The 60,948-nt window shown below is 47.3% G+C and overlaps 1 protein-coding gene and 1 pseudogene across 2 annotated transcripts; one reads left to right on the plus strand and one right to left on the minus strand.

Annotated features, from left to right (window-relative positions):
* The first annotated feature begins 14,865 nt into the window (after nucleotides 1-14,865).
* Pdpn (podoplanin) lies at nucleotides 14,866-54,615 on the plus strand. Of its 2 annotated transcripts, none has more exons than XM_045151017.1 (6): nucleotides 14,866-15,158; nucleotides 44,219-44,355; nucleotides 47,789-47,945; nucleotides 49,725-49,763; nucleotides 51,713-51,824; nucleotides 52,947-54,615. In XM_045151017.1, the coding sequence occupies exons 1-6, from the start codon at nucleotides 15,092-15,094 to the stop codon at nucleotides 52,951-52,953; spliced, it is 519 nt and encodes a 172-aa protein (XP_045006952.1). In that variant the 5' UTR covers nucleotides 14,866-15,091; the 3' UTR covers nucleotides 52,954-54,615. The 2 variants fall into 2 exon arrangements, with proteins under 2 accessions (XP_045006952.1, XP_045006953.1); XM_045151018.1 differs by lacking the exon at nucleotides 14,866-15,158 and adding an exon at nucleotides 41,859-42,066.
* On the minus strand, nucleotides 48,955-49,066 carry LOC123461381 (annotated as a pseudogene).
* Nucleotides 54,616-60,948: the final 6,333 nt, after the last annotated feature.

Here is a 60,948-nt window from a genome sequence, read left to right on the forward strand (position 1 = left end):
AGTAGGGTGAAACAGGAGGATTACTTGAGGCCACATAGACTGTACCCCCACCAAAAAAAAAAAAAAAAAAAAAGGAAAAACCTAGAGAGAATTATGGGTGATTCCTCCCAAATTTTCAAAGAGTTGTTGATTGAAAACCTGACCATGTGAGTCTTGGTCCACTGGAACTGATTTTCAGAAGAAATGTGAAAGAATTTGGAGCTATGGTCTAGAAACACCAAAAAGTGCTGTGAGCAAAGATTAATGGGCCATTCTGGTAGAATTTTGGAAGCTCCAAACTGAGAGAAATGTGGAAGTGGAGAATAGGCTCAGAAGGTTTCGGAGGAGAACACAGACTCCATCATTTCTGGACTGAAGGCCATCGGTATTACATTCTGTCCATATTCTGAGAGCTTGAGTGAGGCTGAACTCATACAATGGACTAATGTGTCTGGTGGAGGGAATTTCAGGACTGGATAGCATTCAGGCTGTGTCATGGTTATTGTCCATTATCCAGGTCTACAAGGAGAGAGAGCAACAGTGGAGCAGAGTGACAGAAAAAAAAAAAAATGTACAAATTGGTGAGGAAATAAATGAGTTCAAAGTTGTGGACAGGAAGACATGAAAGCAGCTATAATTGTTAAAGAGACTGGTATCATTAAAGAAAAACGTCTTGTTGTACACAAGGGCAATAGGCAAGGTACCTTGAGGCCAAGATTCCTCTCATTAAAAACTGAAGCTGGTGGCACATGGCTTTAATCCCGGCACTTGGGAGGCAGAGGTAGGAGGATCACTATGAGTTCGAGGCCACCCTGAGACTACAGAGTGAATTCCAGGTCAGATTGGTCTAGACTGAGACTCTTGAAAAACCAAAAAAAAAAAAAAAAAAAAAACCCAAAACCCAAAAACCTGAAACTGATGAAAATACAAATTCATTAAAAGCAGTGATCCTGGGGGAGGGAGGATATTACCATGGATATATATTTTTTTAATTTATTTATTTGAGAGCGACAGACACAGAGAGAAAGACAGAAAGAATGGGCGCACCAGGACCTCCAGCCACTGCAAACAAACTCCAGACGTGTGCGCCCCCTTGTGCATCTGGCTAACATGGGACCGGGGGAACCAAGCCTCGAACCGGGGTCCTTAGGCTTCACAGGCAAGCACTTAACCGCTAAGCCATCTCTCCAGCCCACCATGGATATTTTTTATAATCATGGAAGATGTTAATAAAAATTTGAAAAAAATTTTAAAAATTATCTATATGTAATAAAAGAAGTGAGCCTGAGCCTGAGCCATGAGTGGTGGCACATGTCTTAAATCCTAGCACTCGGGAGGCAGAGGTAGGAGGATCACTTTGGGTTTGAGGCCAACCTGAGACTACATAGTGAGTTCCAGGTCAGCCTGGGCTGCAGTGAGACCCTACTTTGAAAACAAAACAACTGACCCTGGACTGAGAAAGCTGCTGACGGGGTTCCCTGCTCAGAAACAATTGCCTAGGAGAGAGTTTTTACAGATTCAGCCCCTAAAGTGAACAGGGGCCGCCACAGCTTTTGCAGAGGCGCACAGACTGCATCTCAAGCTGGCAGCAGAGCTTGTCGGAGTCGCCCGCTGGTACTGGTTGCACAGGCATAGAGGATGCAAGAGGGAAAGGGATACGGAGGCTTGCAACAAGGTTCCAGAAAGCTACCAAGGCCAGCATCAGAGTTATTACAAAGAGGCCATGAGAGGTCATTTTACAGATCCAGAAAGACTGAAGCCTAAATTGCAAGGGAGACCCCCGGAGGTTAGATGCAGCCGCACCGTGTGACAGGCGCAGCGCGGAGGAAGGCGGCAGGTGCTGCGGACAGCGGAGCGGGAGGGGCCTTGGGCAGTTTTGTCTGGTCCTTGCTGGATGAATAGATCGCTGGCCAGCCTGCTCGTAAGCCACGTGCTGGCCTCTGCCATTGTTGCCAACTCTCAGCTCTGTGGCTGCCTCTGGTCTTGAGGTCACTGTGTCAGAGGTTTGCCAGCCTTCTTTCAGGACCACTGCTCCTCTCAGCATCCCTGCTTCTCCAAGGTCCCAGAAATTCAGGTCCCCTCTCTGGACCCTCCTCTGCACTGTGTCACATTAGTGCCTGCAGGCCATGTTGGATGTTTCTGGAAGCTGAACACCGTCCTGGATGTTCTTGAGATGTTTCCAACTTCCTCTCACCCTGACCTTGGGCAGAACCTCTGGGAAGGAGGAAGCATCCCTTCTCTCTCCTCCCTTGTGAGCATCCTTGCTCTTCCCTCCCACCTCAGAAACCCCCATCACTGGGCTTCCTGGGAGGCAGCACTTTATTCTACATGTCACATACTACCTTTCTCTGAGCAAAACCCCTGAGACCCAGCTTGGCCAGGCTTAGCTGTTCTTACTGTGGGAAGGGTGCTTTGGGTTGATGGATATTCTCAATACAGCCTGCTTTTTTTCAGGGTGTTTTATTGCTGAGGATTTCAAGGAGCCTATTTTGAAGGACAAATGCTGAATACTAGCTCCTTTCTCTGTGTAAGCCTATGTCATCCACACCATCTCCCAAAGCAAACACATGTCTTGGCTGAATAGTTCCCAAGGTCAGGGTCAGTAAGAACATTTTGCTCTCCTGGTGACTTCTGGCAAATATTTTTAAAAATATTTTTTTCTTTTATTTATTTGCAAGGGGTGGGAGGGAGAAAAGAGAGAGAGAAGAGAGAGAGGGAGAGTGAATGAGCATGCCAGGGCCTCCAGCCACTGCAAACAAACTCCAGATGCATGTACCACTTTATGCAGCTGGCTTTACGTGGGTACTGGGGAATTGATCTCTGGTTGTTAGGCTTTGTAGGCAAGTGCCTTAACCACTAAGCCATCTCTCCAGCCCTTGACAAATCCTAAACTCATGTTTTATTGTCACGGGGGTATGCTACTAATACCTTGTGGATGGAGACCAGGGATCTTCCTAAGTATCCTAAAATGCACAGGGTATGACCTCATAAAAAAGAATCATTCAGCCCCAAATACCAACAGTGCCATGATGGAGAAGTTACACTGTGGCTGACAGGGGGAAGGATCACACATGTGATGGTTAATCTCTGGTTATCAACTTGGTAGGATTTAGAATCACCATGGATTTTCTAGATTAGGTTAATTGAGGTGGGAAGACCCACCTTAATCATCCCATGGGCTGGGGTTTTAGACTGACTAAAAAGGAGAAGGTGTGGGCTGGAGGGATGGCTTAGCAGGTAAGTCACCTGCCCGCAAAGCCTAAGAATCCAGGTTCAATTCCTCAGTACCTATGTAAACCAGATGCACAAAGTAGCACATGAATCTAGAGTTCATGTGTAGTGGCTGGAGGCCCTGGCATGCCTCATTCTCTCTCTCTCTTTTTTCTGTGTCTCTCTTTCTCTTAAATAAATAAATAAAAATAAATCTTTTCTCTGGGGCTAGGAAGATGGCTCAGAGATCAAAGGCACTTGCCTGCAATACCTGCTGGTGAGCTGGAGAGATGGCTTAGTGGTTAAGGTGTTTGCCTGCAAAGCCAAAGGATTCAGGTTCAACTCCCCAGGACCCACATAAGCCATATGCACAAGGTGGCGCACGCGTCTGGAGTTCGTTTGCAATGGCTGGAGGCCTTGATGTGCCCATTCTCTATCTCTGCCTCTTTCTCTCTCTCCCTGTGAGTGTGGGTTGAATTCCCAAGCCCCCTGTGGTGGTTTGAATATAATAGATGGCCCCCAATATATTCAGTTCTTTATTGTTTGTAGTTTGCATCTGCTGGCTACCTGGCTGGAGGCAATGTCACTGGATGATCTTAAGGTGTGGTGGTGGGTTTCAGATTTCAATCTAAAGATATGCAAAGTGTGCCTAGCCGGAGTTCCTGAAGTGTGCTGTGTGGCTTTTGACCTTCAAGCTTGTGCTTCTCTCTCTCTGTTTGGACCTGTGAAGGCAGGCCAGCTTCTTCTGCCATTATGAAACTTCCCCTGGATCTGTAAGCTTCAATAAGTCCCCTCCTTCATAACTGTGCCTGATCTGGAAGTTTATCTCAGCGAACCTGAATCTGTTTGCTACACCCCCATTTAAGCCAAATACAAAAACTGGCACAGTGGGGCTGGAGAGATGGCTTAGCAGTTAAGGTGCTGGCCTGTGACGCCTAAGACCTCAGTTTAACTTAATTCCCCATTCCTTCTCTATCTCTCTCACACAAACACATAAATAAACTACTTTTTTTAAAAAAATTTATTTATTGAGAGCGACAGACACAGAGAGAAAGACAGATAGAGGGAGAGAGAGAATGGGCGCGCCAGGGCCTCCAGCCTCTGCAAACGAACTCCAGACGCGTGCACCCCCTGTGCATCTGGCTAACGTGAGACCTGGGGAACCGAGCCTCGAACCGGAGTCCTTAGGCTTAACAGGCAAGCGCTTAACCGCTAAGCCATCTCTTCAGCCCTTGTGCAGGTTTTTAATCCCAGCACTAGGGAGGCAGAGGTAGGACGATCACAGAGAGCCCATAGTGAATTCCAGGATCCATGTAAGCCAGATGTACAAGGTGGTACATGTGTTTGGAGTTCCTTTGCAGTGGCTGGAGGCCCTGGCATGCCAATTCTCTCTATCTGCCTCTGTCTCTCTCTCTCTCTCTGTAAAATAAACAAATAAATAAAAATATTTTTAAAAAGAAAAAAATATCATACATACAACCCAGTATGGTACAAATTTAGACATTTTTGCATGTGCACATAATGTGTGGTATGTGTACGGGTTCATATATGTGTGAGCACATGTGTGTATGCAGGTGTGCATGCATGTGTATGTGGGGGCCAGAGGTTGATGTCAGGTGTTTTCCTCAATTGCTCCCTACTTTTAATTTTTTAACTTTTTATTTTATTTTATATACACTATAACAGGCTATACTCTTGTATCCCCTTGCCTCTGTTCTCAATACCCTGGGAGTCTGCCTCAGTGGGGTTATGGTATTCTCTGTGGGGTAACGAAGGCCTCAGTCAGTCCCTGTGGTATAGTGGCTGGGGAGGGGGCAGGGGCCATACCTCAGGGTATTCCCACCAGCTCTGTGGCTGGGGGCCATGCACCTAAGCAGTTAAGCCATCTCTCCAGCCCTTTGAAAGGTTTTGATTGATCATCATGTCTGTCACCATCGCCTGGAATTGGCTAGCAGAAAGAGCAATATTCATGTCACTGACTTTTCTGCATTTTCTTCTAGGCCCTGGCAGAGGTGGTAGAGGTGACATGTCTCATTGGCTATCTTCTTGTCTTATCAATGGATCTTGGTTCTCCTTCACTTTCTCTGTCATCTACAAAATAAGGCAGATTTTCACTGGGCATGGGAGCACATGCCTTTAATCCCAGCACTTGGGAGGCAGTGGTAGGAGGATCACTGTGAGTTCGAGGCCACTCTGAGACTCCATAGTGAATTCCAGATCAGCCTGGACTACAGTGAGACCTTACCTTGGGAAACAAAAACAGAAAGCAGATTCTTCAAACAAGGGTGAGAACAGCTGGAATTAAATGGGGTATGCAGTTATTTGAGAGATTTTTCTGGTGTGTAGGCCCACTGCTCTTCTCCAGAGAGAAGAAGTGGGCACTGCTCTCTAAAGTCTAGGAGTTTCCTGGCCATGGTATTCTGACTTGGTTTCTAGTACCAGTTATGAGTTCTCTCTCATTGAGCAGGCCTCATGTCCAATCAGAGAACAGTTGGTTACCAGCAGAGTGTGTACCACTATTGTACAAGTGTGAACTTCTTGTCTGGCTGGTTGATTTCATAGTCTGCAGCATTCCCTGCTCATTCACGCTGCTGACGGCTGTTGTCCTCCAGCAGCTCCATCAGGTTTCCCAGCATTACGAGGGCTGGCCAGGAGGGAGCCAGTTTTCCTTTCGGTCCCAGCATGATATTGCGAAGTCCTGTCACTGCAGCCTGTGGTGTCTTCAGCAATAGGGTCTTACCTTTAACTCTGGCAAATAATCAAGTGTTTTGGCAATGCTCTACATTATTTTGGGGACCTCATGGATCTCTCTGGCTAACATCTCACTGTGGTTGGTGGGGAGTCGTAACCTAATTCTGGACATGAAATTTACCATCTAGAGTCCATTTTTTTAAGGTTAAACTTTTTCCACCTTCTGTCCAGACTGTCCCTGGCCCACTTTATTGATAGATATATCTTATAAGCCCACCTTATTTAAAAAAAAATATTTTATTTACTTATTTATTCATTTATGTGTGTGTGTGTGTGTGTGTGTGTGTGTGTGAGAGAGAGAGAGAGAGAGAGAGAGAGAGAGAGAGAGAGGGAAAATGTGTGCACCAGGGCCTCTAGCCACTGCAGATGAAGTTCAGATGCATGCACTCCCATGTGCATCTGGCTTATGTGGGTTCTGGAGAATTGAACCTGAGTCCTTAGGTTTTGTAGGCAAGCACCTTAACCACTTAGCCACCTCTTCAGCCCCCACTTTATTTAAAGAATATTTTTATTTATCTATTTGCAAGTAGACAGAGAGAGAAGAGAACCAAACAGAAAAAAAAATGGGTGAGCCAGGGCCTTCAGCCTCTGCAAACAAACTCCAGATGCATGTGCCACTTTGTTCATCTGGCTTTACATGAGTACTGGGGAATCAAACTCAGATTGCTAGCCTTTGTAGGTGAGTGCCTTAACCCCTGAGCCATTTCTCAAGTCCCCCCTTCACTTTATTTTATTATTTTATTTTATTTTATTTTATTTTATTTTATTTTATTTTATTTTTTGGTTTTTCAAGGTAGGGTCTCACTGTAGCTCAGGCTGACCTGGATCTCACTATGTAGACTCAGGGTGGCCTGGAACTCACAGCAACCCTCCTACCTCAGCCTCCTGAGTGCGGGGATTAAAGAGGTGTGCCACCACGACCGGCCCCTTCACCTTATTTTGAAGACAGGGTCTCTTTCTGAGCCTGGGGCCCAGGACACCACTATACCTCCATTGCTATGCACTGCATCTATCCTTATGCCTGGTAATGAGCGTGTGATAAGCCTCCCCATGTCTGCTAAGAAAACCAGGGAATTCACTCAGTAAACTCTCCCAGAAACTTCTTGGTCATTTCCAGGAAATGCAATTGGACGCACCAATGCAAGGAGAGTTCTCACCTCCTCTGAAAGGAAACTTCCCCCTACTGAGGGCAGCTGGGCCCTGGGGCCCTGGAACCCTGACTGCTCACATGAGAGCTATTTGACCTCAACTTTGTGAGCTTTGAAGCCTTTCACTGCTTTTCTCTGATGGCCAAACCCACCTCTTGGCGGACATTAGAGTCAGTATTAGAATTAGATTCCTTTATTTTTATTTATTTATTTGAGAGAGAGAGAGAAGCAGAGAGAGAGAGAGAGAGAGAGAGAAGCAGAGAGAGAGAAAGAGAGAGAGAGAGAATGGGCACACAGGGCTTTCAGCCTCTGCAAACAAAGTCCAGACACATGTGCCACCTTGTGCATCTCTTTTATGTGGGTCTTGGGGAATGGAACCTGGGTCTTTTGACTTTGCAGGCAAGTACCTTAACCACTAAGCCATCTCTCCAGCCCTGAATTAGATTCTTGAGTGGTGATTAAAACAGATTCAGGCTGACAACAAAAGAGATTCTGGAGGCTGGGGAGATGGCTGTGTGGGTAAAGTGCTTTCCCCACAAAGCTGAGTTTGGATCCCCAGCACTCATGGAAAAACCAGGCGTGGCAGCACATGCTTGTCATTCCAGCCCGAGGGGGGGCAGGGGGGAGCTGGGTAGAGGCAAGAGGGTCCAAAGAGTTTGCTGGCTGCTGGCTAGCTAATCCAGCTGAATTAGTACTTTCTAGGTTCAGTGTCTTAAAAGAAATAAGGTGGAGTTTGGGAAATGGCTGCAGTTAAAAGTGCTTGCTTATAAATCCTGCCAGTCCAGGTTTGATTCCCCAGTCCCACATAAAGCCAGATGCGCAAAGTGGTGCATGTGTCTGGAGTTTGTAGTAGCAGTAGGCATAGGTATGCCCATACTTACCCTTTCTCTCTCTCTCTCTTTCTCTGTGTGTGTGTCTGCCTTTCTCTGTGTCTGTTTCTTTCTCCTAAATAAATTTTTTTAAAAAATTTAAAAAGTAACGTAGAAGGTCAACCTGTGGCTTCCATACACATGCTTACATGCATATACACACACATGGACTTCTGATCTTCACCCACAGGAGAGAGAGGGGAAGAAGGAGGGAGGAAGGGAGAGAGAGAGAGAGAGACAAAAGAGATTCTGAAATACCAGAAAGACCCAGGCTATTCCACAGGGATTATACCTAAGGCTTTTGGATTCATTTCTGGGTGGGGCACCAACTATGTTCAGGAAGGACCCTGCAGGCTAGGATAGTGCCAGGTCTGTGGTTCTGACAGTTTGCCGTCATGGTGCCCATCATGCTGGCAGGAGCTGGCCAAAGTGTCTCTGGTCCAGTCTTCAGCACACAGCTGCTCCTCCTGGGTGGGAATCTTCAAAGACAGAGTCCTTACCACACACATTTTTTCACAAGTCCAGTTTCCATCCGGGGAAGTGGAGTAAGAGAAGGGTCAGAAGTGATGTCACCAGAACCCCCACCCTTCTAAGGTAAGCCCCAGGCCCCATCTGCTCTCCAGCCGGCCGAGTTGTCTTCCCAGCCCCCCACACTGGGGTGCATTCACGCAGCCTGCTTTCCATACAGAGCCCCGTGTCTTAACAATCAAGGCTCTCTAAACACACTAAAAGGAGCTCAGTGTGTTTGCCCTTCTTGTGAATGATTTCCCCAGGACTTGTGTGTCCACTAAAACTCAGCATTAAAACTGGATGTCCTTAATCCCAGCACTCATGGGGCTGAGGCATGATGAATTTAGTTGCAGGCCAGAGTGAAACTCTGTCTCAAAACAAAACAAAAACTTAGTTATTTATCTAAACAAAGCAAACCCAGTCTCTCTCTGCTCTTGGTCCACTGAAGTCACTGGCAACCCTTTTCACCCAGATCATAAGAGACCCTTGAATGCAAATCCTCCCATGGGTTCCGACCAACTTTTCCTTTTGACTGGGGGAAGGGCGGTATGTTCACAAGCAATGAGTCATCGTGACAGCAGCTACCAGGAGTGCTGGCATTTCTTTGGAGAAGTGAGGCTCCAGATCTAAGATGGGGCGCCTCATCTTCCCCTCACTCTGCTGGCTGGAGCTGCATGTGTGATACCGGACACGTGACCCCATTCCATAGCAACTGCCAAGGGCTCCCTCCCCTTCCAGGGCGACACAAGTGCGCTGATCTGGCGTTTCTGTCCCCGCTTTTCAGAACACCTTGTACCTTGTCCTGAGATAAAACGGGGACCCAGCTCGGCCACCAGCAACAGGGGCCTTGAAGCCGCCACCCCCAGAGTAAGCGGGTGAGAGGAATTGAGCACAGGCCGGGTGTGGCCACCAGAGAAGGACGAGCTTGGGCCAAACCTGGCAGATGTCGCAGCCAAACTGGCCCTGCTTAACTGAAAACATGAAATGCATAAAATGTGTTGTTAATGTTCTCCAATTTCTTATTGGCACTCTTCTGACTTCTTGGATCCAAGAAAGTAGAACCTCAGCAGCTAACACTATTGAAACCTGCTCTTGGGAAAGGAAGGGCTGCCCACGTGTTCAGGGGCCCCTTCAATTTCATGTACAGGAGACTTCTTGCTCCCCACATTCACAGGTCAAAGGTATTTGGAGATGAGCTTCTCAATTTAGATAGTCCTGCAGTGTCTATGGAAGAGAAGATCTTTGAATTTAGGAAATTCACACAGGCCTATAGGGCACAGTATCTCCGTGAGTCTCCCAGTGATTCAAAATAAATCAGCGAATAACGTAGAAATGTAGATAATGACTAAGCAAGTGAAGATAGGAACAAACTGGTAAATCTTGGTGTAGCAGTGACCTTCTTGTTACTGAGACAACACATCCAACCAGGAGCAGATGATGAGAGGAAAGGGTTATTTTGTTTTACAGTCTTTTTTCTTTTTTTGGAGGTAGGGTCTCAGTCTAGCACAGGCTGACCTGGAATTCACTATGGAGTCTCAGGGTGGCCTCGAACTCTCAGCGATCCTCCCACCTCTGCCTCCCGAGTGCTGGGATTAAAGGTGTGCGCCGCCACGTCCAGTTTCTTTTACAGTCTTGAGGGAAGTTTCATCATGGCAGGGAAAGCATGGCAGAGCAAAAGCTGGGCATTATACCTTGCCACGTATCAGCAGCAGGGAAACTCAGGAAGGGTAAGCTGAGCTATGAACAGCCAGTAGAGCTGGATTAATAAACCTAAACGTGACCCCACGGTGGCTGATGCTACCTATACAAGACCCACAGAAACCCAGTGTTTTACACTGGGCAGAGCAAGGGACACCCCTCCTCCAACAAGGCTCCAGCTCTCAAATTGCCACCAGCTAGGGATAAAGCAGCCAAAACACATGAGGCTATGGGAGCCACCACACTTGGTAAAGAGCATATGGGAGTCCTGGAACTATCTCAAACTCTTCCCTTTTCTCCCCTCTTCCTTCTTCTTTTTTCTTCCTTTTGGCTTCCCTCTTCTTTCTTAGTACTTCAATTTGAATACATGATAGGCAAGGCATAAATGTGAAATTCTGTTAGAAGAAAAAGTTGAGCTGGGCATGGTGGTTCACACCTTTAATCCAGCAGCACTTGGAAGACAGAGGATTGCCATGGGTTTGAGGCTAGCCTGAGACTACATAGTGAATGCCAGGTCTGCTTGTGCTAGAGTGAGACCCTACCTTGAAAAACCAGAAAGAAAAAAAAAAAAAAAGCTGAGAGGTTGAAAGTATAGATGAAGTCCTACGTTCAATCCCCAGTACCCCATTAAAAACAGACAACGAGAAAAAGAGACGAGGATGATTCAGAACACCACAGTGCTGAGAAGTGACCGTGGAGTGCTCAGCACTGTGGGAGACGTCTCGGTCACACCCTCCAAGGCTCAGAGACCATTGCTGAAGAGGTGGTGGGAAGGATGTACCAGCCAAAGGAAGGGAGGCGTGCTTACAGCGCTGTCTTCTACGTACACACTGGCCTCGACAGTCATGACCCCATAGTGGCTGATGCTACCGATACAAGACCCACATAAGCGGACTGTGGTGTGGCAGCCAAGCATTGTTATCACAGGGCCTCTACACCGAGATGGGGGACTGCTCAAAAGCCGGTGTGTGTCCTGTACAACCGAGACCCTGCCTCAGACAAGGTGGAGGGCAAGGTCAGACACCTGGACTTTCTCCACACATGCCCACACACATATGAAATGTACAAAACGGGGCCTGGGAAGATGGCTCAGCAGTACAAGGTGCTTGCTTACAAAGTCTGTAGGTCCTGGGGTTCTGGTTTAATCCCCCAGTGTCCACCTGAAGCCAGATGCACAAGAGCTCCTGGAGTTCATTTGCAGTGGCAGGAAGCCCCTGGCACACCCATTGTCATTCTTTCCTTTCTGTCTCTCAAATATATAAAACATAAAAAAAGTTAAAAAGGGGTGCTAGAACCGGGCATGGTAGCACATGCCTTTTAATCCCAGCACTCAGGAGGCAGAGGTAGGAGGATCGCTATGAGTTCAATGCCACCCTGAGACTCCATAGTGAATTCCAGGTCAGCCTGGGCAAGACCCTACCTTAAAAAACCAAAAAAAAAAAAAAAAAAAAAAAAAAAAAAAGGTGCTGGAGAGATGGCTTAGTAGCCAAGGTGCTTGCCTGTGAAGCCTAAGAACCCGGTTCAGATATTCAGGTCCCACATAAGCACAAGGTGATACATGTGTCTGGAGTTCATTTGTGGTGGCTAGAGGCCCTGATGCACCCATTCTCTCTCTTGCTCTCTATCCCTTTTTTTCTATACCAAATAATTTAAAAAAAAAAAGAAGTAAAATAAAATAAAAAGAACTGCCCAAGATACTAGGGCTGGCTGAGTGTTCAGGTGGGTTCAGGTAACAACAGAGGATGGAAGAGGCTGAGAACCAGGCAAGACCTGGCAGAAGCAGAAACAGCAGAGAAACAATGTTTCCAGAACCCTCTAGGGTAGGAATACCACTCTAAGGACACAGACTCTGCCCAGCGGGTGTCCAAGCACATGTGCTTATTCCGGGCCACAGAGCTGCTCCTGCCATAGTCTGTGTTTGAGCTTCTGGACACCATTTCTCCAGGCAGCCTTCGGGAGCACAGCTACACAGAACGCATCACCAGAGACCCCCACCACTGGCCTCCAGCACCCCTCAGGGCGCAGGGCTCCATTCACCATGCCCCATCTCAGCTCCTCCTACCCAATCATTCTGGAAGTCAAAGCCATAGCAACAGGCCCCAGCCCTGGTCTTTATGTCTGCAGCATTCATTTGCTGTAGGACTCAGGCTCAGTCTTGGGGTACGTTCTTGGCTTCTTAATGTGGTGCCCTTTCGGGCCAGAAGCATCAGTTTCTCCTGGAAACTTGTTAGAAATGTAGCTTCTCCTGCATATCCACCCCCACCCCCCACCACCACAAAGGAGAACTTTGAAAACAGAGTCCAGAGGTTTGGTTCTTCACCAGCCCGCCAGGGGAATCAGCGCACCACCATTCCTGAGTCTCACATTCCTAGACCAAAGGTCCTTTGGGAGATCAAGTGGAGCTGCGAGGTGAGGTCAGTAGATAGTGGAGCTGTGACTGTTATCTCCCTGGTACCATTATCATGGTTGTTTCACAGTGACACGTCATCCTTCTCTGCTTCATCGGTACTTAGTCTCCCAAACACAAACAGGGAGGGACTTTCTGCACCTTCCTGCACGTTCCCTTCTGTCCCTCCTTCTGGGGGGTTGGGTCTCAGGCTCAGGCCCCTCACTGTTGCTTCTTTAGCCAACACTACAGTGTGTCTCCCTGCCCAAGACCAGTATTGCCACCCTCAGCCTGCTGTGTGCACTGTTGGGGAGTGTGACCTCCCCTTGGTCCTTCAGTGTCCCCTCCTGGATCTTTGTCCAGAATGTCACAGGCTCCCCAGTCCTGGATCCTCTCCTCATCCCCAGGCCCCCAGCAGGATTCAGTTCCTTCTTAAGTTCCCCTTCTCTAACCTCTATCAGCAGATGTGTGCATGTATGGAGGGTGTATGGAGGGCAGCCTTCTAGAACCTAGCCGTCTACCTCACCAGGAGGCAGCCCTCCAGGAACCCTAACCCAGCCCTGAGCATCCTTCTTCTTTTTTTTTAATCTTTTCACATTGTTTATTAATATTTTCCATGATTATAAAAAATATCCCATGATAATACCCTCCCCCCTGAGCATCCTTCTAAACCAGCTGCTCATCAAAGCTTCATTTGGCAAGTTTGAGTCTATTTGCATCTGTCGTCCATCCCAGAGGCTCAGACAATACGTGAGTCCCCTGGTCTACCCCAAATCATTCTTCATACTGAAGAAATGATCAAGTAGGGTAAGAGGGGGACATCCATCCGTGGACTGCACATCTTCCTGGGTTTCTCTTTCCTTAGGTCCCCATCCCTTGTAGCCCCAGGACAAGCTCTTGGGCAGTTTCTGGATAAGTGAAACATCCCCCACCCCAGCCTGCAAGCTGCACCCACAATGGCTGGGTGGGCCACCTCACCCTCGCTCACGCTGAGAAGTGCTGCGGGAGGGTGGCTCCACTTACCAGCCGTCCCTGTGGGCAAGTTCTCTGGGGACACTGTTTTAAAGTAGAAATTCCCAGAAGGTCTTATCTAAAGAGTTTGGGTTTATAGCCGGGTAATCTGAATTTTTCCAGACAATCTCCCCCAGTGATTCTTATAATAGAGACAGCTTGGAATCAGGGATCAAAGATAAAGTGGCACTTTGGGGACATCCATCTTCAGATTCTTCTTTGGAATGGAATGCGTGGCATCTGGGAGTGGAGCCTAGACCACCTCGCCAAATCCTGTTCTTTCATACTTTTTGTTCCTTTTGAGGTAGGGTCTCATTCTAGCCCAGGCTGACCTGGAACTTCCTCTGTTGCCCCAGGGTGGCTTCCAACTCATGATGATCCTCCTACACCTGCCTCCTTACCCCTGCAGGGATTAAATGCACACACCACCATGCCTGACTTTAATATATATATAAATTCCAACTGTTCAGAAGGAAAACTAAGTAAATAAGTATGCTCTCTTGCTGCTACTTGAGATCAAGGAAAGATTGCTTAAACCAACAAGGAGGGGATTACAAGGGGCCAAAGCCGGGAATGAAAGGGATGAATTGGAATTTCGTACTCAGGTGAGTGACCTCACTCTGGGTGCTCACGTGCTGGTCAAAGCCTCGTGACAGAGCCACATTATCCCCGGATCAGAAGAGAGACGTGCTCAACCACGGAGCCAAATACCCCACAGGCCCAAGCTCCCGGTTCACTGGAGACCAGTTCCAGAGGCAGCCTCCCCGCAACTGCCCTTGAGCCACCCACCCTGGATCCCAGGACAAGAGTGCCATTAACCAGCAGGAGCCACCTCTGGTTCACCGAGGTGATAGCCAATAATTATCTTCTTTAAGCCATCAACTTCAATATTTATAAAAGGAACACTCGGACCCGTGGTTCTAACAGGGAACCCAGTTGATTTCTCACTTTAGCCCTTGACAAGAAAAAAGAAAACGTGGGCTTGTGCTTGCCACTTCCAAACAGAATAATAAATAAAAAAGAAAAAGGTAGAATTGTTCATTGCATGTGGCCCTTTTCCTTCTGGGATTAAACAGAATCAAAAACCCAGATTTTTGTTTTGTTTTGTTTTTTTGGCCAGGGTTGGGGCCCCCTGGCAGCTGCAGCCCTGTAACTTTAAACCTGACCTGAGATCATCTCTTAGAGCTGGCCAAACAGAACCCGAGGGGCGGTCCTAGGGAGCTGGGACCACCTGACGCCCGCGGGCCCGGGGCGTAAATGCAGAGCGCGCGCGCCGCCCAGCTCGCCAGCTGCCAAGTTCGCTCCGCGGGCGCCGCGGGCCAGGGACACCCCGGCAACCCCTTGGCGCGGAGGCCTTTGCGCGCCGCCCTCCAGCCTCGCCCGCGCTCTTCCCGGCTGGTTGCTACGGAGTTAGGGGTTTTTGTTGTTGTTGTTTTGCTTTTCTTTCATCTTCCCCCTTAGTACTCTCTCCCCACCTCCTCCAAAAGATTTAACTGTGCGGCTCCGAAGAGATCAAGCGGACTGGAAAGATGTGGAAGGCGCTGGCGCTGCTCTGGGTTTTGGGGAGCGCGTGGCTCTGCGATCCCGCCCAGGGAGGTAAGAGACTCCGCTCGCTCTCGTGCTGCGGGGGGCCTCTGGCCCTCCCGGGCCTGGGCTCCGATGGTGCGGTGGCGGTGGTGTGCGGGGAGAGCTGCATGCATGTACTTGCTGTGTGCAGGGGATTCCGCTCTGCACCTCGCGGGAGGAAAGCTCCGAGCCCCTAGGAAACAGCCAAGTGGGTGTGGCAGGAGGAGCCGCCTGCAGTTCTGTGTTTTCCGAATTGATGGGGTGGGAGGGAGAGTAAGGGCTCAAGGGCCACTCAGCTGGCTCCCAGGGCAGCGTGTTGTGAGAATGCCCACTGCCCTGCTACTCTGGCATTAGACTCCCCTGTGTGCCAGCTAGGATACCTTCAGGACCCCAACCCCGGGGAGAGTCTGGAAGAGGACTCTTAACTTTTTGTTTTTCCATCTTTTGAGGCAGGGTCTCCCTGGAGTTCAGGCTGACCTGGAACTCACTCGGTAGTCCCAGGCTGGCCTCAACTCCTGGTGATCCTCCTGCCTCTGCCGCCCCAGGGCTGAGATTATAGGCGTGCACCACCATCACGCACCGGAGGCTGCAGTCTCTAATAACTTTAAGCGAGTAGTGTGGGCGGACGGTTTTGGAATAGAATGGGCAGTGGAGGTCTGCTGGCTTCTCTCCATCCCTCCCCCCACCCGCCTCTCCATCCCTTCACTTCTTCCTTCTCTCTCTTCTCTCCTTCATTCCTTCCTTCCTTCTTTTTTTTTTTTTCCAGCACTGGGCAAAGGAAGCCAGGTCATCCAGTATGCTAGAACGAACACTGGAAACACTGAAGTTTCGGTGGCTTTAAGGCCAGTGACTCAATGAGTAAATTAGCGTCATTCAAGGACTGGGAAACCCTCATCCACTATCTTCTTTTCCTTTTTACCTCTTCTGCCTGTGTGCTGTGTGGGTGGCCTTCATGAACATCTGCCAGTAATTTATTTCTTTCCTTTTTATGAAATGTTTTTATTTATTTATTTGCAAGGAGAGAGAGGGAGAGAAAAAATGAGACTAGGCATGCCAGGGCCTATAGTCACTGCAAACAAATTCCAGATGCATGTGCCACTTTGTGCATCTGGCTTTACATGGGTACCAGGGGAACCAAACCCCTGGCCGTTATGCTTTGCGACCAAGCGCCTTTCACTGCCCAGCCAGCTCTCCAGCTGTTTCTTTGGATTTTCAGTCATATTGTTTCCCTGATGGAATATAAACTCTGGAGGGTAGGTGCATCTAGCCTTGAACCCTGAGGCCAAAACATCATTTAATGGTAATTGTTCTTTAAATATCAGTTGAGCTGGGTGTGGTGTTGCATACTTTTAATCCCAGCACTGGAGAGGCTGAGGTAGGATTGCTGTGAGTTTGAGACCAGCCTGAGACTACAAAGTGAATTCCAGGTTAGCCTGGGCTACAGTGAGACCCTACCTTGAAAAAAAAAAATCAGTCAAAGGAACCAAAGGCAAGGTAGTGTCTTCAGGGATGGTGGTTACTGGATTCTTTTTTTTTTTTTCATTTTACTTTGGCAATTTCATACATGTATATAATGTATTTTGACCATATTCACCCATCACCTTCTCTTATCACCCTCTTACTAAATCTCTTTTTCCCAACTAGCTTGCTTTCTTCTTTCTTTCTTTTTCCTCCCTCCCTCCCTCCCTTCCTTTCTCTTTCTCTCCTCCCTCCCTCCCTTCCTTCCCTCTTTTTTCCTTCCTTCCCTCCCTCCCTCCCTCCCTTCCTTCCCTCTTTTTTCCTTCCTTCCTTCCTTCCTTCCTTCCTTCCTTCCTTCCTTCCTTCCTTCCTTCCTTCCTTCTTTCTTTCTTTCTTTCTTTCTTTCTTTCTTTCTTTCTTTCTTTCTTTCTTTCTGTGACCCACTGAGTTAAAAGGTCCCTTGCATGAGCAGGAATGGTGTCACTGGAGTGGAGACAACTAAGCAATGGCTACAGCCTGAAGAACACTGTGACTCCCTTCCCCCAGTAACTACTAATCCCCGCCCGTAGCTACTCTGGGAGGGATGGGATATCATGAATCCCTGCCGCATCCTAAAGTCAAATATAGTTTTTTCTTTTTCTTTTTTTTTTTCAAGGGAGGGTCTCATTCTAGCTCAGGCTGACCTGGTGTTCCTCCTACTCAGCCTCCCGAGTGCTGGGACTAAAGGCGTGCTCCACACTCCTGGCTCTGAACTCACATTTTTAAAAAATATATTTTATTTATTTATCTGAGAGAGAGAAAGAGAGAGGGAGGGAGGGAGAGAGAGAGATAGATAGAATGGGCACACCAGAGCATCCAGCTACTGCAAAAGAACTCCAGACACATGTGCCCCCTTGTGCATCTGGCTTATGTGGGTCCTGGAGAGTCAAACAGGGATCCTTTGGCTTTGCAGGCAAACACCTTAACCACTAAGCCATCTTTCCAGTCTGAACTCACCTATTTTTAAAGTATATATTGACCACTTTCATAAATATAGGCAATATGCCTTGATCATATTTTTAAAATATTTTTACAAAAAAATTTATGAGCCAGGTGTGATGGCGCACATCTTTAACCCCAGCACTTGGGAGGGAGAAGTAGGAGGATTACCATGAGTTCGAGGCCACCCTGAGACTACATAGTGAATTCCAGATCAGTATGGGCTACAGTGAGACCCTACCTTGAAAAACTACCCCCCCCCAATTTAAAAATTTCATTTATTTATTTGTGAGGAGAGAGATAAACAGTGAGTATGGGTATGCCAGGGCCTCTTACCACTGTAAATGAACTCCAGAAGCATGTGCCACTTTGTGCATGTGACTTTATGTGGGTACTAGGGAATTGAACCTGTGCCATCGGGCTTTGCAAGCAAGCACCTCCAACCGCTGAGCCATCACTCCAGCCCTTGATCATACTTTTTGAGTTGATTCTGGTGGGGCCTAGGCCCAAGGGTTCTTTCTGGATATAAAGTGTCTATAAAAGGAATGTGCCTCGCCTAGGCTGCTATACTTGAACACAGTCAGCACCTAACCTTAAGAGAAATTATATGCTATGCACTGGGCGGGGCCGTCTGCTTCAAAATGACCAAGGTAGTCTTTATGGCGGCCCCAGGCTATTCAGGGCAGCCCTATCTTTGGAACTTCTCTTTCCACTGGAATATATGCAGTTCTGTATTTCAGTTCCATTTCCGTTCTGGCAAGACAATGTACGAATGACATGGTTTTGTGCTCACCCATGCAGGGTGAGGGAGACCCTTACCTGAGCCACGTCCCAGGAAGACCAGAGACTGGGATCCATAATTTGTTTCAAACGTAGATGCAACTATCTTAAGCCAGCTTTTGAATGTCAAAAGTAAAACGAGGGTGGTGTACAGTCTTCTTCTCTAGAGAGACAGCTGCCGTTCTGTTGATACTAGAATCTTCTCTGCTAGGTACTAGGTTCTAAAAAGCAGACCTGGTGCAGGAGGCGGCCTGGTGGTTAATTGTGTGCAGTCTGCTCTGCTGACAGGAAACTGAGGCCAGCATAGTTTTTGTCTGGGAATGAGTGCAACAGCCTGAATATGGATGAGTAACCTCTCTGAGTGGAGCTATTGTTGGGGAGCCGTGGGGCTGGGGGGGGGGGGTTGTGGTGACTGCTAATGCTATCATCTGGTTCTGTTTTATAATCTGGCTCCATGTGTCATCTCTTTGGGTGTTAGTGGGTCCAAGAGTCCTGTTGCCCATACATCTGGCATTCTCCTCCGGGAGCAAGCCCTGCCCTCCTCCTGAACTTTCATCTAAAACGTGGTCTTCGGGCCTGGCCGTTGGACAGTTGATTGTGTGTATTCCTGCCTGCTGCCCGCCCCATGCTCCTCCGGCACCGATCCACCCCAGCTTAATCATGCGGCAAAGACATTGCCCTGTGAGCACCCTGAGCTTCTTGCCAGTTTTGGAGGTCCTGGAAGCTCCCCGAGTTGCTGAGAACTGGTGCTGTGTGAAAGCCTTTAATAAAGCTAGGTCTGTCAGAGGCTCTGGGAGGGAGGCTTAGCCATCCTGGGGTATAAGATCTCAAGCAGCATTCAACATAGAAAAGCACATTTTGAGAAACGTGTCCGTCTGGCAGAAGAAGGTTATGAGTCCATTTGTGGCCAGTAGGACCAAAACCTTTCCTCATTTTGTGACACAAGCAACTCATGAGTGACTCTATATCTGGAATTTCAGAGACCTCAAGCCTTGGCATGGAGGATGGCCCAGCAAAATCAGCAGGATACTACCTCTGCATTTCCAACCCCCAACACAGGCGAGGAATGTCATCAGGCTGCCTCATTTAATCTCACAGTTCCTGTAAATTATACATTATTACCTTAAAATATACCAGAACTGGAATTCACAAACAAGGTCTAATTCTAAACCTACAGGTTTTTTTGTTTTTTTTTTTGCTACACTTTGGAACCATTTAAAAAAAGTAGGTTGAACTTGAAATTAAAAGTTAGCCTTTTAATATGTATGAATTCAAAAGGTATCTGGAGATATAAAAGCTTCTTTTAAAAAATATTTTTATTTATTTACAAGCAGAGAGAGAGAGAGAGAGAGAAGAGAAGAGAAGAGAAGAGAAGAGAAGAGAAGAGAAGAGAAGAGAAGAGAAACAGAAAGATAGGCACACTGGAGCCTCCATCCACTGCAGACTAACTCCAAATGCATGTGCTACTTTGTGGATCTGGCTTTTACATGAGTACTGGGGAATCGAACTCATTTTGTTAGGCTTTGCAGGCAAGTACCTTAACTGCTAAGCCATTTCTCCAGCCCATATGAAAGCTTCTTTTTTGGGACTAGGGATGTGGCCTAGTTGGTAGAGTTTCTGCCTAGTGTGCATGAAGCCCTGTGTTGATCCCCAGCAACATATGAAATAAGTGTGGTGGGGCATGTCTGTAATCCCAGCACTCAGGAGGTAGAGGCAGGAGGATCAGCAGGAACATTCAAGGACATCCTCAGCTGCATGACAAGTTGGAGGCCAGCCTGGCTACCTGAGACCCTGTCTCAAACAAACAACACAAAACCTTTTTTACAACAAACATTCTCCACACTAGGATGAAAATTTCACGGTACATTAAAACGTGATTCATTAATTCATCCCCCACGCAGGTGCTGAGCATCTCCTGAGGACATGCCACTGTTCCTAGCTGTAGGATTTGAACCAGGCACTGGGGCAAGGGGCCCACCTCGCAGAAAGCCTGCTCTGCTCTCCTTGCCAACGACCAACCTGTGCTCCAAATTCCACTGGCTTATCTGAATATTTGTCATATTTCTGGCTTCTGAGAGCAGACATGCCAGGTTACAACTTGTGGAAGTATGTCGGGGGAGGACTAGGAGGGAGGAAACTTAAATACCAGTGCTGCCCCGCAGAACTTTTCATGAACCTGGAGAGGATTCCTATCCCATCCTGCAGGGCGCCTTGCCATTCCTGCCACCCGCAGAACCTCTCAAGGAAAAGCCCAGTAAGGACCTTTTGTTGGAAGAGAGTCAAAAGATTGGGGGGGGGGATGGGATGCCCCTAAAGCCACTGTGCATTCAGAGATTTGTTGTGGGGTCCTCACAGGGTTAGGCAACCGACGCTACGCCCCTTGACTGCAATTTTGGATCATTTATTTACTAGTTTCTTGAAATTCTGAGGGGACAGGGAAGTGATGAGTCTTAGTTTTTTGGTGCGCGCGCGTGTGTGTGTGTGTGTGTGCGCACGTGCATGTGTGTGTACAGGTGTGTGTGTGTGTGTGTGTATGTAGGCTAGAGGTTGACATTGGTGTCAACCTCCTCAGTAGCTCTCCGCCTTATTTTTTGAGTCAGGGTCTATCTAACTGAACCCAGAAATCACTGACACTCACTGGCCAGTAAGCCCCAGATCCTCCTGCCTCATCCTTTCCAGCACTGGGATTACAGACATTCTGCACCCAGCTTTTATGTAGGTGCTGGGCGTCATGCGTTCTCCTGTGAGCCCTCCCCCTTCTCCTCTGACTAGGCCTATTTATTTTTTAAGCTTTCAATCAAGCTTTTAATGAGAAGATCATAAAACAACAGTTTCTTATTGTACATTAAGACTGCACGCTTCTGGATGTGAGCCACTAATGAATCACTTGACACTGGAGCACTGCACACTACACATTTTTTAAAAGTATTTCTCTCTTTTTTTCTTTCTAGCTCAGGCTGACCTGAATTCACTGTGTAGTCTCACGGTGGCCTAAAACTCACGGCGATCCTCCTACCTCTGCCTCTTGAGTGCTGGGATTAAAGGCGTGCGCCACCATGCCCGGCTCCCTCTCTCTTTTTATTTATTTATTTGAGACAGAGAGAGAATAGGCTCACCAGGGCCTCCAACCACTGCAAACCCTTGTGTCACCTTGTGCATTTGGCTTACGTGAGTCCTGGGGAATCGAACCCGTGTCAGGTCTTGCAGGCAAAGGCCTCAACCACTAAGCCAGCCATCTCTCCAGCCCTACACTACACATTTTGTCCAAGGTCTTCAGGATGATAGTGGCCGGTTTGGGAACAACTGGAATTCTGCCGGGTTCATCTCAGGCAGGAAATGGATGTGGCTGTTTCCCCCTAACACTCCAACACTCCACTGACACTCACCCCAGGCTATTGATGGTCAGGTGACTGGCAGCTCTCAGGAGCTTTAACAGAGAGAAGTGGACGGGTTTGTCTTTGCCTGGAGAGAAGAAGGGTTTGTGTTTGAAGGTGGATCAGGGTAAATCCAGGGGGAGGCTTGTGGCCTTGGCGAGCTACTCAGTTAGTTGCTCCAGGATCAGAAAACCGACACTGTTAGGACAAGTCAAAATGCAAAGCAAGCCAGGGGCGGTGGCTGATGTCTCTAATCCCAGCTCTGGGGAGGCTGAAGTATGAGGATCTTGTGAGTGTGAGGCCAGCCTGGGTTACAGTCAGAGACCCTACCTTAGAAAACCAAGAACTAAACCAAAACAAAACAAAAGATAATGCTTGCCTCCTCTTTCCAGAGGAGCGAGATGCACAAATGCCCCAGGCAGACCAGTCCTGTGCCATGATGGGTATTGAACACCACTGTTATCTTGGCAGCATGCAGGGGAATGCCAGTGACATGCAGCATAAATGGGGCGGGGGGGGGGAGGCAGGGAGGGGGGGGCTCCATTTGTAAACATCACTGATGAGAGCGGGGTAATTCCCACGATCCATCAATGTGTCTCCACCAGGGAGAATAAAGCACAGCAAAGAGCAGAGCTGTGAGCCAGTGGAATGTCCCGTCCAAAATGAAGGCGCCGAGCTTGCCTGGAATCTCTACAAAGGGACGGAGAGCGAGCGAGAGAGAACGAGGAGAGGGAAGAGCGTTTGTTGACGTGAAACCACCCTGCCCAAGGAATTTGCTTATTGAACAAATATTTGAGTAGCCGTGGCAAGGTCAGGAAGCGGGATCTAGGTGTTATTCCTCTTAGAACTCCGTGCCGGCATGCCCTGTATGGGGCCACGGGATCCTAACCTCAGGTAGGGCGGTTCCTTAAGAGCCAGATGTCTCGCTACTCCACTAGTCTGGAAGCACATTTCACCCTTTGCTTTTGTTCTACCTGTAAAGACCAAACATCTCTGGAAGTTTTTCACCTATAAGGGCATGCCTCACATAGTTGCGTGTATATAAGACTGGAAAACTGATCTCCTCCCCATTGTTTTTTTTTAAGGTAGGGTCTCGCTTTAGCCCAAGCTGATCTGGAATTCACTATGTAGTCTTAGGCTGGCCTGGAACTCATGGCAATCCTCCTACCTCTGCCTCCTGAGTGCTGGGATTAAAGGCGTGCGCCACCACGCCCGGCTAAATTTTTTAATTTTTATTAACATTTTCCATGATTATAAAAAAAAAAAATCCCATGGTAATTCCCCCCCCCCACACACACACAGACATCCCATTTTAAGATTAAGTGTGGCTCTGTCATGCCAAGGGAACTTGGTTCCAAGTGGGAAGTGTTATTAGCAGTAACTGTGTCATAGAGTTAGGGCGTGTCTGCTGCCCAGCCGCTCTTGCTGTGCTCCACCCAGTCCTCACAGAGATCCAGGAGGTAGGAACCATTTGCATTTTATAGATGAAAAAGCTTCATCAAGGTTCAGTAATCTCCACACACACGCAAAGCCATTAGGTGAAAACCATGAGCTTGCATCCAGATACCTTAAACCAAGAGCCTGCACCCCCTAGTCACTTAGCTAAACAGATACCGGTGTCCCTGAGGACACCCAGAAAAGCCAGCCAACTGATTCCTTCCAGGACGTATAGAGCAGCAACACTGCGTGTCACTGTTACATTTGTAACTTGTTTTAATTGTGTTATACCCATGATTCTAATAGGTTATAATCTGATACCAGAAGGAAACTGAAGGATGCTGGCCCCTTAAGCATTTACAGGGAACACATATTAGGAATTTTGGAGTTAAAGAGGGAGGGGCCTGGACGGAGAGAGGATAGTTAATATAGAGTCAGGGTCCAGTTGGAATGGCATGGCTTCTTTTTTTAAATATGTGTTTTAATATTTTTATTTATTTGAAAGGAGAGGCACATAGAGACAGAATGGGCATACCAGGGCTTCTAGCCACTGTAAATAAACTCTAAGCGATGTGCCACCTTGTGCATCTGGCTTTGTGTGGGTACCGGAGAATTGAACTCCCGGCCCATAGGCTTTGCAGACAAGTAAGTGCCTTAACCGCTTGAGCCATCTCTCCAACCTGGAATGGTGTGACTTCTTTTTTTTTTTAATTATTATTATTATTATTTTGTTTTTAAAAAGGCGGAAAGAAAGAAAGAATGGATGGGCCTCCAGCTACTGCAAACAAATTCCAGATGCATGCTCCACCTTGTGCAACTAGCTTACGTGGGTACTAGAGAATCGAACCTAGGTCCTTAGTCTTCGCAGGCAAATGCCGTAACCATTAAGCCATCTCTCCAGCCCGAATGGTGTGACTTCTAATGTCATATATCTCAGGGGATAAGTAATGTATGTTGGCATAGCCAGTAGAGGGGATTTTGAGTGATCCCAGACAAATGAGATGATGGATATGCTAGTGATCCCTCTGTGGTCATGATGCATTGTATAAAAGCATCGACAGGGCTGGGGAGATGACTCAGCAGTTAAAGCCATTTGCTTGCGAAGCATGCCTACCTGGGTCTGATTCCCCAGTACGCATGTAAAGTCGAATGCACAAAGTGGTGTATGTGTTGGGAGTTCACTTGCAGCAGCAAGAGGCACTGGCACTTCTATTCTCTTTGTCTCTCTCTTTCTTAACTAAATAATTTTTTTTTTTTAAGTATTGAGGGCTGGAGAGATGGCTTAGTGGTTAAGCACTTGCCTGTGAAGCCTAAGGACCCCGGTTCGAGGCTCGGTTCCCCAGGTCCCACGTTAGCCAGATGCACAAGGGGGTGCACACATCTGGAGTTCGTTTGCAGAGGCTGGAAGCCCTGGCGCGCCCATTCTCTCTCTCTCCCTCTATCTGTCTTTCTCTCTGTGTCTGTCTCTCTCAAACAAATAAATAAAATTTAAAAAAATGTTTTTAAAAAAAGTATTAAAATATTATACTCTACCCCATAAAGATATCTAATTGTGTCAATTAGAAAATTGTTTATTTTAGAAATCTGAAAGAGGGCTGGAGAGATGGCTTAGTGGTTAAAGCATTTGCCTGCAAAGCCTAAGGACCCAGGTTCAATTCTCTAGTACCCACATAAATCCAGATACACAAAGTGGCACATGCATCTGGAGTATGCAGTGGCTAGAGGCCCTGGCATGCCTATTCTCTCTCTCTTTCTAGCTCTCTCGAATAAATAAGTAAATAAATATTTTTTAAAAAGTAAAAAGAGCTGGACGTGGTAGTGCACACCTTTAGTCTCAGCACTCAGTAGGCAGATGTAGGTAGGTAGGTGGATTGCCATGAGTTCAAGGCCATCCTGAGAGTACATAGTGAATTCCAGGCAGCCAGGGCTAGAGCAAGACCTTACCGGAAAACTCCCCACCCCCAACTCCGCCACAAAAAAAAGTGGAAGAGAGAGGAAGCATGACATGAGATGCAGAATTGAACCTGGGCCACTTGACAACAAGTGCCCTGAACTGCTGAGCCATCTCCTCAGCCCCACCAACTGCAGCTGAATCCCTTCCTTCCAACTAGTCCCTCTTCTATTTTAATGGCAGCATTTCCCCCTCCTATTATGCAGGTCTTGTGTAGGTAGTGTCAGTCACTGTGAGATCATGAATGGCATGGATACTTTATGTCTGGAAGACAGTATTGCAAAGCACTCCCTCCCCTTCCTCTGGCTCTTTGATTATTTAATTTTTTTTAAATTTATTTGAAAGAGAGAAAGAGAGAGAATGGGTGCACCAAGGCCTCCAGCCACTGCACAGGAACTTCCTACCCATGCACCCCCTTGTGCCTCTGGTTTACGTGGGTCCTAGGGAGTTGAACCCTGGTCCTTTGGTTTTGCAGGCAAGCACCTTACTAACCCATCCCTCCATCCCCCAAAGGGAGGTTTCTCTAACCTGAGAGTAGCATTAACACATGGGCGTGAGCATGAGTATTTAGAGGGCAGTTTGGTGGGCTATATTTTAATTTTTAATCTGCCAGGGGGTGAAGATGTAGCTCAGTGGTAGAGCATCTGCCGAGCACACACAAGGCCCTGGGTTTGATTCCCCAGTGCTGCAAACACAAAAACAAACTAACACCAAACAAAATAAAACTATCAACCTTCCCAACCAGGCTCAAGGTCAAGGCCAAGGGAAGCCAGAGGACACAGCTGAATTCTGCACATTGCTTCAGGCCTCATCCTGGGGTGCCGTAGCTGGACAGCCCGTGCAGCTCCTTATCCAAGGGGCTGTCACTCTTCCCCTCTTGCAAAATCTCAGCTGGCCACTCAGCTGACCATCCTTCAGTGAATCAGGGCTCAGACTTCCACTCGGTTTCCCAGCAGACCAGATGACATGCTTCCCCACTGTGACGTTCCATTCTGGGCAGCGCCGCTGAGGTGGGGTTTTGCCATCTGATGCCCGCTACTGAGCAGCCTTTCCTACAAATGACTTTTCATTCCTGTCTCCTGCTCCTCTCCTCTCCACAAAAGTTATTAGGGGATGTGATTCTAGCCAACAGCAAAAAAAGAAAAAAAAAAAAACCTGTGAATTCATTTCCTCTCTTACAGGAAATCAATCTGCTCTTGGTCAAGAGCAAAACTAGTCTCCCCAAATTGAGTCATCTTGGTTGAGGATGGGATGAACAGCCTCTAAATGCCGAGCAATGCAGGGTGCTGCTTGGGCTTGGGCGTGAGCAGTGCTTGATTCACTTCCAGGAGTCCTGACGAGCGTAAATGTCAGTCTGTCAGTCATTCTGCGTTCTGCTTGAGCCCTGAGGAAGTACAGATCGCCCTTAAGGTGCAGAGCTTGGCGAGGAGAAGCAGTGAATTTGGGGTTTGGGAGACGGCTCCGTGGGCCGCGGCTAAGAGCGCTTCCAGCACCAACTGAAAGCCAGGGGCAGCCCAACATCAGTCTCAGGCCTCCACACACCCGTGTGCACACACATACATGTAAGATCGTGAAAAAAAAAATAGGGCTGGAGAGATGGCTTAGAGTTAAGGGACATGCCTGCAAAGCCTAAGGACCCAGGTTCGATTCCCCAGGTCCCACATAAGCCAGATGCACATGGTGGCACATGCCGTTTTCAGTGGCTAGAGGACCTGACATAGCCATTTTTTTTCTCTCTCTCCCTCTCTCTGTCTCGAATAAATAAATGAATAAAAATAATAAAAAAAACTTAAATAAAAATAAAATATAAGCTATGATCTCAGGGGAAAGAAATTCCAGTTCCTCACTGGGCTTCACCTGTAGGGCTGACAGGACCTGTCACCGTGAGCCACGGGCAGAGCAGCGCGCCTTCACGGGTGAATTGCCTGCACACCCTTCATTAGGAACCATATTCCCTCCCCGGAGAAGGTTAGAGGACAGTGACAAGGGTGTTAGAATTCAAACAAGTTAGTTCCTTGGCTACAAATGTCCTTACTCATCAGTCACTCCAAAAATACCTGCCAAGTGACCACCCCAGTGCCCTATGCTGGCAGTACGAGCCAGAGTGGGTTTTCCATAGCACTGGCCACGTCTGAAGGAGATGAATGAGTACACTTCTGTGTGCCCAGGCTGCCTGGGCCGAGCCCTCTGTGAGCTGCCTACCTTAATCAAGACTGCTTAGGAGCACTGGGGAGGTGTCTTAGTCAGTAACGTGCTTGCCACACAAGCATGAGGTCCTGAGTTCAGATCCCAAGCCCTTGTACTCGGGAGGCAGAGGTAGGAGGATCACCTCGAGTTCGGGGCCACCCTGAGACTACATAGTGAATTCTAGGTCAGCCTGAGCCAGAGTGAGACCCTACCTCAAAACAAAACAAAAGTGAGAGTAGCATTAATATATGAGTATGAACACTAAGAGAAGTGCTGACTGGGCAGTTTGGTGAGCACAGAATATACATTTAGCCAGGTACCAGCAGATGTTAGACCCCTAGGGCTCATGACTACCCCTGTTGTAGGTTTTCACTACCAGCCATGTATTCCCTCCCATGGGAACAGGCCTCCAGTCCAATTAGAGAGCGGTTGGTTTATCCTATAACAGATACGCCACTATTGCACCCATTGGCTCATTTGGCCTGGCTGGCAGTGTCCACTGTTGGGTATCTTCACTGGTGATTTCTCTCTCTCCCATTGAACTGCATACAGTGTTGCTTTTTCCAGCTTTCTGTCAGCTGGTTTATAAGGAAGAGGTTTTCAGCTCAGCTCCAGCAGGATTTCTCAGTGACTTTGCAGCCCAAGTATGTGTAATCTTCAGCAATAGGGTCTTACCATCTATTCCTGGTGGGAAATCAAGGGTCTTGGCAATGGCTTGTACAGTTCTGGGGGCATCAGGGATCTCCCTGGCCAACAGCTCACTGGAAGGTATCCCATCCCTGACACTGAAAATTTTCTAGTAACAATCTATGGCTCCTGAGTGTTCCATTGTCCAAAAAAAGTAGGTTTCCATGTGACTTACTCATACCCTCTTAGATATTGATTAGCCCTCTCTCTATTTTTCCTTTACTCAATCTCTTCCCCTGACTTCCCTTAGGCCTTTCCACCCCTATTAATCTGTTCTTCTAGTTACATATATACAATACCATCCTCCCCTTATGTTCCCCCTCCCTTTCTGTTCCCTTTATATCCCCTTCTAGCTTACTGGCCTTTGCTACTGAGTTTTTCAACTCACATAGAAGTCCAGTCATCTGTAGCTAGGATCCACATATGAGAGAGAACATGTTACGTTTGGCTTTCTGGGCCTCACTAAGTATAATCCTTTCCAGATCCATCCATTATCCTGCAAATTTCATAATTTAATTTTTCTTTACTGCTGAGTAGAACTCCATTGTGTAAATGTACTACATCTTCATTATCCACTCATCAGTTGAGGGATAGTGGCAGTAAACATGGTTGAGCAAGTATCTCTAAGGTAGTGAGATGAGTCCTTAGATATATGCCTAAGAGTGCTATAGCTGGGTCATATGGTTAATCTACTTTTAGCTGTCTCAGGAACCTCTACACTGATTTCGACAATGGCTGGACCAGATTGCATTCTCACCAACAGTGTAGAAGGGTTCCTCTTTTTCTGCATCCTCCAGCAGTTATTTTTTTTTTTTTCCATTTGTTTTCATGATGGTAGCCAATCTGACAGGAGTGAGAGGGAATCTCAATGTCGTTTTTATTTATTTATTTATTTTTTTCCGAGGTAGGGTCTCACTCTGGCCCAGGCTGACCTGGAATTAACTGTGTAGTCACAGGTTGGTCTCGAACTCACGGCAATCCTCCTATCTCTGCCTCCCGGGTGCTGAGATTAAAGGTGTGCGCCACCACGCCCGGCTCTCAATGTAGTTTTAATCTGCATTTCCCTGATGACTAGGGATATAGAACATTTTTTAAGATGTTTACATGACATCTGTATTTCTTCTTTTGAGAACTCTATTTAGTTCCATAGCTCATTTTTTAATTAGATTGTTTGATTTCTTATTATTTAGGTTTTTAAAAATAATTCTTTGAATATCCTAGATATTAATCCTCTGTCATATATATAGCTGGCAAAGATTTTCTCCCATTCTGTAGGTTGCCTTTTTGCTCTATTCACAGTGTCCTTTGCTGTACAAAAGCTTTGTAAGTTCATGAGGTCCCAGTGGTTGATCTGTGGTTTTATTTCCTGAGCAATTGGGGTTAATTCAGAAAGTCTTTGGCAAGACCAATATGTTGAAGGGTTTCCCCTACTTTTTCCTCTAGCAGTTTCAGAGTTTTGGATCTGATGATCCATTTGGTTTTTTGAGGTAGGGTCTTACTCTAGCCCAGGCTGGGATTAAAGGCATGCACCACCACGCCCAGCCAGGAACAAACCTTTGATCCAGTTATGCAGTTTAAGAGGCATGGGAAGTGTGAAAGGGGGAAAAGAAATGAAAAACCACTGGCCACGTTACCAGTGATGCTGGCCATACCCAGCAGCTGCCAACAGTGGAGAGCACACACAAAGGAGCTATGGGACTTCAAAGGTTTGTGGCACCATCAATATGCCAAAGAAAGGCTTTCAAGTAACCGGGCATGGTGGCGCAAGCCCTTCATCCCAGCACTTGGGAGGCAGAGGTAGGAGGATCTCTGTGAGTTCAAGGCCACCCTGAGACTACATAGTGAACTCCAGGTCAGCCTGGGCTAGAGGGAGACCCTACCTTGAAAAAACAAAACAAAAAAGAAAGAAAGAAAGAAAATTGCTGACCAATCTCTCCCTCATGAACACAAATGCAAAAATTCTCAACAAAATACTGGTCTTAACCAGCAGTACACACTGCAAGCCTTACATCTGGCCAACTGGCTTTCAAAAGCAAGGCCAGGAGCTGGACTGGCCCAGGGGCCTCGTGGTTGCAGAGACTCACCTGACGGTAACTGGGAAGCAGCTAAGCTTGAGGCGGCTGTGAGCTGAGAGCAGGGACGCCCCCCCCCCCCACCCCGCAGTGGGTGGTCAGTAGAGTGCTGGGAAGTATTTGCAGTTGGCACCTTTCTACACTGTGAGGAGATAGGATAGGAAAATAAGTTATATGTGGGTACAGAAGGGAGTACTTTGTTTTTCAAAATGGATTTTATTTGTTAGGTCTGCATGCAAAGTTCATCATGATCTCTCCACACCATATGTCATTCTACTTTGTTCTCACGCATTCCCCCCTCCACACCTCTGCCTCCCCTTTCTCCTGCTTTCCTATTACGTGTACCCCATTACCCCATCACTCCCTTCCCTAGATCTTTTCCTCCCTCCTCATGAACCCCTTTCCAGTTTCATAACTTGCAAGTACATATGTAAATACATGTCCATACATACATATATGATGCCATTTTAAATTTGGGTTTCACATGTGAGAGAAAATACACAGCATTTATGTTTTTGGAAACTGGCCTATTTTACTTAACATAATGATTTCCATGTGAAAACAGACTTTTTGTTTGTTTGTTTGTTTTCAAAGTAGGGTCTTGCTCTAGCCCAGGATGGCCTGGAATTCACTATGTAGTCTCAGGGTGGCCTCAATTCACGGTGATCCTCCTGAGTGCTGGGATCAAAGGCATGTGCCTCTATAACTAGCTAATAAGCTTATTTTTTTTAAAAAAAACTATTTTCATTTATATATTTGCAAGGAGATAGAAGGAGAAGAGAGAATGAATGGGCATGCCAGATCCTCTTGCCACTGCAAACAAACTCCAGACACATGTGCCACTTTGCTCACCTGGCTTTATGTGGGTACAGGGAATCAAACCCAGGCTATCAGGCTTTGTAAGCAAGTGTCTTAAAACTCTGAACCATCTCTCCAGCCCAATAACTTGTTTTCAGTAGACTTTATCTTTAACTATTTAATTTTTTTTTGAGAAAGAATCTTCCCTGGATAGTCCAAGATGGCCTGGAATTCATTGTATAGACCAGGCTGGCCTCAAACCCACAATCCTCTTGTCTCAGCCTCCTGAGTGCTGGGGTCGCATGTGTGCCCCACCATGTCAGGCTCAAAACAGACATTGTGGACTGGAGAGATTGCTCAGTGGCTAAGGTGCTTGCTTGAGAAGCCTGACAACTTAGGTTTGATTTCCCAGTACCCACGTAAAGCCAGATGCACAAAGTAGCACATGCATCTGGAATTCGTTTGCAGTGGCTGGAAGCCCTGGCATGTCCATGTGCACTCTTTCTCTCTCCTTGCAAGTAAATAAATAAATAAAAATATTAACAAAAAAACAGACATTGTAACATTTAGTTAATTTAAGCCAGGTGTGGTGGCACACATCTTTAATCCCAGTACTCAGGAGGCAGAGGTAGGAGGATCAATGTGAGTCTGAGGCCAGCCTGAGAATACATAGTAAATTCCACATCAGCCTGGGCTAAAACAAGACCCTACCTTGAAAAACTAAAGTAAATAATCAAATAAACGAATAACAATTGATTTTTGACAGTTTTGTACAGGTGTGATCACATTCCCCTCCATTATCTTCTCTTGCCCCCTCCCATTCTATCTGAACCCCTTCTTCTTCCCACTTAGTCACCTTTCCTACTTTGTCTTTTTAAAAAAAATTTATTAATTTGAGAACGACAGAGAGAGAAAGAGGCAGATAAAGAAAGAGAGACAATGGGCGTGCCAGGGCCTACAGCCACTGCAAACGAACTTTAGACGCGTGCGCCCCCTTGTGCATCTGGCTAACGTGGGTCCTGGGGAATCAAGCCTCGAACCGGGGTCCTTAGGCTTCACAGGCAAGCGCTTAACCGCTAAGCTGTCTCTCCAGCCCTACTTTGTCTTGTTTTAACCCAGTGAGTGTAGCTAGGCTTGCCGGCACAGGTTTGGGTGGCTGTTCATTTACTGGAGAACGCATCTCTCCCGCCCAGCAACCACTCATTTGCCAGTAGCTCCCCAGGGAGGGTGAGGCCTTGTCAGTCCCTCCCGTCGCCAAGACAGTGTTGGTGGGCTCAGTCTTGTGTGGCAGGTCTTACGCCAGTAATCACTACTGACGTCGTGTCCCCCAGGTAGACATTTTGATGTCTTTCCAAAAGCATTACCCTGTATTGAATGCAGTTGGGAGCAAAGTATAATTGAAAATTTAACTTTCTGAGCTAGGCATTGTGGTGCCCGTAGTGGGCAGGTGGTTTCCTGAGGCCAGAGCCACTGTCTCTTTTCCAGGAGTCCCCCACATGCAGACCTCCCTGCCCAGACCCACTTACTGTAGCCTCCACTTACAATGGGGCTGTACATTTGATACACCGAACCTACCAAACATCATAGCTCAGACTAGCCCATTTTCAGTGTGCTCAGAACTGAGGGGGCCGGCAGAGAGGCAAGGTCACCCCAGTAGAGATTCTAAACCGGGCGTGGTGACACATGCCTTTAATTCCAGCACTCGGGAGGCAGAGGTAGGTATGTAGTGTATTCCAGGTCAGCTTGGGTTAGAGTGAGATCCTACTTTGAAAAACCAGAGGGGAAAAAAAAGCTCTGTTAGTTATCCTTAAAGGGAAAACCGGCACTTCTAGGATACCTTGTTTTGTTTAAACGGTCTGCTCTTCTCAATTAGCCACAAAAATCATTCCAAAGCAGTGTCGTCACCCATCTTCAAAGGCATATTTGTGTAGTTACAGGATGCTAGGAAATAGGCAATAAGAAAGCAGCTCTACTCTGTTGACTAACACCATGGGTTTTCTTTGAAGACCCCGAGGGTACCTCAGCTTGTGTCTTCAGTTTAAAATTTTACTTCGCTGTTTCAAGAGAAAACTCCAGGGGAGGGACCTGGGGAGAAAGTACTTTATTTGCACAAGCACGAAGACCACAGTTCAGATCCCTAGCACCCAAGTGGAAGCCAGGAGGGGTGGTGAGCCCCTGTAATCCCAGCCCTGTGAAGGTGGAGGTGGGAGGGTCCCGACGGCTCACAGACTAGCTGGTCTAGCCAAACTGGTGAGACCCTGTCTAAAAAAAAAAGAAAAAGAAAAAGAAAAAAGGTAGAGGTGCTTACTTGAAAGCCTGATGGCCTGGGTTCGATTCCCCAGTACCCAAGTAAAGCCAGATGCACAAAGGGGTACATGCATCTGGAGTTCATTTACAGGAGCAGGAGTTCCTGGTGTACCCATCCCCCCTCTCTCTCATTGCAAATGAATAAAAATTATTCAAAATATAAGGTAGTGCATGACTGCGGAAGCCACCCAGTGTCTACTATCTCTAGCCTCTCCACCCACGTACACACATGCAGTAGCACACACGTGTACCCATCTACACACATACACAAAAAAGAATAAAATAACATCTTGTGAATTCTGCCTCTCCTCCAGCTGTCAGCAGAAATGAGGGTGAGGAGCCCCTCCCCAGGTGGAGGTGGAGGTGGGGGTGGAGACAGGGAAGGAGCTCTTACCTAACCTGCACTTAGAGGGCTTTCTGAGTCCTTATTAAACCAGAAGAAACCCTCGTGAATCCAGCTGTCTGGATTGTAGGCACAGCCTATTTCATTTGGGAGAGCCATCTCTGCCACCTGTCTAAAAACGTTGAGATAGGATCTCACAGTAGCCCAGGCTCGCCTGGAACTCTCTCTGTAGCCCAGGTGGCCTCAAGCTCAAGGAGATCCTCCTACCTCAGCCTCCAGAGTGCTGGGTTACAGCCTGCACCCCACCCTCCTGCCTGAAAACTTTCAGCACACTTGTAGAGGCCGAGCTCCCAGCTCTGGGCTGGTGCGTTTGCTTCAGGTAGTCTGTAACTACTCTTGCTTCTGGCCATGACCTGCCCAGCTCTTTTCCTGCCCACGCTGGTGCAGGTACCACCCACTCACACCTGCACTGCAGTCTCGTGCTTCAGTCTCATCCTGGCACCTTTGCCCGATATGCCATTTGTGTGATACCCAGAGTGGCCTTGCCTTGTGGGACTCCCATGGGGTCACCCCCTACCCAGCATCTCCTGGCTTTCTTGTAGGTACGGGTGAAGTTGAAACCCCTTCCGTAGACAAGTTAACTTTTGTTGTTATTGTTTGGTTTGAGACAGGGTCTTTGAGCCCTTTGTCTCAGCCTCCTGAGTGGTCACAGGAATTGGCCACCATGCCTAGCGGGATCTCAGTCGTGTGTGTGTGTGTGTGTGTGTGTGTGTGTGTGTGTGTGTGTGTCACACAGTACTGAGGAGTGAACCTAGGCATACGCTGAGCAAATGCTCTTCTTCTGAGTTCTACCCTTAGCCCACGGGCTGTGCTTCTCATTGGCAGCTGCTGCCTTCATTTGTGCGGGCAAGAGAAAAGCCACCCTGCCAAGGGGCACGTCCTCTCAGCCAGTCGCACGCACTCTGTCATTGCTGTTTCTGAAAGTTTAGACTCTGCCACATTTTTCCTGGAAGGGGCACACTTTGGGAAGGAGACACAGGGGTTACTAAATCAGAAGACAGAAGATCCTGCAAGATGGGGCTGCATGAGTTGCTGAAGGAGTGAGAGACACTGCAGGGTGAGAGACACTGGCGGTGAGAGACGCTGGAGGAGTGAGAGATGGTGAAGGGTGAGAGACGCCGGAGGGGGAGAGACCCCTGGAGGGTGAGAGACGCTGGAGGAGTGAGAGACATTGGAGAGGGAGAGACCCCTGAAGGGTGAGAGATAATGGAGGGTGAGAGATGTTGGAGGAGTGAGAGATGCTGGAGGGTGAGCGATACCGGTGGGTGAGAGATGCTTCAGGAGTGAGAGATGCTAGAGAGGTGAGAGATGCTGGGGTGAGAGACACTGGAGAGGAGGGGTGAGATGCTTGAGGCGGTCTTTTTTTCTGACAAGCAGGAAAGTAATACATATACATACATACATATATATATATATGGAAAGGGGGAGTATGGGGACAAAAGAGAAAGGATATCAGGAGCTCTGAGGAGCAAGTGCAGGTTTCTAAGGCCAGAGCTCAGGCGAGCACATCTGGGAGGAACAAAGCTGCCTCTTGGTCTGGGCAGGTGGAGCCCTTGCTGCCGGTTGGGACCCTTGGCTTTGTCCTTGCACATACATACCAGGCCAACTTCCCAAACCACGTAACCTGGAACTTTCTTAAAGAAAACATTTTTGAGTTTGAAGAAAACATTGATTTGAATTGGGCTTGGTGGTATAGACCTATAATATCAGTTACTTGGGAGGCTGAGGAAGGATGACCAAAAAAGTTCAAGGCTAGCTTGGGGAACTCTGCAATCTTGTCTCAAAATGAAATTTTTTTTTTTTAATATGAGGAGGGAAGCCAGGCATGATGGTGCATGCCTTTAATCCCAGGACTTGGGAGGCAGAGAGGTAGGAGGATCATCGTGAGTTCGAGGCTATCCTGAGACTCCATAGTGAATTCCAGGTCAGCCTGGGCTAGAGTGAGACCTTACCTTGAAAAATCAAAAATAAAATTAGGAGGGAGGTTGGGAGGATAGTTCAGTCAGCTGTGCAAGTACGAGGATCTGAGTTCAATCCCTGGAACTCACATCAGAGTGCCAGGCATGGTGGTGCACCCTTGTAATCCCAGTGCTGGGGAGGCAGAGAAAGGTGGATCCCTGGGTCTCGCCCGCCAGACTGGCTGCCCTACTTGGTGAGTTGCAGGCCAGTGGGAAACTGTTCTGAAAGAAGTGGGCAAGAGTCATGACACATGCACACACGTATACCTGCGCATTCCTAAACGCACACAACACATAAACAAGTAAGAAGAGATCTGGGTGCATGTAGATTGGTGAGTGAGCGCTTGCCTAGCGTGCACCCTGGGTTTCACCCCAGTACCGCACAAAAGAGGAAGACGAAGAGGAGGAGAGTTTATTCTGTCATTCGTTCTCTCAGGAAGAGATACTTTATATGAGACTATTGTAATAAGGGGCACCGAGATAGAGAAGGGACTTAGTTCTCCTGTATATGCAAGGCTGGAGAGATGGTCCAGTGGTTAAAGGCACTTGCTTGCAAAGCCTGCTGGCCCAGGTTTGGTTCCCCAGTACCCACATAAAGCCAGATGCACAGAGTGGCTCATGAGTCTGAAGTTTATTTGTAATGGAAAGAGGTCCTGGTATGCCCATACTCACTTTCTCTCACACACAAATATATGAAAATCTAGAAGCTTAGAGCTTAAAAATAAATGAATGAATGAATGAATGAATGAAGCCCATGAGCAGAACGAAGGGGCCATTGTATAAAACATTCTAGATGGAGATCTCGAGTGGGGGTTGCTGTTAATGTGTTCGCAATGCAGATCATGCTCAGAACCAAGGGTGGGGCTTTCTCTGCCAAAGCAGACTGTGCCAGGGAAGGACCCAGGAGCCCAAGGTGAGGCCGAGTTGAGGAGAGGGCTCTAAGCTAGTCTTTGTCTAACTCAGTCTCCCTGACTGCTAAATGGGGACAACAGTGCCACACAGCCACTCACAAGCCACAGCACTGTGTGCAGTGGGGCTGTGGTATTGGCATGCCATATTGGGTAGAACTTACACTGCCTAGCCGTTGAACTGGAGAAGACCCAAACTATACCTGCGTCTGTGTGGCCCACTCCTCTGCAGGCTCCACGCTTCCATTCTAGCTACGCGCCTTGGCTCTGAGGTGGCTCAGCCACGGACAGCTGAGGTGAGGACGTAGGAATGCTCTCCGAAAAGTGCGCAGGGCTGGGGAGATGGCGCAGCAGGTAAAGTGCTCGCTGGGTAAGCATGAGGATCTGAGGTTGGGTCCCCAGAACCCTCACAAAATGCCAGGAGTGGTGGGGTGCCCCTGTAATCCCAGCACTGGGGAGACAGAGAAAAGAAATGTTCGGGAATGGCCACCTAGCTGGTCTAGCCAAATTGGTGAGCTCTGGGTTCAAAGAGAAACCCTGTCTTGAAGAATAAGGTGGAGAGTGGCTAAGGAAGCTCCTGGGCATTGGCATCTGGCCTCCACACGCATGCACCCACACACATGTGAACATGCGTGTACACATGTACCAACACATGTTTTAAAAATATTTGTTTATTTACAGAGAGAGAGAGAGAGAGAGAGAGAGAGAGGAAGAGAATGGGTATGTTAGGGCCTCTAGTCACTGCAAACGAACTCCAGGCGCATGCGCCACCTTGTATATCTGGCTTTACATGAGTACTGAGGAATCGAACCTGGGTGCTTTGGCTTTGCAGACAAGCACCTTAACTGCTGATCCATCTCTTCAGCCCCTCATTTTATTTATTTAGTTTGAGAGAAAGGAGAGAGAGAGAAAGGGCAAGCCAGGGCCTTCAACCACTGCAAACAGACTCCAGATGCATGTGCCCCCTTGTGCACATGCGTGACATTACGTGCTTGCATCACGGAGTCTGGCTTATGTGGAACCTGGAGATTTGAACAGGAGTCCTTAAGCTTTCCAGGCAAGCGCCTTAAATGCTAAGTCGTCTCTTCAGCCCCCACTTTTTTTTTTTAAAGGAAGAAAGCACAGACTTGGGAATGGCTTCTGAATGTGGGCAAACAGAGAGGTCTGTAGAGTAGGTGGTGGTGGGCAGCGGCTAGGCAGAAGCTGGACCTTGTGCTCCTCAATTTCCCCCAGGACTATGGATGACAGTCTCTGGAAGAAGAATGGTGTAACTACCAGCGCTAGAGTTGAAGCCCTGGGGGAAAGGATTTATTAGTCTGTGTTAATCTCCTTTTGGCAAGAGGTGGATGAAGAATCAAATTACAGTCACCACTTAATGGTAATGAGGAGCCAGCTGTCCTTATGAATGCATTGTTGGATGTAGAATGATTTCATCATTGTGTGAATGTCACCTAGATGGTATAGGTCAATCATTTACTTTTTGTTTTGTTTTGTTTTTTTGAGGTAGGTTCTTACTCTAGCTCAGGCTGACCTGGAATTCACTATGTAGTCTCTGGGTGGTCTTGAACTCATGATGATCCACCTACCTCTGCCTACCAAGTGCTGGGATTAAAGGCGTGCGCTACCACCACGCCTGGCTTAAAAATATTTTTTAGAAAAGAAAAAAAATAGGGGCTGGAGAGATTGCTCAGTGGTTAAGGCGCTTGCCTGCTAAGCCTAAGGACCCAAGTTCAACTCTCCAGGTCCCACATAAGCCAGATGCACAGTGACACAAGGTCACACATGTGCACATGGGGGCACATATGTCTAGAGTTTGATTGTGATTCCAGTGGCTAGAGGCCTTGGCATACCAATTCTTTCTCTCTCTCTGCTGTCTCACTCTCACATTGAAAAAAAAGCAGTCTGTTGGGCTTGTTTCAAAAAAGAAAAAGAAGGGCTGGAGGGATGGCTTAGTAGTTAAGATGTTTGCCTGCAAAGCCAAAGGACCTAGGTTTGACTTCCCAAGTCCCACGTTAGCCAGATGCACAAAGGGGTACACACATCTAGAGTTCATTTAGAGTGGCTGGAGGCCCTGGTGTGCCCATTCTCTCTGTCTCTCTCCCCTTCTTTCTCTGTCAAATAAATAAATAAAAATTTAAAAAAAAAAGAAAAAGAAAAATTTTAAAACAGACCAAGTGTGGTGGTGCACACCTTTAATTTCAGCACTTGGGAGGCAGAGGTAGGAGGATTGCCATAAGTTCAAGGCCACCCTGAGACTACATAGTGAATTCCAGGTCAGCCTGGGCTAGAGTGAGACCCCCACCTTGAACGACCCCCCCCCAAAGACTTGAAAATGCAATGCATGCACCTTCACGAGGATAATCTAGCACAGAGCACAGTACACCTTTACTTGTAGTCTTGTGAAGCAAGACATTACAAAATAACAATGAAAAGTCCCGCATGGTAAACATATAAACCATGCCTAAACATTTGTATTGTTAAATATGAATGACTTCTGGTGATTTTATGTGCTGCCTTTTATCTGGCTGGCAGCGCGGTAGGTTTGCACACACCGGTCTCACCACGCACCACAGACATGTGAGGAATGTGTGGCCCTCTGACTGCATGACAGCTAGAGTGCCATGGGGTGATAAGACGGTGACTGTGGACTGAATTGTCACTAGGTGATGCATGACTGTCAATTCCTGTGTTATGTGCTATTTCAAAGTAAACACACGATTAATAAAAATACTAACTGTACGAAGAAAAGTTCTAGGAAAACAGAAGTGACCATTTACACAGACTGAAGGAAGGGAGAAAAATAAATGACATTTGGCCAGGGTTTGGTGGCACGTGCCTTTAATCCCAGCTCTTGGGAGGTGGAGGTAAGAGAATGGCTGTGAGACCAGTCTGAGACTACATAGTGAATTCCAGGTCAGCCTGGGCTAGAGTGAGATGAAGTCTGATTTCTAACAGAGCTTGAAGCCTTTTGCAAAAGATGTTCAAATGGCAATAATGAGCAAACAGGCTTTAGCATCTAAAGAATATGAAAAAGAGGCAGAGAGAGAGAGGGATGGAGGGAAGGAGAGAGTGAGATAGAAAGACATAGAGAGAGAAAGAGAATGGGCATGTCAGGACCTCCAGCCACTACAAATGAACTCCAAATGCATGTGCCACCTTGTGTATCTGGCTCATATGGGTCCTGGGAAATCGAACCTGGGTCCTTAGGTATAACAGCAAATGCCTTAACCACTAAGCCATCCCTCTAGGCCAAGAATATATTCTCTGTTTTTTTTTTGTTTGTTTTTTTGAGGTAGGGTCTCTCACTCTAGCTCAGGCTGACCTGGAAATCACTCTGTAGTCTCCGGGTGGCCCTGAACTCATGGCAATCCTCCTACCTCAGTCTCCCGAGTGCTCAGGCTGACCTGGAAATCACTCTGTAGTCTCCGGGTGGCCTTGAACTCATGGCAATCCTCCTACTTCAGTCTCCCGAGTGCTGGGATTAAAGGCGTGCACCACCACGCCTGGCTAAGAATATATTCTTAAGGTATAAAGGCTACTAGAAACTACAAAAGAGATAAGGTAGCATATGAGGAGGAAAATGTCATAAAGAAGATATTCTTAATGACCAGTAGCCAGGCCAGAGCCACAGATCAAAGCAATGTAGATAAAGCTAATGGATTAAACATCATATTCTAAAGATTTTTATTAAGAATTTGGAACCTGCCAGGTGTGGTGGCTCACACCTATAATCCCAGCAATCCAGAGGCAGAGGTAGGAGGACAGCCATGAGTTGGAGGCCTGTCTTCCTCAAGCCCAGGCTGACCTGGAACACACTCTGTAGCCAAGTTGACCTCCAACTCACAGTGACTCCAATCTCTGCCTCATGAGTGCTAGAATTACAAGTGTGAACCACCATACCTGACCTTGGCCTGGCTTTTTAAAGAATAACACAAAAGTGAAGGAGGCTGGAGAGCTGGCTTAGTGGTTAAGGTGCTTGCCTAAGAACTCAGGTTTGACTCCCCAGAACCCCCATGAGCCAGAAGCACAAGGTCACGCATGCACACAAGGTGTCCTATGTGCCTGGAGTTCAATTGCAATGGCTAGAGACCCTGGTGCCAATTCTCTCTCTCTAGTTTGCTCGCTCTCCCTCATACAAAAAATAAAAAATAAGTGAACGGATGGATTTCTGCGATGTTCTCACCCCCAAGATAGCTGTGGCTGGAAGTGGCAGGAAAAGGTATTCAGGGGATATGGAAGGTTCTAGAACTCTCCTGGTATGCCAAACTGTGACTGTAGAGTCTTCATCCTTCATGCACGTAAGCATCTGGGTGTGAGTGTGTATGTGCAGCCGCATGTGCCTGTGTCCTAGGAGAGCATGTGAGTGTAAAGACGACAGTCCCTGATTTAAATGTCATAAGAAGAGGGAAAACAGATCTTCACGTGCAGGCCTGGGGACTGGGCAGCTGGCCTGGTAGGAGCTCTTCACCAGGGAAAGCCTTCCGCCCAAAACAATGAGGGGATGGATGGAGAGTCCCTGTAAAGATCAACTTTCCCATGGAGCGGGAAGAATGCGGGGACAGCTGGACAAAAGACATGCATTCTAATGCTAACTGTCATTCATAAAACTCCCTTTGTCTATTCAGAGGGCCCAGGGTAGAAAAGACGAAGGAGTTTTTCTTTTCTTTTCTTTCTTTCTTTCTTTTTTTTTTTATCAAGTTACTCTTTCAATGAACTGAGCTTTCTACGAAAGAACTGAAGCCAACTTCATTCAGTGCATTTCTTTCTTACAGCAAGGGTTGTTTTAAGTTGTAGATGCCACACAACAAATGATTTTCCGAACAGCTCCAGAAAACAGTTTAAAAATTGATGATATTTTTATTTAAGCAACTCATCAGAGAAAGGACAAAAGAAAAAAAAAAAGAGGATGCTTAGATTCTAATGAAGATTACTTGCCTGGCAAAAGGATATTCCACGCCCCCCCCCCCCGCGTTCAATAAATACATTAAACATTTGCCTCCTTCAGTCATAAATCCTTGTGGGAGCACGTCAAGGCCTCACCGTGCAAATTACCGCGAGGGGAGGGGAGGCAGAGCATTTACATGCTCTGAGTGAGCTCTTTGAAGCCTTCTCCCCGTCCCCATGATTAAAAAATAAAAAGGATGCGTGTGCTGGGGCAGCTCATTCGAAGCCATTGATCAGATGCAAAGGCGGCTCGGGAAGGAGCAGCTGTCCTCTGGAGGCCTCCTTCCTCCAGGCAGCAGCGGGGAAGTTGTGATCAAATATTTATTAGCCGTGCCTGGGGCTGGGCTGTCTCTGCACAGCGGAAGTAAGGCCCCGCCGGCTGGGAAGGACTACTAATCCGAGCCGCGCCTGCGCGCTGACAAACATCTGCTCTTTAATTACACAAAGCCTTCTCCAAGCACCCCCCCTCCTGTTCCTGGAGCTGGTTTGTTTTGCCTTTGCTTGCAGTCATAGAATTTGCAGAGGAAGACGATCATTTGTGAGCCAGATGTGTTAACTCGTGAAAGGGATGACGTGCGAGCTGAGAACTGACGTCCCGGCAGGAACATGACTAGTTCAGGTCACTCAGCCAAGGGTGGAAGAGGACATCGATGTGCAAAGAACAGGTTTTGACCTGGCATGTGGTTCTGAAGGCTGGTGAGCCCGGGCAGGGCGCTGGTGTGTGTCATAGACTGCAGAAGGCATCCCGTGGTGTGATACAGCGAGCGTCAACTCAGATCTCCCTTCCTCTTAGCGAGCCTCCGGTCCCTTCGTGAAGGCCCCACCCTGCTATTGACCTCATCCTACCCTAATTACCTCCCAAAGATTTGGGACTGGGTTTTAGCATAGGCCGTCTGGGGAGATCAGGATCAAACCTTACTTATCACCAGCGCTCTGCCATTCCCTGGCTGTGCAGAAGTCTTTCTCACTGGCCACTCATTTCAAGTGTAAGTGCAGAAAAGCCAGGACCCCGTTTCCCTCTTGGTACTAAGAGTTCGCTTTCATCCCAATACCCTTGAGTCTATTGCTGACCCCAAGGGTAAAGAACTTGAACTCAGCCTATGAGGTCAGAGCCAATTCAACAGAACTTTTGTTTTTTTGCTCTTTTTTTTTTTTTTTAAACAGATTAATTCATGATTTGGTGCTGGGAATTAAACCCAGAGCCCCAGGCTTACTGAGTGTGCATGTACTGACATTGCCCCTGAGAGTTTATTTCATTTCATTTTATTTTTGAGACTGGATCTCTCCTTTTCTTACTGGCCTAGAGTTTATCATATAGACTAGACTGGCTGGCCAGTAAGCTTCAGGGATCTTCTTGTCTCTACCTCCCCACACTAGGATTACAGGTGTGTGCCACCACGGCTAACTTTCTTTTGAAATTTCTTTTTTTGTTGTTGTTGTTGTTGTTTTTTGTTTTTCGAGGCAGGGTCTCACTCTAGCTCAGGCTGATCTGGAATTCACTATATAGTCTCAGGGTGGCCTTGAACTCATGGTGATCCTCCTACCTCTGCCTCCTGAGTGCTGGGATTAAAGGCGTGTGCCACCACGCCTGGCTTCTTTTTAAAACTTTTTATTGACAAGCTCCATATATTTAGACAGTATACCAATATCATAATCTCCCCGCCTACCTTTTTTAACATGGGTTCTGGGAATTGAACTCAGGTCTTCATGCTTGTGAGGCAAAGTACTTTACTGACTGAGCTGTCTCCCCGGCCTGAGAGTTTGACTTTGAAAAGATGGAGACTCATCTTTTTTGTTGTTGTTTGTTTTTTTAAAAAAAGTTTATTTGTTTGTTTATTTGAGAGAGAGAGAGAGAGAATGGGCACACCAGAGCTTCTACCCACTGTAAACAGACTCCAGATGCATGTATCACCTTGTACTTCTGGCTTATGTGGGTACTGAGGAGTCAAGCCTGGGCCCTTTGCCTTTTTCAGCAAGTGCCTTAACCACTAAGCCATCTCTCCAGCCCTTGTTTTTTGAGGTATGGTCTCACTCTAACCCAAGCTGACCTGGAATTTATTTACTATGTAGTCTCAGGCTGGCCTTGAACTCACAGCCATCCTTCTACCTTTCCTCCCGAGTGCTATGATTAAAGGTGTGTGCCACTGTGCCTGTTTTTTCAAAAAAAAAATATATATATACATACACACACACACACACACACACACACACATATATATATATATAATTTATTTGAGAGAGAGAATGGGTGTACCAGGATCTCTAGCCACTGCAGACAAACTCCAGAAGCATGTGTCACTTTGTGCATCTGGCTTTATGTGGGTACTAGGGAATCGAACCTGGGTCCTTTGGCTTCGCAGGCAAGCACCTTAACCTCTAAGCCATTGTTTGGTTTTTGAGTATGTTGATTCAGTCTGTGGGTTTGCAAAGAGCCTTGGAATAGATCTGTTTCAAAAACTTTTCAGGTGAGTTTCCAGGTCTGTGATGCCCTGCTCGTCCAGATGCACGGTCATTGTGTGAGTGGTCCCAGGAAGAATCTGGCCCCTACTGCCCACGGCAGGGTCTAGGTCCGGCCCTCCAGCCTCTGTGTGAGAGCTGTCCTTTCTACCCGGCTCTGCTTCCATTTCTCTTTGTTTCTCAGCAGAGACAACTTTAGAGGTGTGTGTCAGAGGTTAGCTTAAGGGCAGTGGTGTGAATCCTGACACTGCGGAAGGCCAGGCCAGGAAAGGATCACAATCAGATAAAGTCCCCCAGCGAAATGGCAAAGGAAATGATCTGGTTGTAGATGGACAGTCAGCCCTGCCCCAGGGTCTCCATACTCCAGCCCTGACTTGTCCTTCTCTCCCAGCTGTCGTTGGCCTGCTGGAAGATGATATCGTGACCCAAGCTGCGAAAGATGGCGTAGCGACCCCGGGTCTAGAAGACAGCATAGTAACCACACACGTTGTTGATGGTTCCTACCACCTTACTGACAAGACGCCTTTGGTGAGTGTCCTGGGAAGGAGGGGGCTTTGTTCCAAAGGCATGTGGTCATGCCAGTATATAACACACACTGTATTTATATATGAAATCGGTGGTGTGAGCAGTGTGTGATACAGGAAGTGGTTGTGTGGCTCATGACAGAAGCTTCGATTTTTCTCTCTTACTTCTCTTTCCTTTCCTTTCCTTTCCTTTCCTTTCCTTTCCTTTCCTTTCCTTTCCTTTCCTTTCCTTTCCTTTCCTTTCCTTTCTTTTCCTTCCTGCCTCTCTCTCTTTCTTTCTCTCTCTCTCTAGAGCCTGCTTTCTTTCTTTCTTTTTTTCTTTCCTTCCCTTCCTTCCTTCCTCCCTCCCTCCCTCCCTCCCTCCCTCCCTCCCTCCCTCCTTTCTTTCTTTCTTTGTCTCTTTGTTTCTTTCTAACTGTACCCCAGGCTGACGTGGGACTCTATACTCCAGTCTGGCCTCAAACTCACAGCAGTCCTCCAGCCTGTCTCCTGAGTGCTGGGATGAAAGGTGAGTGCCACCACACCCAGCAAGAAGCTTCAGTTTTGATTCAGTTTCATCTAATGGTGTGATCACAGATGACAGAGTAATAGACCTGGGCTTCTCAAACTATTAATAAATCGGTTTTTTTAATTTGCTTGTGTGTATGTAAATAATGTGGGACGTGTGTGTGTGTGTGTGTGTGTGTTTAGCTGTATGTACATACATGTATTGCCCTCATGGTGTCCCCGTGGGGAAGAGAGCACTCATTTATGGCGGTAGATCATCAGGTGTCCTGCTCCATCTTTCAGCCATTCTTCTTTGAGCCAGAATCTCTTCCTGATACCAGAGCATGCTATTTTTCCATGAGCCCAGGCAATTAATTCCCTCTGTTCCCCTTTTTGGGACCTGGGTTATGGGCACGCAACACCCAGCTGTTTACATGGGTTCTGGGGACTTAAGCTTGGGTGCTGTCAGTCCCCGTTGTGCCCTCATGCCTGTGCAAGAAGTGTACCTAAGCACAGAAAATTCGCTCCAGCCCAGAAACCAGCTTTTAAATTTAAATCAACTTTAATTAACTCGTCTGAGAGAGACAGGGGGAATGAATATGGACATGTCAGGGCCTCCAGCCCTTGTAAACAAACTCCAGATGTATGTGCCACCTTGTGCGTCTGGCTTTACGACGGTACTGGGGAGTTGGACTTGGGTCCTTTGGCTTTGCCAGCAAGCACCTTAACCACTAAGCCATCTCTCCAGCCCCTGGGGCAGGCATTTATAATTCCAGCACACCTACAGCCAGAAGGGAGGTAGTCAAGAAAATCTGACAGAAGTTCGGGGGCTAGCAAGCCCGGGGAGAAAGCAGTGGCAAATAGCACGAGACAGGTTCCCATTAGCTCGGGCTCACCTGATCCTCCTGCCTCGACCTCCCAAGTGCTGAGATGGCAAGAATGAGCCTGGCTCTTTTTTTTTTGAGGTAAGGTCTCACTGTAGCCAAGACTGGCCTGGAATTCACTATATAGTCTCAGGTGGCCTTGAACTCATGGCTATCCTCCTACCTCTGGACTCAACCCTTTTACAGCATTGTTTGTTTGGTTTGAGACAGGGAATCACTAAGTTGCACAGGCTGACCTTGAACTTGAATCCCCCTATCTCAGTCTCCTACATAGCTGAAGTTACAGACCCGCCAGCCTGGCCCTTGTGGGATATCTTTATAGTCTTATCACACATATGATTTTCTTCCTCACATGCTCTGAGTCCCCCCCCCCCCCGCCCTTGGTTGTGTCCTTGATGCTTCTGAGCTTTGACGTCTGATTGGTCCATTTGTTTTGCGTTGCTTGGGGGAGGTGTGTGTGCTCCATAGCTGACTTGACACGTGCTGTGAAGGTTGGAGTTAGCAGAGTTGCCTCTCTGGAATCTCCACAGTGCTAAGAGCCCTGTGCTAGTGGGTTTTTGAAGAGATGGCAGCCTGCGGGCAGCATCAGGTTGTGATAAGCCAACCAGCTCACCGAAAACCAAGGTGTGATTAGCAAGTTGGGGCTCCTGGTCCCAACCCCGAGCCCTCCGTGGAAGAGAGAGGAGCTAAAGGTTCAGTTTGAATTAATTACCACTGGTCAATGATTTAGCCAACCATGCACAGGCAATCTCTGAAACCTCAGGACAGGGATCAGAACACTCCTGGGTAGGTGTTTGGAAAGTGGTTCCCAGAGAGGGCATGGAAGCATTAACTTCCTTCCTACATAACCTTGCCCTATGCATTCCCTTCTTCCACATTCTTCTCACTATCCTTGATGATAAGTCAGGAAAAAAATTTTTTAAGAATAGGGCTGGAGAGATGGCTTAGTGGTTAAGGTGCTTGCCTGTGAAGCCTAAGGACCCAGGTTCGATTCCCCAGTACCCACATAAGCAAGAGGCACAAGGTGGCGTATGCATCTTGAGTTCGTCTGCAGTAGCTAGAGGCCCTGGCATGCCCATTCTCTCTCTCCTCCTCTCATAAATAAATAAACAAAGTATTTTTAAAAACTAGAAATGCTTCCAGGCCCGGCTCTGTCACAGAATGACTGGGTGTGGGCGTAGCACGAATCTCTCGAAGCATCGTCCGTACAACTCACTGTGGGATCTGCTTCATGAAGTTGCATGTGGAGTGTGGGGAAAAGCATTTAAGGGTCTGGTGCAAAGTGAGCGCTCAGTGACGGTGAGCTGTCACTCTCACTGGGGAAGGGGAAGGCATCGAAGGAGGGCACAGATATGTGCCAAATATCTGTTACCAGTGCTACTCAAAGGAGTGGGGAATAAATAAACCCCAGTGACCTACTGTGCTGAAGGAATTACGAGGTAGGATCTGCATGCATTTGGGATTCATGTCTGGAATAAACTGGTTTCATTCCTGGTCCCAGTTTTTTAGTTGTTTTTTTTTTTTTGTTTTTTTTTTTTTGCATGTAAATGTGTGTATGGTGTGAGCGCATGTACTAACATGTAAATGTGTGTAGGGTGTGAGTGCATGTACTAACATGTAAATGTGTGTAGGGTGTGAGCGCATGTACAAACACATATTCATGTGCGTACATGTGGAGGCCCGATGTTGACAACAGCTGTCTCTCAGATGCTTTCCACCTGTCATTTTGAGACACTGTCTGTGGACTTGGAATTTACAGCCTAGCCAGCAAGCCCTGGGGATCCTCCTGTCCTCTGCCTTCCTAGAGCTGGGACCACCGATGCCTGCTGCCATGCCCAGCGTTTTACGTGGGTGGGGGGGCCTTGCGCTCGGGTTTCCATGTTTGCACAGCAGGTCCTTTGCCCACTGAGCCGTCTCCCCAGAACCCCTGCAATCACACTTCCTGATTGTTTTCTTACTTCCACACAGCATTTATGCCAACGTGTGCTTTCTGTCTTCATGCTACCTTAATTTTTTTGAAAACTTTGTGCTTTATTTTCAACTTTGGCTCATTCACATCTCCGATAGGTGCAGACAAGCACAGAGAACAGAGCAAAGCCACCCATTGAGGACCTGCCAACCCCAGGAATCCCAGACCACAGTCATGAAGAAACCCAGAGCACACCCACGCCCAAAGTGGTAACTAGTCACCCTACGGATACGAAGACCAGTCACCCCGGTAGAGGTGGGTCGACTTTTGCAGAAATCATGAACTCGGCTCTCTGCGACTGTTTTCGTAATATTTTTATTGATTTACTTGAGAGAGTGTGTTATGAGTGTGGACGTGCTAGGACCTCTTGCTACGGCACACGGACTCCAGATGTATGTGCTACTTTGTGCATCTGGCTTCATGTGGGTGCTGGAGAATTAAACATGGGCTGGAAGGCTTTGTAAGCAATTGCTTTGACCACTGAGCCATTCCTCCAGTCCTCTGAGACTTCTTTTCTTTTCTTTTTTTTTTTTTTTTTTTTGTTTTGTTTTGTTTTTCGAGGTAGGGTCTCACTCTAGCTCTGACCTGGAATTCACTATGTAGTCTCAGGGTGGCCTCGAACTCATGGTGATCCTCTTACCCCTGCCTCTCATGTGCTGGGATTAAAGGTGTGAGCCACCATGCCTGGCTTCTCTTGAGACTTCTTAACCACTTGTTTCATAGTTCTGTGACTCACAGTCTTTGATTCTACTTTTTTATTTATATTTTTATTTATTTATTGAGGGAGAGAGAGAGTGAATGGGTATGCCAGAGCCTCCAGCTACTACAGCCAAACTCCAGATACATATGCTACCATGTACATCTGACTTACATGGGTACTGGGGAATTGACCGTGGGTCCTTAGGCTTTGCAGGCAAACGCCATAATGGGTAAATTATCTCTCCAGCCCCTGATTCTGCTTTTTATTTTAAAATATGTTATTTTTATTTATTTGGGAGAGAGAGAAAGTGGGGGAGAGAGAGAGAGAGAATAGGTGCACCAGGGCCTCCAGCTACTGCAAAAGAACTCGACACATGTGCCACCGTGTACGTCTATCTTACATGGGTACTGGCAAATCGAATCTGGGTCCTTAAACTTTGTAGGCAAACATCTTAACTGCTAAGCCATCTCTCCAGCCCCTTGTTTCTGCTTTATTTTTTATTTATTTTTATTTTTAATTTTAATTTTTGGATTTTCTTTTCTTTTTTTTTTTTTTTTTTTTTTACGTCAGGCGGGTTATGTGCCAGAGCGTAGAGCGTAACAAGGTTTAGTGGGAGGCACACGTCACGCAAGAGCGTGAACACCCAATCATCACGCTTAAGAACCAATAAAAGGATCAATTTTTTGGATTTTCAAGGTAGCGTCTCACTCTGGCTCAGGCTGACCTGAAATTCACTCTGTAGTCTCAGGGTGGCCTCGAACTCTCAGCAATCCTCCTACCTCTGCCTCCCGAGTACTGGGATTAAAGGCGTGCGCCACCACACCCGGCTTGCTTTATTTTTTTAAATTATTTACTTATTTGTAAGAAGAGAAAGAGACACAGAGAGAAGGTGGGGGGGGGGGGTAAGTATGGGTGCCCCAGGGCTTCCTGCCAGTGCAAACAAACTCCAGACACATGTGCTCCACTTTGTGCATCTGGCTTTATGTGGGTCCTGGGGAATTGAACCCAGGCTGTCAGGCTTTGCAAGCAAGCACTTTAACTGCTGAGCAATCTCTCCAGCCCCTGATTCTGCTTTTTAAATTAGATGCAAAATATAGTACACAACAGTATGATGAATCCATAGGTGTGACGACACTGCGGCAATTTGCTACTGACGATTACAAAGTCAGAGTTCTGCCGGAGCTTACTTAGGAGCCCCTAGCCAGTGCATTTCGGAAATTTCCCTCCGCGCACATGTTTTGTTACATTCCACTTCAGGGAAATTCAACTTTTGCCAACTGTCAAATTACAGTTATTCAGTCCTAGTCATCCTGTGTCATGCTGTTTCTTTCCAGACGAGGCTGCCGGCGAAGCACAGACGACAGATGGGAAAGGTAGGAGAGATGTGGATCCTATGGGAATTGACTAGAAAGTTCCTCTGGGGGCTGGGGAGATGGCTGAGGGGGTGAGAACGCTTTTTGTGCAAGCATGAGGACTTGAGGCTGATCCTCAGCACTCATGTAAAAATCTACGTGTGGCCATGCATGCCAGTAACCCTGGTTCTAAGAAAGGGGGCAGAGATAGGATTACTGGGACACCCTGGTCAGCCAGTCTAACCAAAAAGTGGGGAGCACCAGGTTCAGTGAGAGACTCTGTTTTAGTGAAATATGTTGGAAGAGAGATAGAGGAAGACATCCAGTATTTCCCTCTTCCTGCACATTTGCACACATCTGCATACACATGCGTGTGTCACAGGTGCACCACAAATGCTGCTAATACACACAAATGAAAATAAATTTTAGTAAAAGACAAGAAAGTTCCCTTGAGCCTAATCTTTGAGACAAATAACATTCTTTCCTGGATTTCATTAATAAGAAAATAGGGCACATTACAAAACCAGATTTTACACCTCTTTTTTTTTTTTTTTTCCTGCAGTACTGGGAATTGAACCCAGGGCCACCCACATGCTAAGCAAATGCTGTACCACTGAGCTACAGCCCAGCCATATTTTTATATTGAAACATATTCTTGCTTAATATCCAGGCTGACCTTGAACTCACTCTGTATCCAAGGTGCACCTTGAACTTGTGATCCTCCTACTTCAGCTTCCTGAGTAACTGGGATTACCAACCAAGCTTCCTTCTATCGCAATCTTTTTCCCTTTTTCCTTTTGTCTTTTTTCTCTCTCTCTTTTCCCTCCCTCCCTTCCTTTTTTTCTTTCTTCATATTAAAAAAGAAAAGAGGGCTGGAGAGATGGCTTAGCTGTTGAGGTGCTTGCTTGCAAAGCCTAAGGACTCAGGTTCATTCACCAGTACCTACATAAACCAAGTACACAAGGGGTCCTCATGCATCTGGAGTTCATTTGTAGTGGCTGAAGGCCCTGGCATGCCCATTCTCTCCTATATTGCCTCTCTTTTTCTCTCCTTTTTGAATAAATAAATAAACAAAAGAGGGGCTGTAGAGATGGCTTAGTGGGTAAGGTCCTTGCCTGTGTGCAGCCCAAGAGCCCAGAACCCACATAAGCCAGATGCACATAGTGGCACACACATCTGGAGTTCTTTGCAGTTGCTGGAGGTCCTGGCATGCCCATTCCCTCTCTACCTGCTTCTCTCTCTCAAATAAATAAATAGAAATAAATATATTCAAAAAAATAAAAGAGAAAATGGAGCTGGGCATGGTGGTACATGCCTTTAATCCCAGCACTCAGGAAGTGTGGTAGGAGGCTTACTATGAGTTCGAGGCCAGCCCGAGACTACATAGGTCAGCCTGGGCTAGAGTGAGACCCTACCTCAAAGAGAAGGAGAGACAGAGACAGAGACAGAAAGAGAAAAGAGAATGCCCTGTACTTGAAAAGAAACAGGAGTGGGGATGTAGATCAGTGGCAAAGCACTTTCCTAGCCTGAGGCTTGAGCAGTACAAAGACAGCCCCCCATGTTACACCACACATGAGGAATCTGTCTACTTGGTAGCTATGGAGCATGGTATCATTACAGTTTATTAATACTAAGAGTAGAAGCCAGTTATTATCTGTTTGGGAATGCTACCCATTCACAATGAAGTCTGTGTATACCTGTTAAGCATGACAGATCTAGAGACCCAGATATCTTTTAACTCACAAGATGGGATTATACTAGGTCTGGGGGTGTAGCTTATTGGTGGAGTGCTTGCCTAGCGTGGTCAAGGCTCTGGTTTGATCTTTGGCAGTGCTTCTCCACTGCACTAGGAGGAATAGCACAGAACCCTGTGTGCTGAGACGGGAGGGGAGTGCCTTGCTCGTATACGGTGACGTATGGTAGGGAAACGCTCACCTGCTGTAGCGCTCATGCATTTTTCTCCCCTTCAGATGGCTTGGCCATAGTGACCCTGGTTGGAATCATAGTTGGGGTCCTACTGGCCATTGGCTTCGTTGGAGTGATCATTGTTGTGGTTATGCGGAAAATTTCAGGAAGGTTCTCGTAAGTAACACTTCACACCGTGTGATCAGAGTGAAGTATGCAAACAGAGCCCGCAATGCAAACCTTTACGCTAACAGAAGCCTCACCCCCAGCCACGTTCAAACACCCACTAATTCCGCAAGCACTCCATCTGATGGCTCCCCGAAACAGCCTTAGACCTTACAGTTTTCTAAATCCCAAGGCAGGGCCCCAGACTGGCTTCCTTTGAGATCTGGCCAGATCTGATGTGCTAATTTTCCAACTACCCAAACTTGAAAGAAAATCCAACCAAGTTTGAACTTGATGTGTAACCCCCGCACCCGCCAGAGCCAGAGGCACGTGGCTGCTGGAAAGAACCTGTCACAGAGCCAAATTTGAATGAGGAATCTTACTGGGTTGGAGCCTTCTTTATTTATGTTTTGTTGACAACTTCCATGATTGTAAACAATATCCCATGGTAATTCCCTCCTTCCCCCACTTTTCCCCTTTGAAGCTCCATTCTCCATCATATCCCCTCCCCCTCTCAATCGGTCTCTTTTATTTTGATGTCATGATCTTTTCCTCCTATTACGGTGGTCTTGTGTAGGTAGTGTCAGGCACTGTGAAGTCATGGATATCCAGGCCACTTTGTGTCTGGAGGAGCACGTTGTAAGGAGTCCTACCCTTCCTTTGGCTCTTACATTCTTTCCGTCACCTCTTCCACAATGGACCCTGAGCCTTGGAAGGTGTGATAGAGATACTGCAGCGCTGAGCACTCCTGTCACTTCTTCTCAGCACCATGGTGCCTTCTGAGTCATCCCAAGCCTTCTGCATTCAGGACCCACCTTCCCATCTGTCCTGCGCACCTACTGGCCCACACCACACAGCGGCGATCATGTGCTGCTAGCACTGGGTATAGCAGAGGGGAAGGAATTCTCGCTCCTCCTTAAACTTCCTTTAGATTAGAGAGTCTTCATGTTGGAGAGACATGTGATGGTCAGGGAGGGCAGTACACAATCAGAAGGCTGACTTTGGCTGTACAAGGATGAAGCGTGGCAGGGAACGGCAAGGGGAGAAGGCCCGGGGCTTCAGAAATGGAAGGCAGAGAACAACGTCTCACGAAGCCAGAAAAGAAGTAACAGTTCACTTTCTTGATTTTCACAGGCCCTGAAGAAATGAAGGGTCAGGCCCTTCTGCCAACGTGTCTGGAAAAACAAAAACAAACAAACAAACAAACAAACAAAAGTTTCTGACTTCCCAAACCCCTGTCCTCCGCCTGTGGGAGAGGACGAGCCACGGCTGCTCGGCTGCCCCGCTCTCAACCGTGGTGACTCTTCCACTGGCGGGAAGTCACCGAAGGAGAGAAAACTCACCCACCAGACTTGACTCCTCCAATCATCCGCCTTTGGAAAAAATTTAAGACGTAAATTCTAGAATAAATTTGGATTACAACATATTGGGAAAATGGAACAAAACTATGTAACCTGATCCGTCGGTGTGTGTAATCACATCTTCCTCCTGGCCATTCCTTGCTGCTGTTAAGATGCGGTGGCAGCTGGAGACACGTATATCCACGGAGGCCTTGGATCCAGTGTTAAGTCATGGCACAGGTCTTTTGAAATTGCCAGTCTGTTGAAATGTACACATTCCTGTTTATTTGGGTTCATATTAAAGAGCCTGATTGTGTGTAAACCATCCAGCTGTAAATTTAAACTTAGGTTCCATGTGATCAACTCCCTTTAAGGGGAGCAGTCTGATGATTAGTCATTTGAAAAGCATCCATTTTTGGATTGTAAACAAGAAGTCTGCCCGAAGCCAGTGACGGGACTTGACATGAGGTGATGCTGCGGTAGCTTGTTCCCCCCTCCTCCCTCTGACGACGGGGAGCCCCGAGTTTCTGCGCAGACTCCTCACCTCTTTAGGACTCAAAGCAAATTGGCTGTTTTGTTCCAGATTGTGAGAACCTCATCCCCAGTGCCCAGGAAGCTGTTAGACACCACAGGATGCTAGAGGCTCGACTGTTCTAGAGGCAAGAGCCACACTTGGTCCCCAAGCAGAAAGAAAGCCCCTGTGCTTTCTGACATGGGCAGTGGGATCTGCTGGTCTCTGACATTTGCTGTCTGCAGGACAAGATGGAGCGAGAGTAATGTGCACAGTACTAAGAGCCTGTGTGCACCCGGACCTAAAGTTCTGATTTAGAAATAAAGAGTATCGCCAGCCTTTATGGTATCCCACATCTTTCCATGGGGTCGTCATGAAAAATCAAAGTGAAGGAGGCCGGGGGGTGGGGATTTCTGCCCCTCTACTGCCCAGCTCGGGGCTTCCCTTCCTGTGGACACACTGAGATCTCTTTGCGCAGTTGGTGATCCTGACCACATGTTTCCTCAGCACTGTGATTGTGCAATCCCGACCTAGTAAGAGCTCATGAAAGAGAACAAAGTAAACCATCCTTCAGAAGCACAGCCCGTTTCTCTCATTTTTTTTTTTCCAGTCACGTGTGGGTGTTATTTTATACAGCACCCATGTGCTGCCCCTGCGGGTCCCCTGCTTGAATGTTAGCCAGTTGAAAGGGGCAAGACTTATAGGAGCCATGTGCACTTGGATAGCCTTCCACTTCATCATTCAGATTCCTCACAGGAGCCAGGCACAGCCCATTTCTTCTTTCCTGCCTTTTCTCCCTCCCCACTGTGGAAAATGTTAGTCTTCCCCGAGTCATACACTGGACTCAGTGCCTGCTGGGACAGGGCTGTGGTTTCTTGGTCACAGCTGTGTTGGTACTCAATGCAGTGTAGACACATTTTCAAATAAAACAGATGAGTGTGTACAGACATGAGTCAGGCCTTTGATTGGAAATCTCTGTCGAATCTGGGTGTCACAAGAACATTTCACGGTAAGCTATCGCTTACATAAACGTCTGCCTCTTAACTTGAAGGAGTGAAATATCAGTGGTCACATGACATTCACCCATGGTCAAGAAATGTCACTACCCCTTTCACTGACCTCTCTGCTGAAACAGGGGCCGACGCCCAGGAGGAGTTGGGTAGAGGACACAACATCTCGGAGGTCCTTTCCCTCTCTGGTCTTAGGGCTAGCAAGGTTTTGCCTGGGCCCTTCTTTCTCCCCATTTGTGGGACAAAGCCACATGAGGGAGTGATTTCTTCTTGCTCCACAGTCAAGTCTTCCCTAAGAACCTGACCTTAGATATAGAGCTTAGCTACCCAAGAATATGAGGTGATACCTCTGAAAAGGATGCCAGCTGCCCAGAGTTCTGGGCAGCAGTATTTTGTTCCAGGACCCCTGTAGGAGACAGCTTCAGATCACTGAGATGAACTTTCAAACCCGGTATGGTTATAGAAGAAGGGATATTCATTGAAACTTACAGTTCCAGGGACGTTCCATGATGGCAGAAGAAGCTGGACCATTTTCACAGGTCCAAGCAGAGAGAGAAGCCCCAAGCCTAAAGCCCAAAAGCCACACCACAGCATACTGAGGAATTCCAGGCAGAACTCAGGCCCTTTGCATATCTTTACACTTGAATTCCAAATCCACCACCACACCTTAGGGCCTGGACTCTTAAGATCTGCCCCGTGACACCTCCACCAGCCCACTGGCTGGGAATCCAAGAAGATTTTTTTTTTTTTTTTGGTAGGGTCTCACTCTAGCCCAGGCTGACCTGGAATTCACTATGGAGTCTCAAGGTGGCCTCACGGCAATCCTACTACTTCTGCCTCCGAGTGCTGGGATTAAAGGTATGTGCCACCACACCTGGCTCCAAGAAATTTTAATAAACTGAATCTATTGGGGGGGAGCATCTATTCTAACTACTATAATCCTTATTGGTGGGATACCCTAGCACTTCATGCCCGACATGACCTCATGGAGTCTGCTCTGGCCAGGGGCTGGTCCCTTACTGTCTGTGACCTGCCCCTCCCTATACACAGGCTCTGTTCTGTGGTGTAGCAGTCACCTTCTCATTGCTGGATAAAACATTCGACCTGAAGCAGCTCACAGGAGGAAAGGGTTTATTTCAGCTGACAGTCGTGAGGGGACGTTTCATCGTGGCGGGGAAAGCATGGCAAAGCAGAGCCTGGGTACCGCATCTTGTCACATCAGCTGGGAGGAAGCAGCAAGAGGGCGCTAGGAAGTTGGACTATAAAGTCCCAAGACCTGTCCTCTCCTCAGTGACACACCCCCAAGGCTCCACCTCCTAAGGGCTTCACAGCTTTCCCAAGTTGCCAGCCAGCTGGGGACCAAGTATTCTAACAAAGCCTATGGGGAATATTTCACTCAAACCACACATGGGGACTCCATTGTCAGGTCTAATGTGGTCACTTGTAAAGTCTGAGAGTTAACAGTAGTTAGCATTCCACCTCCCTCAAAATAAATGCAAGTTAAAAACTTGGGGCTGGAGAGATGGCTCAGCAGTTAAGGCACTTGCCTGCAAAGCCTAGCAACTTGGGTTCGATTCCTCAGTACCCATGTAAAGCTAGATGCACAAAGTGGTGCCTGTATCTGGAGTTCATTAGCTGGAGGCCCTGACACACCCATTCCCTCTGACTCTCTTCTGTCTCTGCTGGCAAATAGATAAAATATATTTAAACAACTTAAAAAGGCCAGGTGTGGGGTATACACCTTTAATCCCAGTGCTCAGAAGGCTGAGGTATGATGGCCAGGAGTTCAAGGCCAGAGTGAGTTTCAGGTCTGTCTGGACTAAAGTAAACCCTGCTCCGAAACAAATAAATGCAGATTAAATATCCTTTATCCTAAATACCAGGCACCAGAAGTATTCAGACTAGGTTTATTGTTTTGAGATGGAGACTTGCTGGTCTTGAATTCAGTCCTGCTTAGCCTCCTGAGTTCTAAGATTACAGGAACATGACATCAGAACCTCGATTTCAGAATTAGAAATATCTGCATAGAGTTTACCAGTTAAATATCCCTAGTCCTAAACTCTGAAATTGAGCTGAAGAAATGGCTCAACGGTTAAGGCACTTGTCTTCAAAATACGGTTTGATTCCCCAGTCCCCACATGATGCACCACATGACATATGTATCTGGAGTTTGTTAGCAGTGGCTAGAGACCCCAAAGTGCCCATTTTCTTTCTCTTCTATTTCTTTTTTTCTTTTCTTTTTTTTCGAGGTAGGGTCTCAATATAGCCGAGACTGACCTGGAATTCACTATGTAGTCTCAGGGTGGCCTCAAACTCGCTGAGATCCACCTTCCTTGGCCTCCTGAGTGCTGGGATTAAAGGCATGTGCCACCACACTTGGCTCTCTTCTATTTCTTTCCATTTGCAAATAAAAATATTTTTTTAAAACCCTGAAATTGAAAATACCCCTAAATCCCAAACTGAGCAGCATGTCTGTTCTCAAAATACTTTTGCAGTTTGGAACATTACAGCTTTCAGATTTTTAGACTAGAGAGGCTTAACCTATTTTCAGTTTTTGTCTGATCAGCAGTTGAATTTGTCAAATACCAAGAATCCTGTGTGCATAGTTTCCCCAAAATGACCAAAATTCCAGTCGCTTCATTTGTTCTTAACGGATACAACCCCTGGGGTAGGTCACTGGTAAAAAGAATGGGAATGTGAGCCCCAGATGGCCTCAATACCTCTGGCACAGGGGAAGTACCAGTCTGAGCCCACCGAACACGATGCCTCAGCACTTGCATGGCCTCTGGTCCTAAGGCTGTGCCCAGTAGCTGCACAGCCCACAAGAACTAAATTTCTCCACAGGGTAAGTCCTGGATTATCCATAGCAGACCTCCATCATTTGTTCTGGGTATTTCACTTGGGCATCTGAGTCTATCCTGACTGAGACCCAGGATGCTGACCTCACTGGATATCAGTCACCCAGGTTCTCTTGTTCTCTGGCTTCTGCTTGGATTTGGCCAATGGGAGGCATGGACAAGGAGATGTAAGTGCATCAGGACAGAAAGCCTGGGCTGTCCACTCCAGCTCCCTTCCTACAAGGCAGCCAACCTGTGGCTGTTTCTCTACCCAAATCCCCAACTCATTTTAGACAGCTTTCCTACAGCAAGAGGTCCCACCAGCATTCAGTAACCAAGCCCTCCTTTTGAGGACTGTGGGTGTTGAAGGGGTTCCCATGGTTGGCAACATCCAAGGGCTTCAATCAACTCTTCTTGTTTGTTTCCTAACCCTGTGTTGCCTAGAATAACTGGCTCCTTCTTCCCACTCTTATTTTTGTTTATTTTGTGTTTTGCGATAGAGTCAAGGCTATGTAGCCCAGGATGATCTTGAACTCCTGATACTCTTCCCTCCGCCTCTTGCATGCTGAGATAACAGATGTAGGCCACCATATATAGCTGCCTTCCTACACTCTTGTCCATCCCCCACTTTTTTGAGGCAAGCCCAACAAACTTTTTTTTTTTTTTTTTTTTCTGAGCGTGACAGACAGAGAAAGGCAAATAGAAAGAGAATGGGCACACCAGGGCCTCCAGCCACTGCAAACAAATTCCGGATGCATGCACCACCTTGTGCATCTGGCATACGTGGATCCTGGGGAATCGAGCCTTGAACCAGGTTATTAGGCTTCACAGGCAAGCGCTTAACCTCTAAGCCATCTCTCCAACTGCCCCCCCCCTTTTTAATGCAAGAGAGAGAGCGAGATTAGAGAATTGGCATGTCAGGGCCTCCAGCCACTGTACTTGAACTCCAGACACATGCGCCCCCTTGTGCATATGTGCGACCATACACGCTTGCGTCACTGTGCGCCTGGCTTACATGGGATCCCGAGTTGAACATAAGTCCTTAGGCTTCACAGGCAAGTGCCTTAAGTGCTAAGCCGTCTCTCCAGCTCCTTCCGTCTCCTTTCTGAGGGCCCCATGTGCTTCCTTGACAGATGCAGCCGCATGGGTGCCAAGGTCCAGTATTAGGGTGACATAGTCCTTCATCTTTCTTCCCTTCATGGGTCTTGTTACTACTAAGCAACGAATTCATGCTCTGCTCAGAGTAACTATTCTCTGTTTCCTATCCTTTCTGTACCTTGCCTCAGCGGCCTCTCTGTGTATTCTCCCAGCTTCACCTCCGAGGTCCCCAGACTCATTCACTTTGTAGTCCCATGATCTCTGATGTTCCAGGAAGCTGTTTCCACCGTGGCTTTTGTTGGCCAGAGCTTCCTGTGTCAGCCGCGTGTCACCCACCACCCCTCCCCACAGTCGTTCCCCATCTCTTGTCAGCAGGGGGTGGTGTGGAAGGAAGAACACCTGAAAAAATGTGGCAAACAATACCCACATCCACAGCTGGTATCAGCCTGAAAGTAAATACTGAGCAACTGCTCAGCCACTAATATCAATTACACCAACAGACACATCTCACTTATTTTCTTTACTCTCAGAGCTTCCTGTGAAGTAGACTGGACAGACATTATCCTCACTTACAGATGGAGAAACTGAGGTTCAAACTGCACTTACCTGATATTTGGAGCACAACTGAGTGTCCTGACTTAGTTTCTGCTCCTATTTTTCTTAGTACATGTGTTATTTTTTAAATCAGTGGTCTCCCCATTAGTTCAACAGTAGTGTATAATTTCTTCAGTTAATGGGAAAAACTGGAAAGCTGTTTTTTGGTTATGAAATTTGTAAAACATATAAGCAAATACAGGATAGAGCCTGGGGAGATGGGTCAGTGGTAAAGGCTCTTGCTTGTAAAGCCTGATGGTCCGGGTTTAATTCTCTAACCACCTATGTAAAGCCAGACAGGCATTTGTTTACAGTAGCAGGAGACCCTGGCACAGCCATAGTGCTCTCGTGCACACACACACACACACACACACACACACACACACACACACACACAAAAATACTTTAAAAAGTTTTTCTATTTATTTTCAAGTAGAGACATGAGAGACAGAGACATTGGGCGCACCAGGGCCTCCAGCTGCTGCAAACGAACTCCAGACACCTGTGCCACCTTGTGCATCTGGCTTTACGTGGGTCCTGGGGAATCAAACTCAAAGTCTGTAGACTTTGCAGGCAAGCACCTTAACTGCTGAGCCATCTCCCCAGCCCCAATACTTAAATATATATAAGGTAATACTGATAATGAAGTTTATATTCCCACCATACAGCTCACAGCAAACTATCACATTTTCTATATAATTTTCTTTGAGAAGTAAAAGCTGGTATGTATTTTTCTTTGGATACCCTTCTAAGAGCAATGTCTTCCTACTCTTCTTCCCAGTGAGACCATTTTCCTAAATCGAATATGTGTGACCTTGAAACATGCATGTTTTCTACCATTCTTACTTCATATGTATATATTCACATACATGCATATATGTTTATATATGTATGTATATGTATATATTCATAATCGAGATATAACATTGTGGCTGGGGACATAACTCAGTGGTATAGCACTGTGGTGGTTTGATTCAGGTGTCCCCCATAAACTTAGGTGTTCTGAATGCTAGGTTCCCAGCTGATGGATATTTGGGAATTAATGCCTCCTGGAAGGAGTGTATTGTTGGGGGCGGGCTTAAGGGCTTTATAGCCAGTTTCCCCATGCCAGTGTTTGGCACACCCTCCTGTTGCTGTGTTCCACCTTACGTTGGCCAGGGGGTGATGTCCACCCTCTTCTCATGCCATCGTTTTTCCCTGCCATCGTGGAGCTTCCCCTTGAGCCTGTAAGCCAAAATAAATCTCTTTTTCCCAGAAGCTGCTCTTGGTTGGGTGATTTCTACCAGCAATGCGAACCGGACTGCAACAGTAAAGTGGTACTGAGGAGTGGGATTGCTGCTAGACACCTGACTGTGTGGCTTCGGCCTTTTGAAGCTGATTTTCAAGAGGAATGTGGAAGGAGTTGAAACCTTGGCCTAAGAGATATCTTACAGTGCTGTAAATACAGCTTGATGGTCTATCCTGGTCAGAGCTGAAAGACCTGAAGGCAGTAAGAACTATGGACTGTGAGGTTTGGCTTATGAGGGTGAGAAAGAGCTGTGCCTGGACTGGGCTAGCAGTTTGTGTGAGAAGCTTGCTCTTGTGCCCATGTCCTGAGAAGTTGTGCAGGGTTGCTTAGCGTAGAAATGAACTGGTGTGTGCAGAGGGATATGGCACAGAAAGGAAAATCTTTGGGTGAACTGCTGCCCGTTCAGCTGCAACTGAGAGATTACAACCTTTGAGACTGGGCTAGCTGACCTGCGCTGG

This window comes from Jaculus jaculus, chromosome 5 (genome assembly GCF_020740685.1).
Source record: "Jaculus jaculus isolate mJacJac1 chromosome 5, mJacJac1.mat.Y.cur, whole genome shotgun sequence".
NCBI classification, from domain to species: domain Eukaryota; kingdom Metazoa; phylum Chordata; class Mammalia; order Rodentia; family Dipodidae; genus Jaculus; species Jaculus jaculus.

Excerpts from the sequence above, each read along its gene's own strand:
- Pdpn (XM_045151017.1), top strand. The coding sequence starts at position 15,092 with ATGTGGAAGGCGCTGGCGCTGCTCTGGGTTTTGGGGAGCGCGTGGCTC. Across the intron at positions 44,356-47,788 it reads TTACTGACAAGACGCCTTTG|GTGCAGACAAGCACAGAGAA; the intron begins GTGAGTGTCCTG and ends CATCTCCGATAG. Across the intron at positions 47,946-49,724 it reads GACCAGTCACCCCGGTAGAG|ACGAGGCTGCCGGCGAAGCA; the intron begins GTGGGTCGACTT and ends GTTTCTTTCCAG.